This window comes from Mustelus asterias, unplaced genomic scaffold (genome assembly GCF_964213995.1).
Source record: "Mustelus asterias unplaced genomic scaffold, sMusAst1.hap1.1 HAP1_SCAFFOLD_116, whole genome shotgun sequence".
NCBI classification, from domain to species: Eukaryota; Metazoa; Chordata; class Chondrichthyes; order Carcharhiniformes; family Triakidae; genus Mustelus; species Mustelus asterias.
Genome location: NW_027590156.1, coordinates 76871 through 148959, shown reverse-complemented (window position 1 = coordinate 148959; position 72089 = coordinate 76871). Strand labels below are relative to the sequence as shown.

Sequence of the window (72089 nt, the reverse complement as noted above, 5' to 3'; positions counted from 1 at the left end):
AGGTGGTGGACAGGCTTTCGGGAGTCACGAGGCGATTTACTCACCACAGGATTCCTAACCTTTGATCGGCTCCGGTAGCCACGATATTCATATTCCTCGGTCCAGTTCAGTTTTCGGTCAACTCCCAGGATGTTGTTGGGGGTGGGGGAGAGGAAGGGGAGAGCAGGGGGAGGATTCAGCGATGGTAATGCCTTTGAATATCAAGGAAAGTTCATCAGGTCCTCTCTTTTTGGAGATGGTCATTGCCTGGAACTTGTGTGACCTGAACGTTGCTTCCACTTATCAGTCCAAACCTGAATATTGTCCAGGTCTTTCTGTATTTGGCCATAAACCAAATGTCTGATTCGAGACAGTGGAGTATCATGCTTAAATTAAAGAATGCGGATGATTTCCTCACCATAAAGCCCACACTCACTGAGCGACTGTTTCTTCAATCGGATGAGTTACATCATGACTGTCAATATGTGTGAGAAAAGTAAAGTCGCTGTCGGGAATTGCAAAGCCCCGGGCAACCCCGCTCACATGCTCCATTTCCTGCTCTGGTTCTGGCAGCTATTGCCTGCTGTACTATCTGTGGGATTGCGGCAGCAACTGAAAACAGGCGTGAGGTTTTTGTACAGTGACTAGCGTCTTTCCTCAGTGTGGGCTGTATCGCACAGTAATACAGAGCGTCCGCGCTCTCCGTGTTTTCAATAACCAACTGGCCCCGTTTGCCCGCAGTGGAAAGTTCCAATTCGAACCACGGTCTCGCCAATGTACCATGCCTCGGGCCATCCTTTCCTGCAGCCTATCAGGTAGACTACGTTGGCCTAGTCACAAGAGTATGTACCATGCACCTGGTGGATGGAGTTCTCACGTGAGCTGATGGCATCCGTGTCGATGATCCGGCACGTCTTACAGAGGTTGCTATGGTAGGGTTGTGTGGTGTCGTGGTCACTGTTCTCCTGAAGGCTGGATAGTTTGCTACTCAGATGAGGTGGATCGCAACAGACGCCCACAGACGCTGAAAGACGCCCTCGTAAGTTCCGACACACCACAGTGAAGAACCACACAGACCTCCTCAGAAGAGAAATACCGGACATGACAGACAGAGTACCCTTCGTCGTCCAGTACTTCCCCGGAGCGGAGAAGCTACGACATCTTCTCCGGAGCCTTCAACATGTCATCGATGAAGACGAACATCTCGCCAAGACCATCCCCACACCTCCACTATTTGCCTTCAAACAACCGCCCAACCTCAAACCGACCATTGTCCACAACAAACTACCCAGCCTTCAGGAGAACAGTGACCACGACACCACACAACCCTGCCACAGCAACCGCTGCAAGAAGTGCCGGATCATCGACACGGATGCCATCATCTCACGTGAGAACACCATCCACCAGATACACGGTACCTACTCTTGCGACTCGGCCAACGTTGTCGACCTGATACACTGCAGGAAAGGATGTCCCGAGGCATGGTACATTGGGGAGACCATGCAGACGTAACAACAACAGATGAATCGACACCGCTCCCCACAATCACCAAGCAGAAGAGTTCCCTACCTGCCGGGGAACACTTCAGCAATCAAGGGCATTCAGCCTCTGATCTTCGGGTAAGCGTTCTCCAAGGCGGCCTTCATGACACACGACGATGCAGAATCGTTGAGCAGAAACTGATAGCCATGTTCCGCACATATGAGGACGGTAGCAACCGGGACCTTGGGTTCATGTCACACTATCTGAAACCCCCACGACTTGCCTGGGCTTGCAAGATCTCACGAACTGTCCTGCCTGGAAACAATTCACATCTCTTTAACCTGTGCTTAACCCTCCCTCCACTCACATTGTCCACACCGGTGAAGACTTGATAACCTGTTAAGATTCCCATTCCAATCACTATCTTGTAATTGAGTTTGTGTCTATGCATGCTCTGTTTGTGAAACGAACTCTTCACTCACCTGATGAATGGGGCAATGCTCCGAAAGCTCGTGCTACCAAATAAACCTGTTGGACTTTAACCTGGTGCTGTGAAATTACTTACTATTTCTATTTGTGTAATTCGGACAGCAGCGGTGAAAGTCAGCAGCTCAGCGCCATATTCTAAAGGGCAACTACGGATCCCCTTTTCCCACAGTCAATAACAATATCACCACTTTCAGTCTCCAATGGACTGAAATTGTTCCTGATCCCCTCTTTTCCTTTATGTAACCAATATTTATCTTATTGATCTCGATCTGCTTTGTAAGTCTCCTTTCATAATCCCTTTTACTAGCTTTTTTCCGTCGCTTCATAGACCTTTGCTGGTCATTGTATCTTTAGGTGGTCGTTGAATTATGGCTTTTGTTGTGTTAGTGTGGGAGCGCATAGTTGTGACACTAACCGTAACTCTGAGTGTGGGCGTTTATACTGAGTTCGTTATTTCTCTGCAGCAATGTGAGGCTCTTGGAGCAGAAATAGCGGTAGTGGATATCAAAGCTTTTTATATTGTTAATTCTGTAATTTCTGTGACTTTAATAAGCGTAGGGGCAAATGGCTGCGTAAAGTCGGGGTTACGTTTTGCTATTCCCCCCGCCCCCCCCCCCTCCCACCCACCCCCGAATTAGAACGCCTTCTGTAGAAGTTGCCTGTGTTCTGACTGTACCAGAACCCATAAGGACTTGGATCTTTTGTTTTCAAGATGGAACTTGTGGTGAAATTATTCCGCTCTTCAACCATCATTTCAGCCATGGACTCCTCTTTTGAACATAGGTTATGAGTATTTATCACTGCATCATCATTTTGGTAAATAATAATGTTTCGGATATGGCAGACGGATTGGGGTGGGGCACGAAGGAGTGTTAATTTTAGTGGGAAACATCCACTTAATCTGAAGTGATATAATAATTAATGTTTTGAGATATTTCCATTTGATATTTCCTCAATCTGTAACTTTGCAGTCTGTGAAATCCTCTGTCAGGGTAGAAATATACATCCCCTTCCCATTGGACGGCGGATCCAACCAATGCCAAACAGAAAAGTTGCAAAAATCTCTCCAATAAAACAGGGCAGGTGAGAAGGGTCAAAGCGGGAACAGCACAGGCAAGTTCTAGGCAGTGTTGTCACAGGTAGGATTTACCTACAAGGAACTGAACTCAGTAATATGGTATAATTGGAAAATTATATAACGTTGCCTCTCTGTGGGAAGGATAGTTTAATTTTCATTCCATTCTGCGGGGCAGTAGGCGCGTACCAACTTTGTTAAAGTTTGTAAGTCATTCAATGCTAAGTGAAATTTTCTTCAACCGCCTCACAAAGAAGTTGGCGTTGATTTTCCCGCTTATATATCTTGGATATCCAGCTGTCTGCACTCAGAAACCTTTACCTATGATCAGTGGGATATGGCGTTAACGTTTGCGATCCCCTATATAAACACGTACCCCTGGTTAAGAAACATCAAATTGGTGAGAGGCAACTCCGACAGCTCCATCCGTGTGATATCCTGCAGGAAGTGACATCAGAAATGTGGCTGCTCTGAGTCTGTGTTGTCCTGCAGCAGGTGACATTTGCTCTTTTACAATTCTCTATTCTGCACCTTTCTGACACAGCAGCAGCGATGCGGATCCCCGTTCTCGCTGTATTCTGGGCAGCTTTCAGTGTCGGTGAGAAATTTAAAATTCTAAATGAAGATTAATTTCAGAGAATTGGATTTGAAAAGTAAATAGTCTATTTAACACTTGTATTGAAAGCTGTTCCGACCACATGAGGAGTGTCAGGAAAAGATGTTAGGGCACAGGAGTAAATGAGAAAAAATCTTTCCGAAGGTGATACCGCAATTGACATGAAATAGCTTTCAGAAATAATTGTGCTGGCTGAGGTTATTTGATCTCGCAAAGCGACGCTGGAGGGATAGGCTGACAGAGGTCTTCAAAATGAGATTGAAAGGTAGTTAATAGGCTAGTGCTGCAGAGTTGTTTTCACTTCTGGATCATTGAATATGATAAATGTAATGGTTCAAAGAGATGCAAAAGGGCACTGTGGACAAGCCTCCCTACACAGCGTGTGTTTATAATCTGTACATCATTACCACAAGGGAAGCCAAATATAGAGATGATGGAGAAAGAAATGGATGAAAACTCTGAGTGTGTGAGATGAAGTCAGGCGAATTACGCTCTTTCGGATGTAATACCGACACAGATCAATTTTGTGGCAAGTTTATTTTCAAAGGTCTGAACTCCATTTTATTCAATGTAATACTGACCACTAATTGTCACTTTCAGTTCAGTTCAGTTGATTATTTCCGTTTTTTTAACCATGTGTTCCAGATCAGAGCGATGGAGATTCTGTTACTCAGCGGGATTCCTCACTCACACCGCCAGAGGAAACATATGTCACTTTAAGCTGCACCTTTACCGACAATACCGATTATTTATTCTGGTACCGTCAGTACCCAGGCAGACAGCCCGAGTTTGCAGTCCGCAGGGACACTGGCGGCAGTTCTGATTTCAAAGCAGATTGCGCTCAGAACTGGTTTTCTGATAGAGTCCAACAGTCAAACAAGTTGTACCGATTGACAATCGCGGATCTGCGGCTGTCTGACACCGCGGTCTATTACCGTGCACAGAGTCTCGCAGTGATGGGAACGCGTTTAGCCCTCGTACAAAAACGGCCACAGGTTTCTGGATCACAGCCCGTTTTTGCTGAGGGCTGTTTATAACAGCCGGTCACACACACTGGCACGTCAATAGTTTCCTGCGCGCTCACACCCCAAGATCAATCAGCAGAAATCCCACCAGAAACGGTGGGATTTTACATGGTTATTACATTTACTGCGTGGTTGCAACATTAGCTGCCCACCATTAACAACACAAACTCCTGCCGCTTTCCTGAAACTAGCTCTGTCGATGCAGTGAAATGTGTTAAAAGGAAAGTAACACTCGGTTTAAAATATCATCCGCAATGGAGACGGGTTACGTCAGGTGAAAATGATGAGAATGAAATGAAACGTGTTAATTGTCCTTCAGTGTGAAATAACATGAAAATATTCACCAAACATTGCGCTGCGATGTCAGCAGATTCTGAGCGTTTGCTGCCACCTTGTGGTAGAGTTCAGACTTTCTCCCCGTGATGTTCAGTTCAGTTCAGAACATTATTGTTCAGGAATTACTTTTGCAAGAAATTCAAAAGATTACACCAAAGCTGTCTTGTCACTAAATAATTGCGTTGTTCGGTATAACATAGAACATAGAAAGCCACAGCACAAACAGGCCCTTCGGCCCACAAGTTGCGCCGATCACATCCCCACCTCTAGGCCTATCTATAGCCCTCAATCCCATTAAATCCCATGTACTCATCCAGAAGTCTCTTAAAAGACCCCAACGAGTTTGCCTCCACCACCACCGACGTCAGCCGATTCCACTCACCCACCACCCTCTGAGTGAAAAACTTACCCCTGACATCTCCTCTGTACCTACCCCCCAGCACCTTAAACCTGTGTCCTCTCGTAGCAACCATTTCAGCCCTTGGAAATAGCCTCTGAGAGTCTACCCTATCCAGACCTCTCAACATCTTGTAAACCTCTATCAGGTCACCTCTCGTCCTTCGTCTCTCCAGGGAGAAGAGACCAAGCTCCCTCAACCTATCCTCATAAGGCATGCCCCCCAATCCAGGCAACATCCTTGTAAATCTCCTCTGCACCCTTTCAATGGCTTCAACATCTTTCCTGTAATGAGGTGACCAGAACTGCGCGCAGTACTCCAAGTGGGGTCTAACCAGGGTCCTATAAAGCTGCAGCATTATCTCCTGACTCCTAAACTCAATCCCTCGATTAATGAAGGCCAGTACGCCGTACGCCTTCTTGACCGCATCCTCCACTTGCGAGGCCGATTTAAGAGTCCTATGGACCCGGACCCCAAGGTCCTTCTGATCCTCTACACTGCTAAGAATGGTACCCTTCATATTATACTGCTGCTTCATCCCATTGGATCTGCCAAAATGGATCACCACACACTTATCCGGGTTGAAGTCCATCTGCCACTTCTCCGCCCAGTCTTGCATTCTATCTATGTCTCGCTGCAACTTCTGACATCCCTCCAAACTATCCACAACACCACCTACCTTGGTGTCGTCAGCAAACTTACCAACCCATCCCTCCACTTCCTCATCCAGGTCATTTATGAAAATGACAAACAGCAAGGGTCCCAGAACAGATCCCTGGGGCACTCCACTGGTCACTGACCTCCATGCAGAGAAAGACCCCTCCACAGCCACTCTCTGCCTTCTGCAGGCAAGCTAGTTCTGGATCCACAAGGCAACAGCCCCTTGGATCCCATGCCCTCTCACTTTCTCAAGAAGTCTTGCATGGGGGACCTTATCGAACGCCTTGCTGAAGTCCATATAGACCACATCCACCGCTCTTCCTTCGTCAATGTGTTTGGTCACATTTTCAAAGAACTCAACCAGGCTCGTAAGGCACGACCTGCCCTTGACAAAGCCGTGCTGACTACTTTTGATCATACTAAACTTCTCTAGATGATCATAAATCCTGTCTCTCAGGATCCTCTCCATCAACTTACCAACCACTGAGGTTAGACTCACCGGTCGGTAATTTCCCGGGCTGTCCCTGTTCCCTTTCTTGAATATAGGGACCACATCTGCAATCCTCCAATCCTCCGGAACCTCTCCCGTCTCCATCGACGATGCAAAGATCATCGCCAAAGGCTCCGCAATCTCCTCCCTTGCCTCCCACAGTAACCTGGGGTACATCCCATCCGGTCCCGGCGACTTACCAACCTTGATGCCATTCAATAGTTCCAACACATCCTCTTTCTTTATGTCCACATGTTCGATCCTTTCTGTCCACCGCAAACCAGCAGTACAACCACCCAGATCCCTTTCCACCGTGAATACCGAGGTAAAGTATTCATTAAGCAGCTCCGCCATTTCTAACGGTTCCGCACAAACTTTTCCCCCTTCACCTTTTAAGGGTCCTATGCCTTCACATCTCATCCTTTTACTCTTGACATATTTGTAGCAAGCCTTGGGATTCTCCTTAATCTTACCCGCCAAGGTCTTCTCATGACCCCTTCTCGCTCTCCTAATTTCCTTCTTAAGCTCCTCCTACATCCCGTATACTCCTCTAAATCCTGAACACCTCCTAGCTCTCTGAACCTTCTGTACGCCTCTCTTTTCTTATTCACCAGGTTCATCACAACCTTCGTGCACCACGGTTCCCGTACCCTACCAACACCCCCCTGTCTCATCGGAACGTTGTCATGCAGAGCTCCAGACAAACATTCCTTGAAAATCCTCCACTTTCCTTCGGTACTTTTCCCCAAGAATGCCTCCTTCCAATTTACCCGTCTAATTTCCTCCCTGATGACACTGTATTTCCCTTTACTCCAGAGAAACACTTTCCTAGCCTGCCTGATCCTATCTCTTTCCAATGCTATCGTGAAGGAGATAGAATTATGATCGCTATCCCCAAGATGCTCACCCACCGAGAGATCCTCCACCTGTCCAGGTTCATTAGCCAGCACCAGATCAAGCACAGCCTCTCCTCTAGTAGGCTTATCCACATACTGTGTCAGGAAACTCTCCTGGACACACCTAACAAACTCCTCTCCATCCAAACCCCTAGCCCTAGGGATATTCCAATCTATGTTTGGGAAATTAAAATCTCCCATCACGACAACTCTGTTATTCCTACATCTCTCCAGGATCTGTTTCCCCATCTGCTCCTCAACATCTCTGTTACTATTGGGCGGCCTATAGAAAACACCCAGCAACGTTACCGACCCCTTCCTGTTCCTAACCTCCACCCACAGAGACTCCGTAGTCAATCCCTCCACGGCGTCCACCTTCTCTACAGCCGTGACACTATCCCTGATCAACAGTGCCACTCCCCCCCCTCTCTTGCCTCCCTCCCTGTCCTTCCTGAAACATCTAAAACCCGGCACCTGAAGCACCCAGTCCTGTCCCTGAGACATCCAAGTCTCCGTAATGGCCACCACATCACAATTCGAAACAGCAATCCACGCTCTAAGCTCATCCACTTTATTCACTACACTCCTGGCATTAAAATAGACACATCTCAGACCTTCAGCCTGAGCACTTCCCTTCTCCATCACTCGTCTAACCTCCCTCTTACCCTGTTTACATTCCTTATCTATTTGCGAGCTAACCTCCTCGCTCTCAGTCCCCTCATTTCGATTCCCTCCCCCCAACCTTTCTAGTTTAAAGTCTCTCCAGTAGCCTTAGCCAACCTTCCCGCCAGGATATTGGTCCCCCTGGGATTCAAGTGCCACCCGTCTTTTTTAAACAGGTCACACCTGCCCCTAAAGAGGTCCCAATGATCCAAGTACCCAAATCCTTGTCCCTTGCTCCAGTCCCTCAGCCACGCATTCATTCTCCACCGATTCCTGTTCTCACTCTCCCGCGGCACAGGCAGCAATCCCGAGATTACTACCTTTGCATTCCTCTTTCTCAGCTGTCTACCTAACTCCCTATATTCTCTTTTCATGACCCCTTCCCTCTTCCTACCTATGTCAGCAGTACCTATATGCATCACGACCTTCGGCTCCTCTCCCTCCCCCTTCAGGATTTCTGGGACTCGACCAGAGACATCCCGGACCCCTGCACCAGGGAGGCAAACCACCATCCGAGAGTCCCGTCTGTGTCCGCAAAAACGCCTAGCTGACCCCCTCACCGTAGAGTCCCCAATTAGCACTACCCTCCTTTCCTTACCCTTTTGCACTACTGGGCCAGGCTCAGCTCCAGAGACACTGCCACCGCTGCTTCCCCCAGGTGGGCTGTCCACCCCAGTAGTACTCAGACAGGAGTACTTATTATTAAGGGGCACATCCACCGCGGTGCTCACCATCAACTGAGCTTTCTCCTTCCTCACTGTTACCCAGTTACCCTCCTCCCGTGGTCCCGGTGTGACCACCTGCCGATAGCTCCTGTCAATGACCTCCTCACTATCCCTAACCCGGCGAAGGTCCTCGAGCTGCAATTCCAGTTCCCTAACATGGTCCCTTAGGAACCGCAGCTCAACACACCCAGCACAGATATGGTCGTCCGGGAGGCTAGGAGCCTCCAGGACCTCCCACATCCTACATTGGGAACAACATACTGGCCTCACACTCATAATTGCCCTTTTAAACACACAGGGGAAAAAAAAGTGAATGAAAATTTTAAACTTACCTTTCCTCCTCCTGTTTTCTCCAAAGTCCTGCTCTCACTGGGTCTTTTTTTTTAGGTTAGAGGAGGAGGGAGGGTGGGATACTCTACAAATGTAGAGTATCGGGATTCCTCTCTGTTCCAATTTATTGGGGAAAAAAAAATCTCTCTCTCCCAGACCTCCCTGCGCGACCACTTCCGGGTTTAGATATTTTTAAAGAAAAAACCCGCGAAAAAGTAAGTTAAAAATAACAGTGCTTACCCGCAGCACTCCTCTCGCGAATCTCTCCCTCTCTGCTGCACTTCCAAGACGCAAGTGCTGTACTGAACTTTATCTCTACTTATAATACTTTATGCTCTTTTTTGCTATTGTAGCATTAAACTATGTTTCATGTATTATTTTATTAGATAATCTCCTTGTTTCGATTACACAAGGCCATGCCTTGGCTAACAACTGTTCAGACCATGCCTCTTCTCACAGGGCACAAACTAGTGTCTCAGCTATTACTACACTGAGCCCATATGTCTGTCCTGATTTCACTGGATCCGGTGCCTGTTTCTATTACACTCGGGTTGTCTCCTTCCTTCAACTTTACTTGCCTTGTAAACCATTGGAGACGCTGCCGGTTGTGACTGGTCTCAGACCATGCCCATGTCTATATTGCAAATTTTACAAAATTATGTAAATTCTCTCAGACAGTTTGGATTATGTCCGAAATGTGTTTGATGTAAATGGAATAGCGGAAACCTTCCCCAAATCTGTTACTCTCGGCTTGGAATTTATTGACATTTATTTGAAACCGGCACATTCTGCTGATAGGTTAGAAAGACTAGGTTTCTCCCCACCCTGCCCCTATCCCACACACCCTGTCACATTGCGGCAGTGTTTTTGTACGAGGGTCCCTCAGCTTCCTGTCACTGTACATCTCAGTCCGCAGAAATACATCGCGCTGTCAGTCAGCCGCAGCTCACGGATAGTCAAATTCCCCTCATTTTTTCAAGTGTCTAAAGATGAAGAAAATCGAATTCCTATACCCTCTGCTCTGACAGCTTCCCCAACAAGTGGAATCTGGCTCAAGAGCGAGGGAGCTTTGTCCCGATTCTCGCGGTATAGTTGCAATGAGTAGAAAGTAGCAGTGGTGAAATAGCTGAAATTGATGATCACAGAGTCGCCTTCGAACTGTGTCGCTGTAACTGGCCCCTGTGCGACCGAGTCTGCAGCAGGAATATCTGTCCTATTTCAGAAATAGGGATCATTTTGTTATCATTTTATTACAACCAAGATTATCAAATTAACAGAATATATTGTAGATGCAGGAAGCACACGGTAAAAAGTAAAAATGCTCTGTGAGTAACATTAACAACTGAAAATTGTGTAACTTGGAAGCTCCCAGTTAGGAGACCAGTAGCTGTGAAGAATGAGTAAAAGGTCCCAACATGTTCACAGAGCTGATGCTGGATCTGAACTCAGTGAGTTTGAGCTCAATAGTTTTAGGTCAGAGTTCAGAAGATGTGCAGTGACATCCGGTCCGCCAACCTGATTGGTCTATTCCTGACAGAGCGACAGGTGACAACCAATCGGTTCACTGCTCCTTTTTCCCATATTTCATCCAATCAACACGCAGTTTGTGACGTCAGCGAGCTGGGCAGATGAAAGACCAGCAGTGGCCACTTTGCCTTTGGAACATGCCCCTTCTGTCTACCTATCTATTTCTCACCACCTTCCTGCACTACCCGAAGTCCCATTTTACTCTTAATATCCACAAATCTATTCACATCTGGTCTAAATAAACCCAGCGACTGCATAACCACTGCTCTGTGGGGTAGAGAATAATTAGAGTTGTATTCTCAATATGGTTTCATTAACAGGGTCAATCTTTAAATTGGACGTGTATGTAATGGGTAATAGTTTAAATAGTTGTGTTATCATGGTTGGAGTTTTTCATTAAGAGCTGCTCGCTGAAACTGAAAAAATCCTCGCCGCCGATATAAAGAGAACTTTGATATATAATGACTCATTGTGTAGCACAGGAAGGAAGAATTCTGGCAAGCTGGTCTTTATATGATTTGGGTTAAATTACAAATCCACAATGCAGTTCACAGATCTGATTCAGTAAGAGGAGGTGAGGGTGCCTTTGCCGGTTTTTGTACGGACTGACTGTGCCTCTGTAGCAGTGTGGGGCTCAGCGCACAGTGATACACGGCAGAGTCAGAGACATGGACCCCGGTGACAGTTAAAGGAACTGTTCTCTTGTCTTGGGCCAATTCAGCCGAAAACCGGTCAGGAAAATCTGGAGACTTATTCCCCCTGTCCCCTGCCGTATTTCTTCAGGAAATATCTCGGAGCTTCCCCGGGATATTGAATGTACCAGAAGAGAGTCTCGCCCGGGTATTTTGTTGTGTAATTGCAGTTCAATATTACCGTCTGTCCTTCCTGGACCGTGAATTCGGGCAGGTCCTAGAAAACTGAATCTTGGCCATTGGTTCCTGTAACAACATATAGAATGTATGAGAAATCTGAGTGAATATTACCGATGAAACACACACTGAGGATTTGAGCTCAGGCTCACCGGGCAGCATGACCACTATTATCAGTAAAGCTCATAGGGAACACATGGTTCCTGGTTGGACAGAAAACAGCGACACTGTTTAAACTATGTTGGTGCTTCTAGTCTTATATCACAGAGTCAACTTAGATCAGAGACAACTGCAATTATTGGGAAACTGGTGGGCGTTTCTCAGTGCTGCGATTGGCTGGTCTGCCTGAGATGACGTTAGCTTTGGACCTATCACTGTTCGTTGACGACGAAGTGCAGCTGGCTTTCTCCAATCAAGTTGTAGCCCAGGCTGTGTGCGTCTTTCTCATCCTCTTGCTCTCTGTCACATTATCAGTCATTCTGTCTCTCTCTCGGTTTAACTCTCTTTCCTTCGAACTCAATGTCAGTATATTTCTTTAGGTAGATCTTTCCCCCGAATTAAGCTGAAAAATGATGCCGATAGTTTGACATTTGTCTAATGCACAAGTACTGAGTGCCCAGTGCAAGAGGATAATTAATAGATACCGTTTTAAGTACACCGGGAAAAAGTAATCACCCAACTCAGAATTGAGATACGGTTCGACTGGGAAAACATTTCAGTCAGTCAATATTATCAACCCAGCAACTTCAACATGTGACAACTCTGAGTCTGCCTTTGATATTTGATCACTTTTGAAAGGTGTGGCCTGTCACACAGTTAACTGATCTGGAGCATTTAAAATACAGATTGATGACCTTGTTCTCCTGAGAGATCTGCGGGTTTGTGTGAATGGGATCGGGGAATGATTGGACTTGATCTGATAGTAATATGGGTAAAAATATCTCAAATTTACCAACAGTGACAATTATTGACCTCAGTGAGGGAAAACACTCAGATGGGGCTATATTGTCACGTTCACTATGGGTAAAATTTCTCTGATTTAACCCCATGTGTTGTCCTGACAATGGACCATTGATTATCGACCTGTGCCAGTTTTTGTATGAGGCCCGCGGGAGCCTCATTCACTGTGGGTCTCGGTGCACAGTAATACACGGCGCTGTCTGTCACCTTCTAATCTTTCATGGACAAGTGAAAAGTGGTTTGTTTCAGGTTGAGATTCTCACTGAAGTGTTCAAAGCCGGGAGCCGTATCGGTAAACCCATAACTAGCGGCTCTGAGCAGATACTGAGGAGCTCGGTGTGGATAGTGGCGATACCAGAACAGGTCATGTTGTGTAGCTGAACTCGATGCAGAGTAACTGCATCGTATTGCTGAATCTTCACCCTCTGCTGCTTCACAACTGGTTCTGACTGGGGCACTGAGTCGCTGTTACTCATCTTATGGCCCAAAAGTTAAAATTCTAAATTGGGGCAAGGCGAATTTTGATGGTAGCAGGCAGGAACTTTCAAAAGTTAATTGGAGGAGTCTGTGGGAAGGCAAAGGGACGTCTGGTAAGTGGCAAGCTTCAAAAGTGTGTTAATCAGGGTTCAGGGTAAGCACAGTCCTCTTAGAGTGAAGAGCAAGGCTGGTAGACGTAGGGAACCCTGGATGACTCTGGATATTGAGGCCCTGGTCAAGAAGAAGAAAGGGGCATATGACATGCATAGCCACTGGGATCAAGTGAATCCCTTGAAGAATATAGGGGGTGTAGGAATAGAGTTAAGAGATAAATCAGGAAAGCAAAAAAGGGACACGCGCCCGCTGGGCACCGCAGGGGTTGGGGTGCGTTATCGACCCTAATAATCACATTTTAGTTTGATATTTTTAAGTTTCCTTTGTACTTTGATTTCTGTTCGGGCTGTTCCCCCTCCTTTTCGGGGCGCTGCCCCTTTTACTTTGTCCTGACTTAATCTGAGTTTGTTTATTTGGTTTGACCTAAAAAGAGGGCAAAAAAGGGACACGAGGTTGTTTTGGCAGAAAAGGCAAAGGAGAATCCAAAGAGCTTCTGCAAATACATAAAGGGCAAAGGAGTAACAAGGGAGAGAGTAGGGCTTCTTAAGGGTCAACAAGGTAATCTATGTGCCGATTCACAGGGATGGGTGAGATCCTAAATGAATATTTCTCATCAGTATTTACCGTTGAGAAAAGCATGGGTGTTAGTGAACTTGGGGAAATAAATAGTGATGTCTTGAAGACTGTACATATTACAGAGAAAGTTGAGGCTTCAGGGAAAAGCCTGGGAACTACAGGCCTGCGAGCCTCACATCTGTGGTGGGTAAGTTGTTGGAAGGTATTTTGAGAGACAGGTCCTACAGGCATTTAGAGACACAAGGACTGATTAGGAACACTCAGCATGGCTTGGTGAGTGGAAAATCATGTCTCACAAATTTGATTGAGTTTTTTGAAGGGGTAACCAAGATGGTAGATGAGGGCAGTGCAGTTGATGTTGTCTACATGGACTTTAGCAAGGCCTTTGACAAGGTACTGAATGGTAGGTTGTTGCATAAGGTTAAATCTCAAGGGATCCAGGGTGAGGTATCTAAATGGATACAAAAGTGGCTTCCTAACAGAAGCCAGAGTGTGGTTGTAGAGGGTTGTCTTTAAAACTGGAGGCCTGTGGCCAGCGGTATGCCTCAGGGATCAGTGCTGGGTCCACTGTTATTTGTCATGTATATTAATGATTTGGATGAGAATGTATGTCTCTGACTCTGCCGTGTATCACTGTGCGCTGAGCCCCACACTGCTACAGAGGCACAGTCAGCCCGTACAAAAACCGACAAAGGCACTCTCACCTCCTCTTACTGAATCAGATCTGTGAACTGCATTGTGGTTCGTAAGTTTGCAGATTACACCAAGATTGGTGGCATGGTGGTCAGTGAAGAAAGTTATCTCCGATTGCAACGGGATCTTGGTCAATTGGGCCAGTGAGCTGACGAATGGCAGATGGAGTTTAATTTAGACAAATGCGAGGTGATGCATTTTGGTAGATTGAACCAGGGCACGATTTACTCAGTTAATGGTAGGGCGTTGGGGAGAGTTACAGAGCAAAGAGATCTGTGGTTACATGTTCATAGCTCCTTGAAAGTGCAGTCACAGGTGGACAGAGTGGTGAAAAAGACATCGGCATGCTTGGTTTCATTGGTCAGAACATTGAATACAGGAGTTGGGACGTCTTGTTGAAGTTGGACAAGACATTGGTGAGGCCACACTTGGAATACTGTGTACAGTTCTGGTCACCCTATTATAGAAAGGATTAAATTAGAATGAGTGCAGAAAAGATTTACTCGAATGCTACCGGGATTTGATTGTTTGAGTTATAAGGAGAGGCTGGATCGACTGGGACTTTTTTCTCTGGAGCATAGAGCCTGAGGGGTGATCTTATAGAGGTATAAAAAATAATGAGGGGCACAGATCAGCTCGACAGTCAATATATTTTTCCAAAGATAGTGAAGTCTAAAACCAGAGGGCATAGGTTTAAGTTGAGAGGGGAGAGATACAAAAGTTCCAGAGGGGCATTTTTTTCACACAGAGGGTGGTGAGTGTCTGGAACAAGCTGCCAGAGGCAGTAGTAGTGGCGGGTACAATTTTGTCTTTTAAAAAGCATTTTGACAGTTACATGGGTAAGATGGGTATAGAGGGATATGGGCCAAATGCGGGCAATTGGCATTAGCTTAGGGGTTTAAACAAAAAGGGCAGCATGAACAAGTTGGGCCGAAGGGCCTGTTTCTATGCTGCAAACCCCTGTGACTCTGTGACTCTATGACTCTATCTCTGAAAATAAACAGCGGCCACAAAGCGGATTAGGAGTAACAACAACGGAATAATTGCCTCGAGATGGAAATGGGGAATTAATTTGGTGATTGATGGATTTCACCCAAAGGTTCAAAATGACCGAGCTGTGATCAGGACAATAACCAGAGTCAGACAGAATTTCACCCCCATGGTTCCAGTTAGAGCTTCAGAAACAGAGACAGTGATCACTGACTGTACCAGAACTGCAATTGGAGAAGTTGAAACAGTCAGTGGAATGGCATGAGGTCGAACGTGACTCCCTGTCTCCGCCCATTTTTACATCTTCAAACAGGCGCTTCCTCCAGAAGGGAATGGGTGACTTTGCATAAGTGATAAGAGAGCTCCCTCCCCTGGCAGCACTGCCGCATATTGGAAACAGGTGCACACACGGCCAGCTGTAAAGACTGGCACATATTGAGATATTAGAATCATAGAATCCGTAGAGTACAGAAGAATGCCATTCGGCCCAGCGAGTCTGTACCGGCCACAAGCGCACCCAGGCCCTATTCCCGTAACCCCATTTATTTACCCCGCTAATCCCCCTGACACTAGGGTCAATTTAGCATGGCCAATCAACCGAACCTGCAAATCTTTGCATCGTGGGAGGAAACCGGAGCACCTGAGGAAACCTAGCACACACCGGGAGTGCAGATACATACACGGCCACGTGCAAAGGCTAACACATGTAAGGATATATAACCATATAGATATATGCCCAGGCACCAATATCAATTCTAATGTCCCTCGTTATAAATACAGAATTATTCTGTAAGTTTGTAATATATTTTAGTTTCAGCTGTTAACCATGATCATACATGAATAACGCCGCCTCCGTGTTCACCAGAAGCGTCCTATACCACACAGAATCAACAAAAGCATAGACACAGGGGCAAGTAAACACAGTGATCGATTCTCAAACCGATCGACTCAAAAATAGATACACAGACAATCACTGAGGAAGATAAACAATCAGATTAACACAGCCATAGACACACTGAAGAGAAGTGCGCCCATTGACAATGTCAAAAACGTACTAGTTCCAGAGTAAACTTCCTGAACTGGAATTCCCTGGGGTCGTGTCAGTGCGGCAATATCCCGTTAGATATTCATTGCGATGAAACTGTCTATTTCAACAACAGAAACAGCCAGAAATCTATTTCTTATCAATGGTGATCATTAATTGACGACTCGACAGTTGCACCCTTTTGGAGAATAAGCAATAACGGATGGATTTATTTTTTACAGTCAAACATATTCTGGATGTGTCCGTGTCATGTTTAAAGTTTGTTTATTAGTGTCACAAGTAGGATTACATTAATACTGCAAAGAAGTTACTGTGAAAATCCCCTCGTCGCCACACTCCACCACTTGTTCGGGTGCACTAAGGGACAACTTTAGCATGGCGATGTACCTCACCAGCGCCTCTTTTGGACTGTGGGAGAAAATCAGAGCACCCAGAGGAAACCGACGCAGACACAGGAAGAACATACAAATTGCACACAGACTCAAGCCAGGAATCGAACCCGGGTCCCTGGCGCTGTGAGGCAGCTATGTGCCACTGTGCCGCCCCGTGTGAGGTCAGTGTAGGTAAGACAGATTCCCCACCCATTCTCAATGTTATCGGATCAAATGTTCGGGACACAGGACAACACAAGGAGACTGCTTTGGGTGCAGGTGATTCATTCTCCTCTGTTATATTCCACATCCTGTGGAAAGTTGTGGAGTTAATTAGTTGTATTATATATAATTCAGAAATAATGAGGAGATGCTTCATCCGATTAAACTCGTTTTGTAAATTCGATATGAAATCAATTGCATAAATAAATATGTGTCGACATTGAAAGCTATATCGGGAAGCTATATCCAATACTTCATCCCATTGGGTCAAGGAAACGTTGTTACTTAAAGCAAACTGTACATGGATTCTGCAGAAACTCCTTCTTCAAATGGGGACTGGACAATGACTTGAAAGGGAGAAAAATCAGCTTCATGGAATGAGAGGAGGAAATTGAAATGAGAACAAAGAACAGTGCAGCGCGGGAACAGGCCCTTCGGCCCACCAAGCCCGCACCGACACGTCAGCTTGGTAACTCGTCACAAAATAATTGGCATAGGCATGGTGGGTCGAAGGGCCTCTTATTGTTGCCTGCCATTGTCAACCATTTTCAATCATTCTTGGATCAATATGTCTACAGCATTCACAATGAGTGTTGCAACATGTCAAGAGAGTCCCATTGGGTGCTTGCAAGTGGTGATTGCATTCGCCTCACACACGAAAGATCCCCAGTTCAAAGCCATGCCGGAATGTTCTTAGTATTTGTTCATTAAGGGTGAGGGAAGTTTACATGATTTAAATTTGTTGCTGAACATTATCCGAAACTCGATATTAAAGCCATGTTATCTTTGCTTTGAGCTCGGCCTTAAAATCTTTCAGCAAAATCTGAAATCTTGTATTTTTATGACGCAATGAGAGGAAATAGATGTTCCTGTTTTGACACTGTTCATATCAGCAACTCGTTCAGTCCACAACAGAATTTAATGGCTTTATTGATGCAGACGAACAAAGTTAATCACCATCTGAAACATATCTAAAAGTATAAATGATGTGGAGATGCCGGTGTTGGACTGGGGTAAACACAGTAAGGAGTCTAACAACACCAGGTTAAAGTCCAACAGGTTTATTTGGTAGCTAGTGACGTTTGCTACCAAATAAACCTGTTGGGCTTTAACCTGGTGTTGTTAGACTCCTAACAGTATAAAGACAGGCATACGTGAAACTGTAACTGAACTAGAGGAAATAGCGCACATTGCACAGAACCATCATTTTAACATCGTTGTTCAGAGTAAAGAATTAGGAAAAGCCACTCAGACCGATGAGGAAATCGAGAATCAGTGTGGATCTGCTGGGCTTCCTGCAGATGAACGAGATTTCGGCGCCAGAATGTTTCACACACAGAGTAAAGAGGGGTCAAGTATAACTAACAGATCATTCTTAAATCTCTTCCCTTTAAAGATATCTGATTTTGTTTAAAAGCTGACTGTCTCAAATAAGCGCCATGGGATGTGTATTACCCAGTGACTCGATTCCTTTTGTTGGTCAGTCATGCTTGCAATTCAATGTTGTATATTTCAGCGTTATTCAGTTCAGAATTAGGTGATATGTAATTAATAAAAATATATTAATATTAAACATTGAAAAGCAAACAAGTACTGGGTGGAACTGGTTAAAATTATTCGAAGGAAGATGAGAATGATGCATTAATGATTGAGCAGAAATCATTGCTCCTTAGATGTTTGCTGGACGACCACTTTTAAATGTTGAAGTTCAAGATGAGTGGAGAAATCAAGTTGAAAGAAACGTTTTTTGTCTTGTATTAATTGACATGGGCTCTCAGTGTAAACATTCGAACCTATAGCAACACAGTGGAGGTGAACATTGTGGTCAGGCCAATTGGTGGCACTATGCTGTCAGTTGTTTCTGTAGTGTAGTGGTTATCACGTTCGCCTAACACGCGAAAGGTCCCCGGTTCGAAACCGGGCAGAAACATTACTTTACTCATTTATTGTGAGGGTAGTTTTGCATGGCTTCAGTTTTTGCTGCACACATTCGGAATCTCGATGTTGCAGCCATATTATCTTTGCTCTAAACTCGGCCACAAATGCTCTCAGCAAAATCAGAAATGCTGTAGTTTAAGACGCAATGAGGAAATAAATGTGTGTATTTGGACACCGTGCGCATATCAGCAACTTGTTCAAACCACAACAGAACTTAATGGTTTTATAAATGCAGACTAACATAGTTAATCACCATCTGAAACATGTCAAATAGTATTGTGTGCTCATAAAGACAGACACAAGTGAAACTGTAAATGAACGAGAGGAAATGGCAGACATTGCCCAGAAGCCTCTTTTTAAAATTGTTCTTCATAATAAAGAAATAGGAAAAAGCACTCAGGCAGATGAAGAAATCGAGACTCAGTGTAGATCTGCTGGACTTTCCTATAGATGAACGGGATTTAAGCACCAGAATATTTCACACGCAAAATAAAGAGGGATCAAGTATAACTAACAGATCATTCTTAAATCTCTTCCCTTTAAAGATATCTGATTTTGTTTAGATGCTGACTGTCTCAAATAAGTATCATGGGGTGTGTATTACCCAGTGAGTCGATTTCTTTTATTGGTCAGTCATGTTTGCAATTCAATGTTGCATATTCCCGAGATATTCAATTCAGAATGAAGACGTATGTATTAAATACATGTATTAATATTTAATATCGAATAACGAAACAAATATTGAGTAACCAGCCAACGATTCAAGTCTGGATGACCCTTCATCAGAGCTAAGAGCAAAGAAAAGCAGAAAAGATTTAAATTATGGGTGGAAGGGTGGAAGGGGGGTGCTGTAATTGGACAAAGGGAATGCAAATGAGGATAAAGATGGCTGAGAGAGATGCTAAAAATGTCCATTAAGCGATCAGAATAGCAGAGCAGAGGTAAAGGTGGTTAAGGCAGTTGCCCTGAAAGAGGAGTGGGGGGGGGGGGGGGGGGTGGCGGGGGGGGGGGGGGGGGGGGGGCGGGGGGGAGAGGCAAGAAGGAGAGCAGGAATGAAGAAATGGAAAAATGGAAATGAGAAAGAAGTATGATAAAAATGGGTAAATGAGATGAAAAGAACAAACAGTATGAAATAAAATGAATGGAAAGGGGATAAAGGTGGCGGGGCGAGTTCATGCTCTGAAGTTATTGAACTCAATGTTTATTCCAGAAGGCTGTAAAGTGTCCAATTGGAAGATGAGGCACTGTTCCTCCAGTTTGCGTTGGGGTTCATTCAAACATTGAAAAAGGCCAAGGACGGACATGTGGACAGGAGAGCAGGGTGCTGTGTTGAAGCGGCAAGAACTGGAAGTTCTGGGTCCTGCTTGCAGACGGACTGAAGGTGTTCAGCAAAGCGATCACTCAGTTTGTGTTTGGTCTCTCCAATGTAGGAGAGTAGACTTCATGGGGAGGAGCGAATGCAATAGACTAGACTGAAGGAGATGCATGTGAATCGCTGCTTCACCTGAAAGGGGTGTTTAGGACCTGGGATGGTGAGCAGGGAGGAGGTAAAGGGGGCAGGTGTTGCACCTTCGACGATTGCATGAGAAGACGCTGTGGGTCGGGGATGGGATGTTGGGTGGGATGGAGGCGTGGACCAGGGTGTCCCAGAGAGAACCTTCCTTGTGGAATGCTGATGGGTGTGAGGGGTGAGGTGAAGATGTGTTGAGGAGTGGCTTCGTGCTGGAATTGGCAGCAATGGCGGAGGATGATACTTTGGACACGGAGGCTGGTCTCTGGTCTGGTAAAAAGTGTGGACAAGGGGAGCACTGTCCTCTTTCTGGGAGGGAGTGCAAGCAGTGGCCTGGGGCATGAGTTGGACAGTCAAGAGCCCTGTCAACCACAGTGGGTGGACTCCGTGCAGACAGTCACCCAAGGCAAGAATTGAACCCAGGTCCCGAGCACTGGAAGGCAGCAGTGCTAACCACTATTCCACCCGGAAGGATCAGCTTTACTCATGATATCCAGTTGCACTGGAGGTAGAATGGGAAAGGAAAAAAAAGTAAAATACTGCGGATGTTGGAATTGGGAAATTTAAACTGAAAATACTGGATAAACTCAGCAGACCTGGCGGCATCTGTGGAGAAACCTATTAACAATGGATTCTTATGATTTTGATTGCTGAATGAGGAGACATTTCGGTTTTATTGACGTTTTATGCGGCGTTACGGTTGAAGCGATAAAAGCAATATTTCAAATATCTCTGATATTAAGTGATGTCCATCTTTGTGTGGGGCAGACGTCCTCCGTTTGGACGGAAGATGAAGAACCAATGTGCCCTTAACAAATATGGCGGCGTCGTGGGGGCGGGGCAATGGGCGGTGTTCGCAGAACGCTGAGGAGGTTGGGATCGCACATGCGCATTGCAGCGGGTGTGGTTTGTTGACGGAAGCGCGCGGGTTCTTCTCCGGATCGGAATCAGATTTGAAAGGGGGGAACGGTTAACGGTGGCAGGCGTTGCCATGGCGGCAGGGGCGGGGCTCGCCAACAGCGCGCGCTGGCACAAGTGGATCCTCGAGCTCAACCTGAGCGGCAGCAGCAGGTGCGGAGGCCGCGCGGGGAGCCGGGGGCTCGAGGAGGAGGCAAGCCGGGTCAGCTCGCCTCTCCAGCGGAGGCGACCTGGGGATGTGACACCAACCCAAAACTTCCCAACCCCGGGTTTTTCACGTCTCTTTTACCCCTCACCGAGCTGCTCAGCACAAAGCAGCCCCTCAAATCCCCCAGAAACCACGCAGACCCCACTTGGCAGGCTCGAAGGGCCAAATGGCCGACTCCTGTTCCTAAATCCACTGTTTTCCTGTGTTTAACTATCTTATAACCTGCAATAGACACAATAATCCCTCCATTGTCCACTTCACATTCACAAGTCCAGCTTGGTAACAGCACACTGCTGGGTTCCATGTCCAGGAATCTCAGTCCACTGAAGATGGAAAATATTATTGGTTTCAGTGTTTTCTGAAAGTTTTCTTTCAATAATTATCGTAATTTTTAATAATTATAGTTTCTTCTGCACGAGGACAGTCCTCATTGCTGTTCAGTTGTGGATTTCCAATTCTGAAAACAGTCTGTTCAGAGTTCACATTTTGAACTTCACTTTCTTCCATATTTGTAGCTCCTCCATTGTTTAAATCCAAAGAGAATATTCCAGTCAATTCCACATTGAAATGTCTTCTTCTTGCTCTGTTGTAGCTGCAGCTTCATTTTTAATTTCATTTCCCAGAATCAAACATTCTGGATTCTCTTTTGGAGAGAGCAAGTTCAAAATGGCTTCTTTCTGTGCCAACAACTCGTTCCTTCATTGGACAAAATCTTATTTAGCCATTTTAAGAATGTTGTTAAAATGCTTTTTATGTTAAGCAAAAAGCTCTGATATTCTTGTTTGGAGCATTTTGGATCTTGGGTTTCAGAAATTGGGGAATTGAGAACAGAAGCAGGGAAGTTATTCTGATAGTTTCTAAAGCTCTGGTGAGGACACAACAGAGTACTGAGCCCAGTTCTGGTCACCATACCTTAGGAAGGATGTGAGGGTCCTTGAGAGAATCTAGAGGAGATTTACCACAATGGTTCCAGAGATGAGGAAGATGACGCGAATGTGGAACTCGCTACCAGTGAGTGGTTGAGGTGAATAACATGGATACATTGAAGGGGAAGCTAGATACGTACATGAGGGAGAAAGGAATAGAAGGATATGCTGATGGGGGGAGGTGAAGAGGGGTGGGTGGAAGCTCATGTGGAGCATAAATACTCCCATAGACCAATTGAGCCGACTGGCCTGGCCCTGTGCTGTAGACTCACTGGAACAGAGACAAATGTATTTATTTTTGATTTACCTCCTGTTTGTGGGTCATCTCAGTAAAATGTGCACTCCCAAATTCAAACAGCATCGACCCACTGGCAGCAAAGCCGTGAGGTTGGTCAGTCCAGCAGAAAGAAACCCTCCGACCCTCTCATTTCAGCAACTGTCAGAATGAACATGGTTCAGTCCTGGCTGTGATTAACAGCAGCAATAACAGCAGAACCCAACTCCTGTCATCACTTGTGAATTCGCTGGTGTCTTAGCAGGTGAGACGACCGTTTAAATCTATTCCCACACTCGGAGCAGCTGAACGGCCTCTCCCCAGTGTGAATTCGCTGGTGTGTGAGCAGATTGGAGATCTGAGTGAATCCCTTCCCACAGTCAGAGCAAGTGAATGGCCTCTCCCCAGTATGAACTCGCTGGTGTGCCAACAGGGTGGATGAATGACTGAAACCCTTCCTGCACACAGGGCAGGTGAAGGGTGTCTCCCCAGTGTGAACTCGCTGGTGTGTTAGCAGTTGGGATGATGTTCTAAATCTCTTCACGCAGTAAGAGCAGCTGAACGGTCTGTCCTCAGTGTGAATGCGCTGGTGGCCCATCAGAGTCTGAGAGCTTTTGAAGCTACGCCCACAGTCTGAGCATTTAAACGGTCTCTCATTCGTGTGGGTGACACGGTGTGTCTGCAGGGTGGATGAATGACTGAATCCCTTCCCACACACACAGCAGGTGAATGGCCTCTCCCCAGAGTGAACTCGCTGGTGCCTCCACAGGGTGGAACGATCGCTGAATCCTTTCCCACAGTCTGAGCAGGTGAAAGGTCTCTCCCCGGTGTGAACTCGCTGGTGTGTCAGCAGGCTGGATAACTGAGTGAATCCTTTCTCTCACACAGAGCAGGTGAAAGGCTTCTCTCCAGAGTGAACTCGCTGATGTCTCAGCAGGGTGGTTGATATACTGAATCCCTTCCTACACACTGAGCAGGTGAACGGCCTCTCCCCAGTGTGAACTCGTTGATGTGTGTCCAGTGCAGATGGGCACTGGAATCCCTTCCCACAGTCCCCACACTTCCATGGTCCCTCCATGGTGCCAGTATCCTTTTGATAATGAGTTGATTCCACATCCAAGTACAGAACACGTGTACAGTTTCTCCTCGCTGTGAATGGGGTGATGTTTTTTCAGGCTGTGTTACTGGTTGAAGCACTTTCCACAGTCAGTTCACTGGAACACTCTCACTCGGGTGTGTGGGGTCTCCATTCTTGTCCAGTCACACTGATGTTTGAAATCTTTTCCCACAGACAGAACAAACATTTCTTCTCATACATTCAAACGGCAATTATATTCAGGTCCTGATGACTCCAGTGACTTTGTAACATCTTGTTGTGACGTTTGGTGTGAGATTTCAGTCTGTACGTTCTCTCCTTCTAATATCCTGTTTATAGAAGTTATCAGTGTAAGTATAGGACTGAAATTCAAAACAGACAATTCTAGTTTCCATGGAATATTCTTTGCTTTCTCATTCCCTAAAGTTGTAAATCTCCATCCCACACACACTCCCCCCATTGTCATACTGCTGTACCTCATACACACCCTCCCAATTCTCCTGAAGGTGCTGATTCAGGCTGATTGACAGACCCATGCTCCTGTCCAGTACAAAGAGACCTGAAAATCTTCATGCAGGCTGCTAGCCAATGTCCACATTACTAAACATATCATTGATCAGCAATAGAAAGGCGATATGAGGACCAATTTCATTCACGAGTGGTCACGACCTCACCCCACTGCTTCTGTACATGGTGGAATCAGAAATGATCAATGATTTGAAAAATAAATCAGATAGGTGTGAAGGAATTAAAAAGGGACCAGAGTTATGGAGGGGAAATGGGACTGAGTGGATTGATGTACAGAGAGTCAGCATGGACTTCTTCCAACTATCACTGGAATATATACAAAATTTCAGGCAATGTAGTGGAAGACATGCCCTGTCTACATCAACGGTGACAAAGTGGAAATGATTGAGAGCTCAAGTTTCTAGGTGTTCAGATCACAATAACCTGTCCTGGTCCCTCCATGCTGCTGCTTTAGTTAAGAAAGCCCACCAACGCCTTGACTTTCTCAGGAGGCTAAGGAAATTCGACATGTCAACATGTCAGCTACGACTCTCACCAATTTTTACAGGGACACCACAGAAAGCATCCCATCCAGTTGTATCACAGCTTGGTATTGCTGCTGCTCTGACCAAGAGCGTAAGAAACTACAAGGGGTGTGAATGTGGCCCAGTCCATCACGCAAATCAGCCTCTTATCCATTGACACTGTCTACATTTCCTATTGCCTCAGAAAAGCAGCCAGCATAATCAAGGACCCCACGTATCCTGGACATTCTCTTTTCTATCTTCTTCCATTGGGAAAAAGAGACAAAAGTCTGAGGTCACAAACCAACCGACTCAAGAACAGCTTCTTCCCTGCTGCTGCCATCGGACTTTTACAAACAAAGAACAAAGAAAATTACAGCACAGAAACAGGCCCTTCGACCTTTCAAGCCTGCACCGACCATGCTGCCCGACTGAACTAAAACCCCCTACCCTTCCGGGGACCATATCCCTCCATTCCCATCCTATTCATGTATTTGTCAAGATGCCCCTTAAAAGTCACTGTCATATCTGCTTCCACTATCTCCGGCAGCAAGTTCCACGCACCCACCACCCTCTGTGTAAAAAACTTGCCTCTCCTTTAAACCTTGCCCCTCACACCTTAAACCTGTGCCCCCCAGTAATTGACTCTTCCATCCTGGGAAAAAGCTTCTGACTATCCACTCTGTCCATGCCCCTCAATAATCTTGTAAACTTCTGTCAGGTCTCCCCTCAACCTCCGTCGTTCCAGTGAGAACAAACCAAGTTTCTCCAACCTCTCCTCATAGTTAATGCCCTCCACACCAGGCAACATCCTGGTAAATCTTTTCTGTACCCTCTCCAAAGCCTCCTCCTTTTGAATGGACCGACCTCAAATTAAGCTGATCTTTCTCTTCACCCTTTCTGTAACTGTAACACTATCTTCTGCACTCTCTCCTTTCCTACTCCCCTATGTACTCTATGAACAGTATGCTTTGTCTGTACACCGCGCAAGAAACAATACTTTTCACTGTATCCCAATACATGTGACAATAATAAATCAAACCCATTGCTGCATTTCCTTCCTGAAGCCACATTTGTCCACTGGGGCCTGACCCCGGGAGAAAGCGCTGCAGCTGCCGTTGTGTTGGGTGTTGAGGCGGTGCCGCTAGTTCCTTATTGGGGGGTGTTGAAGCCTCCACTGGGTGTGTGGAGCCTCCCCTCCCACCCACTGCCCCTAACGCTGCCTCCGCTTATCCGCCTCCTTCCCGCCTGAAGATCAGACAAACAAGCGCCTGTCCCTGGACATAAGCCGCACTGCGCATGCCCAACGTCACAATGCCCGAGGACTGATTGACGGCAGCTCCGGACCAATAGACAAAGGGGGCGGGGCTGGAGGACCGAGCGGGAGCGGCTGGTCCTCCAACCAGCGTGAATAGGGGGAGGGGTCTGAAGCATGCGCAGTGTGGGTAATGGCGGCGGACGGACGGTTTTAACTCGAATCCGAGATCAGTTCAAGGTAAAGGGCGGCGCGCGGAGAGCGATGAATGTGGCGGGTGGAGAGGCTTCGTAAACATGTTGTTCAAACTCAAACTTCGGGAAAATATCTTCCCGGGCGCCCTGTTGGTACCAAATTGGAGGCGCAACTTGTCGTGTTGGGCCTGGGCTGACGGCCGTCAATCTGTCGTTAGCAATGTCTATCAGTGCGCATGTGCGGCCGGCATCTTTGTGAGGGGCAATGTGCAGCAGGGTGCAGGTGCGATTGCCATGTTTGTAGGGGGCGCAGGAGTGTCTACCTTTGTGATGTATGGGACCTGAACCCACTGCAGTCCATGTTGTGCAGGTACATCCACCCTGCTGGTAGGGAGAGAATTCCAGGATTTTGACCCAGCGACTGCGAAGGAACGGCGATATATTTCCAAAATGTGGAGATGCCAGTGTTGGATTGGGGTAAACGCAGTAAGAAGTCTCACAACACCAGGTTAAAGTCCAACAGGTTTATTTGGTAGCATAAGCCACTAGGTTTCGGAGCACTGCTCCTTCATCAGGTAAGTGGGAGTTCTGTTCACAAACAGGGCATATAAAGACACAAACTCAATTTACAAAATAATGGTTGGAATACGAGTCTTTACAGGTAAACAAGTCTTTAAAGGTACAGACAATGTGAGTGGAGAAAGGGTTAAGCACAGGTTAAAGAAATGTGTATTATCTCCAGCCAGGACAGTTAGCATACAGTTAGGACAAAGCATACCTTTCATGGAGTACATGGGGAGAAGGAAAGGATAGGGTGCAGGTACAGGTAGGGTGAAGAGAAAGATCAGCTTAATATATGATAGGACCATTCAAACATGACAGTCGGAAGAAGTTGTTCTTGAGTCGTTTGGTACATGTTTTCAGACCATAGAACCATAGAACATTAAAGCACAGAAACAGGCCTTTTGGCCCTTCTTGGCTGTGCTGAACCATTTTTTTGCCTCGTCCCACTGACCTGCACTTGGACCATATCCCTCCACACCCTTCTCATCCATGAACCCGTCCAAGTTTTTCTTAAATGTTAAAAGCATTTACCACTTAATCCGGCAGCTCATTCCAGACTCCCATCACTCTCTGCGTGAAGAAGCCCCCCCCCTAATATTCCCTTTAAACTTTTCTCCTTTCACCCTTAACCCATGCCCTCTGGTTTTTTTCTCCCCTGGCCTCAGTGGAAAAAGCCTGCTTGCATTCACCCTACCTATACCCATCAAAATCTTATACACCTCTATCAAATCTCCCCTCATTCTTCTACGCTCCAGGGAATAAAGTCCTAACCTATTCAACTTTTCTCTGTAACTCAGTTTCTCAAGTCCCGGCAACATCCTTGTAAACCTTCTCTGCACTCTTGCAACCTTATTAATATCCTTCCTGTAATTAGGTGACCAAAACTGCACACAATACTCTAAATCCGGCCTCACCAATGTCTTATACAACCTCACCATAACACTCCAACTCTCATACTCGATACTTTGATTTATAAAGGCCAATGTACCAAAAGCACTCTTTATGACCCTATCTACCTGTGATGCCACTTTTAGAAAATTATGTATCTGTATTCCCAGATCCCTCTGTTCTACTGCACTCTTCAGTGCCGACCATTTACCTTGTATGTTCTACCTTGGTTTGTCCTTCCAAAGTGCAATACCTCACACTGGTCTGGCCAACATGTGACTCCAAAGCCACAACAATGTGGTTGACTCTCAACTGCCCTCCAATGGCAATTAGGGATGGGTAATAAATGCTGACCAGCCAGCAACATCCATGTCCCATAAATGAATAAAAAGAATTCAATCGAGCAGTTTGGTGGTCTGAATTTCTAACTATTTCTTACGATCTGTCAGGAACATGAAATGGTGAGTGTCGATCAGCATTAATTAGCACCTTCAGGAGAATTGGGTAGTGTATATTAAAGTTTAAAGTTTATTTAATAGTCACAAGTAAGGCTTATATTAACACTGCAATGAAGTTAGTGTGAAATTCCCCTAGTTGTCACACTCCGGCACCTGTTCGGGTCAATGCACCGAACCAGCACGTCTTTCAGAATGAGGGAGGAAACTCATGCAGACACGGGGAGAATGTGCAAACTCCACACAGACAGTGACCCAAGCTGGGAATCCAACCCGGGTCCCTGGCACTGTGAGGCAGCAGTGCTAACCACTGTGCCACCGTGCCGCAGAATGCTAAATGGAATGAGAGAGAGAGTGTATGTGTGAGGGGCGTGGGTGGAGATTTAAAGAATGTTCCATAGAAACTACAATTGTCTGTTTTGAATTTCTATCATGTGCTGACAGTGATGATTTTATTGGAAGGAGAGGTTTGGAAAATGGAAATCTCAAAAGAGTCACTTGATTCATAAGGACGTGAAAATCATCAGCCTTTTTAACATCAGTGTGACTGGAAAAGCACTGAGATTCACACACCCGTATCAGAGTGTTCCAGTGCACTGATTGTGGAGAGACACAAGGACTCCGACACCATGGAGAAACCATGGAAATGTGGAGACTGTGGGAAGGGATTCAGAGCCCCATCTGAGATGGAATCTCATCGACGCAGTCACACCGGGGAGAGACCGTTCATATGCTCCACTTGTGGGAAGGGATTCAATCATTCATCGAATCTGCTGAGACACCAGTGAATTCACGCTGAGGAGAGGCTAGTCACCTGCTCACAGTGTGGGAAGGGATTTAGAGATTCATCCACGCTGCTGACACACCAAAAGGTTCACACTGGGGAGAAGCCATTCACCTGTTGTGTGTGTGGAAAAGGATTCAGAGATTCATACACTTTGCTGACACACCACCTAGTTCACACTGGGGAGAAGCCATTCACCTGCCCTGAGTGTGGAAAGGGATTTACTCAGTCATCTAACCTGCTGACACACCAGAGAGTTCACACCGGGGAGAGGCCATTCAATTGCTCAGTGTGTGGAAAAAGATTCACTCAGTCATCCGCTCTCCTGACACACCAGCGAATTCACACTGGAGAGAGGCCGTTCACCTGCTCTGTTTGTGGAAAGAGATTCACTCTGTCAGCCACCCTGATAGCACATCAGCGCATTCACACTGGGGAGAGGCCTTTCACCTGCTCCGTGTGTGGGAAGGGATTCACTCAATCATCAAATCTGCTGAAACACCAGCAAATTCACTTGGGCACGAGCCTTTCACCTGCTCTGAGTTTGGGAAGTGATTCAGTGATTCATCCAAGTTGCTGAGACACCAGAGAGTTTACAAGTGATAACAGGGGTCGAACTCTGTTGTACTGGCCGGTATAATATTGTAAAAGGTGGATCTTCATTTTAAAAATTCAAATTGTATAACCTGAAATGTGAGAAACTGCAGAGCTGGCAGAAATTGTTTAAACAAACAACTAATTTTAAAAAGCTACTGGACATCATAATCTGCCAAACTCCAGCTCAAGAATAAGGCTCATTATATAATCTGATCAAGATCAGCAAGAGAGAAAGCTGTTGTCTTCCACAATCTGTCTTTTTGAACCAGCCTATCTTGTATTAATGAAATGAATTAAAGATTACTGTACTAATTAGCAACAAATGATTGGTTCAGTCATGAGCTTTAATTGAGTTACAATTCATGAATCAGTCATTATAGCAAAAGACTGAGTTTTATTTACTGTAAAAATGAAAAACCTTAATAGCTATGCAAAGAATGTGCAATGAAGATAACTGGAGTGGCAGGAGAGATCTTCAAGCTTTGATTTGTCTCAAAATTTGAATTGTCCGATTGTATAGAATTGGATAAAGAGATGGTATGAAATACCTCTAAGAAAATGAGAGACAATGAAGTAATTAATTGGTGATCCAATTAATCTAGTCAGCAAATTGACCAAATGTCCTGTTACAACAGGTTCAACTCTAACGCGAGGTCACAGTCACTTTGGGGATAAAAGTAGAAATTCCAAAGGTTTTTTTTCCAGCCAACAGCTGAAGATTCCTGAGACAGAGTTCCAGGGAAATTATTGTCAAAGAAGAACACAGACTCCCAAGGCTGAATTCCACAAGAATTACTGTTAAAGAAGGAGCCAGACTTCTATGGACTTATCACCCAGACAGAGTTGTAAACATCATTGTCTTAAAGTAAATCTTTTTATTGCAATAAACTTCTTTTTGTATTTACCATCTGGAAAATTTTAATTTTGCCTTAATTTGGTTTTAACTGGTTAAAATTCTGTTCCAAACAAAGTGAATTAATGAAGTGGGAAGTTGGGGGTGAGTGGCTGTTATCAATTAAGTTGCAGATAACAAGATTAGGTGATATAAATCCTGAATTTAAAGTCTGAACTTATAAAACAGGAGCAGAAACAGACCATTCAGCCCCTCTAGCTCGCTCCTGATGTTCAATTAAGATCATGGCTGATCCATTTGTGTTTCGAATTCCACATTCCCAACTCCCACCTTTGATTCTCTTGCTGAACAAGAATCTGCCATCTCTGTCTTAAAAATATTCCATAAAAAAACATTTCCATTCACCCGAATAACCTTTTATTCCTTTTCCTAACAAAAATCTATCTACCTCTGCCTTAAATATTCAATGACATCGCCTGCATCACCTTCTGAGTTCCAAAATTGTGCAACCCTCGGATAAAAATTCTCATCTCTGTCCTAAAAAGGTGATCATGATGTGGAGATGCCGGCGTTGGACTGGGGTAAACACAGTAAGAAGTTTAACAACACCAGGTTAAAGTCCAACAGGTTTATTTGGTAGCAAAAGCCACACAAGCTTTCGAGGCTCTGAGCCCCTTCTTCAGGTGAGTGGGAATTCTGTTCACAAACAGAACTTATAAGACACAGACTCAATTTACATGAATAATGGTTGGAATGCGAATACTTACAACTAATCCAGTCTTTAAGAAACAAAACAATGGGAGTGGGGAGAGCATCAAGACAGGCTAAAAAGATGTGTATTGTCTCCAGACAAGACAGCCGGTGAAACTCTGCAGGTCCACGCAACTGTGGGAGTTACAAATAGTGTGACATAAATTCTGATTCTAGGATCGCATGATAAAGACTCAGGAGGAAAAAAGCAGAAATATTTATGTGAAATAGTGTGCATCAGAAATAGTGTGCATCAGAAAGGATGTCCCGAGGCATGGTACATTGGGGAAACTATGCAGACGCTGCGACAACGGATGAATGAACACCGCTCGACAATCACCAGGCAAGACTGTTCTCTTCCTGTTGGGGAGCACTTCAGCGGTCACGGGCATTCGGCCTCTGATATTCGGGTAAGCGTTCTCCAAGGCGGCCTTCGCGACACACGACAGCGCAGAGTCGCGGAGCAGAAACTGATAGCCAGGTTCCGCACACACAAGGACGGCCTCAACCGGGATATTGGGTTTATGTCACACTATTTCACATAAATATTTCTGCTTTTTTCCTCCTGAGTCTTTATCATGCGATCCTAGAATCAGAATTTATGTCACACTATTTGTAACTCCCACAGTTGCGTGGACCTGCAGAGTTTCACCGGCTGTCTTGTCTGGAGACAATACACATCTTTTTAGCCTGTCTTGATGCTCTCCCCACTCCCATTGTTTTGTTTCTTAAAGACTGGATTAGTTGTAAGTATTCGCATTCCAACCATTATTCATGTAAATTGAGTCTGTGTCTTATAAGTTCTGTTTGTGAACAGAATTCCCACTCACCTGAAGAAGGGGCTCAGAGCCTCGAAAGCTTGTGTGGCTTTTGCTACCAAATAAACCTGTTGGACTTTAACCTGGTGTTGTTAAACTTCTTACTAAAAAGGTGACCCATAATTTTAAAACAGTGCCCTCTAGTTCTGGGTCACCCACAGACGGAAACATCCTTTCTACATCCACCTTGTTAAGACCATTCATGATCTCACCTACTTCTATCAAGTCACCCCTCACTCTTCTAAACTCCAGTGGAAACACACCCAGTCTGTCTAGCCTTTCCTCATAAAGCAATCTGCTCATGCCAGGTATCAATCTAGTAAACATGCCCTCAACCACCTCCAAGCCAATTACATTCTTCCTTACATAGGGAGACCAAAACTGCATGCAATATTTGAAATGTGGTGTCATCAATGTCGTGTATAACTGAAGCATAACATCCTTACTTTAATGTTCAACAAAATAAAGAATAGCATTACCTTATCCTTTTTGATTACATTCTGTACCTCCATACTTATTGTAGCTCATACACAAGAACACCAAAATTCCTATGCACCTCAGAATTGTGCAACCATTTCCAGTTTGAGTAACACGGTGTTATTTTAATTCTTCCTGTCGAGATGAAGAACTTCACATTTTCCCACATTATATACTCCATCTGTCAGATATTTGCCCATTCACTCAACCTATTGATATCCTTTTGCAAACCCCTTATGTCTCCTTCATAACATAATTTCCTACCAATCTTTGTCCCACCTGCAAATTTAGCTACCATGCCTTTTCTCCCCTCATCCAAGTCATTGGGAGGATCTTCTCGTGGACCTGCTCTAGATCCTGGTTAAAGCAGTAATCTGTAGATCCAGGATGGGTGGGGCTGAAGGGGGAGGCGGCTGATCTTCTGTGGTCTGGTCTGTGCCCAGGTGGTCCTGGAGAGGGAGATTCTGTTGGGACTTTGTTGCTGATTTTGGTCTTTTAGTTTTATTGAATCACATGTTTGAGGAAACAGGTGGAAAGAATGTTCCAGAGAAACTGGAATTGTCTGTTCTGAATTTCTATCCTGCACTGATAGTGACACTGACACCGTCAACTCCTTTTACAAGGGATTTGAAGATGAGGATTTACTGATAGAAAGTACAAATCAAACATCACATCAAAATCTGATAGAGTCACTCAATTCATCAGGACCTGAATTTCACAGAAGCTTGGTACAGAAGGAGGCCATTTGGCCCACCATGTCTGCACCAGCTCTCCAAATGAGCATTATGGCTTTGTGCCATTCTCCTGCCTTTTCCCCATGCCCCATGTTAGTAAACTTCATCAGCTATCCAGCTCTTCACTCCCCCGAGAAATCAGATGAAGATTTTTGGAGTCTACAATTGGCCTTTATTCAAGTTATAACAGGGCAAACTGGTTTCCACACATGTGGCTACAGACTCCTAGAACAAAGGAATACAATAGAATACAATTATACCTTTAGGATCAACTACAGGTAATTAACATACACAGATTGAAATTTTACTCCAAACTAATAGTTCTGATTACTTCATTTGTTTCCCATAGTAGTGTTTAACCAATTACACCAACTCCACTTTTCCCTAATTACAATATCCAATCATCAATAGGGCACGTACACATAGCTACATTATCAATAAACATGTGTCTATGGTCCTTGATTGTCTGGCAACCTGAGTAGTGTGTTTTGATAGAAGTGTTATGACTTCTGTCAAAACACACTGCAGTCCTGGGCTGTTATTTGAAGTACAGCAGGTTTATTTGGTAGCAAATACCATTAGCTTTCGGAGCGCTGCTCCTTCGTCAGATGGAGTGGAAATCTGCTCTCAAACAGGGCACAGAGACACAAAATCAAGTTACAGAATACTGATTAGAATGCAAATCTCTACAGCCAACCAGGTCTTAAAGATACAGACAATGTGAGTGGAGGGAGCATTAAGCACAGGTTAAAGAGATGTGTATTGTCTCCAGACAGGACAGCCAGCAAGTCCAGGAGGCAAGCTGTGGGGGTTACTGATAGTGTGACACTATGTCACACTATCAGTATGTCACACTATGTCACATTATGTCACAGAAGAGTTAGAGTATGAGAGAGAGACAGCTAGAAATATACAGATGTATATATAGTAAGAGTTTATGTGGATATCTAAATTTTAAAAAAAGTTAAAAGTGAATGTTGATCTTATAGAAAGTGAGTCTGGGAATTATTAATGGAAAGTAAGGAGCTGGCAGATGAATTCAACGGGTACTTTGCATCAGTCTTCATTATAGTCGAGTACTCTACCCAATAGTATAGAAGATAGACGTAATATGCTATCAGGATGTGGAAGGGAGGGAGGAACTCAGGAAACTTACCGTTACTTATGAAATGGTACTGAGCAAATTGTTGAAGCTGTGGGCTGACAAATCCCTGGGTCCCGATGGACTTCATCCTTTGTCATTTTTTGCTGTTCTTTATATTCTGTCCAGTTTTCTGACCTGCCACCTGTCTTTGTGCAATTGTTTACCTTTTTCTTTCAGTTTGATCCTGTCTTTAACTTTTTAGTGAACCATGGATGGTGGGTCCTCCCCTTGGAATTTGTCGTTCTCATTGGAATGCATCTGTCCTGGGTTTTCTGAAATATTCCTATCAATGTCTGCCACTGCATCTCTATTGACCTGTCCCTTAACCTCATTTGCCAGTTCACTTACGTTGAACACAGTTCGGTCCTGGATGTGATTAACAGAAAAATCCAAGCATTGTAGTTAGTTGTAAACTTGCTGGTGGCTCAGCATTGTGGATGATCGGCTGAATCTCTTCCTCGGAAGAGAATCTCAAACTCGGAGCAGTTGAATGGTCTCTCCCTAGTGTGAACCCACGGGTGTACAGTGAGTTGAGATGGTCCCCTGAACCCAGTCCCACAGTAAAAGCATCTAAACTATCTCAGTGTGAACTCACTGGTGTGTAATCAGCTGGGAAGACTGTGTGAATCCTTTCTCACACTCAGAGCAGGTGAAGAGCCTCTCCCCAGTATGAGTGCGGCAAACTCTGTTTCAAACACTGACGGGTAACTGAATCTCTCCCCACAGTCTCTACGTTCCATGGTTTCTCCCTAATGTGACTGTGGTTGTGCTGTTTTCTTCTGTGTTCAAAATTCTCTGCTTTTCACGTTATGATAAATTGTGTGGCTCCATCCAATCCTGACCTGATGTTTTGTGCGAGTTTCCTGGCCCCAAATCCTCCCCTTTTCAGACCAACTATATTAACTCCTGTAACAGAGCTGGAGTTATTTTTCAATTCAGTAGAAACAGATCCAAATGAACATGGTTCAGTCTGAATATGGTTAACAGCAAAATTCCAATGACAATAGTTACTTGTGGACTCGCTGGTGTCTCAGCAGTCTGGATGAGGTAATGAATCCCTTCCCACACTGGGAACAAGTGAACGGCCTCTCTCCAGTATGAACCCGTTCATGATTTATCAGCGTGGATGACTGCCTGAATCCCTTCCCACACACGGAGCAGGTGAACGGCCTCTCCCCAGTGTGAATTCGCTGGTGTTTCCGAAGGTGAGATGAGTGAGTAAATCCATTCCCACACTGAGAGCAGGTGAACGGCCTCTCCCCAGTGTGAACTCGCTGGTGTTTCAGCAGATTGGCTGAGTGAGTGAATCCCTTCCCACACTGAGAGCAGGTGAACGGCTTCTCCCCAGTGTGAATTCGCTCGTGTAATGCTAGTTTGGATGATTGATTGAATCCCTTCCCACACACAGAGCAGGTGAATGGCCTCTCCTCAGTGTGAACTCGCTGGTGTATTGCTAGGTTGGATGACTGATTGAATCCCTTCCCACACACAGAGCAGGTGAACGGCCTCTCTCCAGTGTGAATTCGTTGGTGTTTCAGCAGCTGGGATGAGGTAGCGAATCCCTTCCCACACCGGGAGCAGGTGAATGGCTTCTCCCCAGTGTGGCTGCGTCGATGAGTTTCCAGCTGTGATGGAAAATCAAATCCCTTCCCACAGTCCCCACATTTCCATGCCATCATCCGTTTGTGACTGCAATAACAGTCCAAAAGGCCCGATGAGTGATTGAAGTCTTGTCGACACACAGAACATGCGTACAGTGTCTCTCAACTCTGAACAGTGCAATTTTCTTCCATGTTCAAAATACTATGACATTCAGGTTCTCATAAATTGGTGCTGGCTCCATCAGATTCTGATGTGATATTAGGTTTCAGTTTCCCAGCTGCAAATCCTCCTCTTCTGAAAATCTGTGAACTTGATTTAAAACAGGAAAAAGGGAATGAGAGAGAACCCACAAAAAACAAATCCATCAGTGTGAGTGCAGGATAGAAATTCCCCCCATTCTCTCCTCCTGCTCCAGGGTCAGTAAAGTGAGTTAAAGATGATTCTCATTCACAAACCCATTGCTGCATTTCCTTCCTGAAGCCACATTTGTCCACTGGGTCCTGGCCCCGGGAGAAAGCGCTGCAGCTGCCGTTGTGTTGGGTGTTGAGGCGGTGCCGCTAGTTCCTTATTGGGGGTGTTGAAGCCTCCACTGGGTGTGTGGAGCCTCCCCTCCCACCCACTGCCCCTAACGCTGCCTCCGCTTATCCGCCTCCTTCCCGCCTGAAGATCAGACAAACAAGCGCCTGTCCCTGGACATGAGCCGCACTGCGCATGCCCAACGTCACAATGCCCAGGGACTGATTGACGGCAGCTTTGGACCAATAGTAAAAGGGGGCGGGGCTGGAGGACCGAGCGGGAGCGGCTGGTCGTCCAACTAATCAGAGTGAATGAGGGGGCGGGATCTGAAGCATGCGCAATGCGGGTAATGGCGGCGGACGGACGGTTTTAACTCGGATCCGAGATTAATACGAGGTCGAGAGCGGCGCGCAAAGAGCGATTAATCAGGTGGGTGAGTCGAGAGGCTTCGTAAACATGCTGTTCAAACCCAAACCCCGGAAAAGAAATTCCCCGTTCCCCCATTTGTACCAAAATGACCCGCAACTCGTTGTATTCGGCCTGGGTTAACTGTTCATTGATTTAAAACGTGCATTGGTGTGCATGTGGCGGCGCCATCTTTGTAAGGGGCAATGTGTAGCAGGGCGCAGGCGCAGCTGCCATGTTTGTAGGGGCAGCAGAGCGCAGGCGCGGCTATCTTTGGCGTCTGGGACAGGTGCGTGGCTGGCTGTCTGTCCATCCTTCGTTGCCCTGCAGGTGGTGGTGGTGGTGGTGGTGAGCTGCCTTCCTGAACCCACTGCAGTCCATGTGGTGTAGGTGCATCCACACTGCTGTTAGCGAGGAAATTCCAGCATTTTGACTCAGTGACCGTGAAAAAATGGTGATATATTTCCAAGTCAGGATGGTTAATGACTTGGAGGGGAGCTTGCAGCTGGTGGTGTTTCCATGTATCTGCTGCCCTGGTCCTAGATGGAAGTGGTCATGGGTTTGGAAGGTGCTGTCTAAGGATCTTTGGTGAATTGCTGTCGTTCATCTTGTGGATGGTACACACTGCTGCTACTGAGCATCGGTGATGGATGGAGTGGGTGTTTGTAGATGTGGTGCCAATCAAACAGGCTGATTGGCAGGCTGCTTTGTCCTGGATGGTGTCAAGCCTCATGAGTTTTGGAACTGCACCTATCCAGGCAAATGGAGACTATTCCATCACACTTCTGACTTGTGCCTTGTAGATGGTGGAAAGGCTTTGGGGAATCAGGAGGTGAGTTACTCATTGCAGTGTTCCTAGCCTCTGACCTGCTCTTGTCGCCACTGTTGGCAGTGGGTGATTCAGTGATGGTAACAACATTGATTGTCAAGGGGCAGTGGTTAGATTATATCTTACTGCTGATGATCATTGCCTGGCATTTGTGTGGCGTGAATGTGAGTTGTCAGCCCAAGCCTGGATATTGTCCAGATCTTGTTGTATTTGAACATGGACTGACTCAGTATCTGAGGAGTCGCGAATGTTGCCTCTCCTCATTCATCCCTTTCTCCCAATACCGAGTTCCAGGCTGCAGTCTCCAGCTGCTCAATATGTGTGTCCTGTTGGATGGGGGATATTTGTCAGTCTCAGAACTGGTTGTTGGATTGGAGAGAGGCAGCCAGGGAGAGATTTAAAAACAATGATCAGCATTTTAAAATTGAGGTGCTGCTGAACCAGGAGTCAGAGTGGGTCAGAGGGCAGAGGGGACGATAGGTGGGTCGGGCTTGGTGAGAGAGAGGACAGAAGCAGCAGAGTTTTAGTTTATTTTATGAAGGGTAGAACTTGTAAAGCCAGCCTGGAGTGTGTTAAAATAATCAAATTTATATATAGTTTCAGAAGTAGATGAGCCAAGGCATGGATAAAGTCAGGCGATGTTACTGAGGTGGAAATAGTGATGGTGCAGATTAGTGATGATGCAGATATAAAGTCAGAAACTCATCTTCTGGCTTCAGGCTTTCCAATATTTAAGTGGAGGAAATTTCTGATCACCGAATACTGGATTTCAGACAAATCAGAATGTTGTACGAGCTGGAGAGGAACTTGGGGGTAATGGGTTTCATCAACTGCTACCCTGTCCTTCTCATTGGTGGTGGGTGAGGGCTTTGAGAGACTCTGGGCCCGATTTTACCATTTTCATTCTAAGTGCTGAATCTGGGCGCAATTCAGATCCGACTTGGCAACCTGTTCTCAGAGGCCCCCTTACACACTCAGCCTGAAAAAAACCCGCGAGTCTGAATCGCACTGTGGGCGGGGCTTATCGCGCCAGATTCGCTGCAGCTCCAATCGGAGCTTTGAACTGCGCATGCGCAGTGAGAAAAAAAAATTGAAAAACACGCCTCTGTCACATCCCTCCTGGGCTGCAAAAAGCGGATAAAGCAGCCTGGAAGCGATGGCCTCCACAGACATCGCCCCACTCCCACAACATAACTGTCCCCCTTATCCACCCAGCCCCCCCCACTACCCAGACTGATCGTGACCCTCTGCCTCCCTTCCACCCCCACCGATCGCCTGCAGAGTGACAGCGGTCCCCCCCCCCCCCACCCCACCAGAGAGTGATTGGGCCTCCCTCCACCCCAGAGAATGATCGGGCCTCCCTCCTCCCTCCACCCCCCCCCCTCCCCCCCCATATCTCTCAAGACAACGATCGGGCCTCCCTCTCCACACCCCCCTTCCCCACCAGACAACAATCTGACCTCCTTTCCTCCCCCCCGCCCCCCCCACCCCTCCCCCTCCCCTCCACCACCACCACCACTACCAGAGAATGATCTGGCCTCCCTTCCCCCCACCCACCTTCACCCCCATCTCCCCCCGCCCCCCCTCCAGACAACGATCTGTCCCTCCCCACCAGAGAATGATCTGGCCTCCCTCTCGTCCCCCCCCCCAACCCCCTTCCCAGAGAATGATCTGGCCCGCCTTCCTTCCCCCACCCCGCCATCGATCTGAGTCAGAGAGCCATTGGAAGCTCTGAATTTACCTCTTCAGAAGCTGGAGCGCCCGAAACAGACCTTTGCTGAGCACGTCTGTTTCGCGCCAAATCTGGACATGCAAACGTGATGGTAAAGGGGGAAATGCTGGTAAAGTTGGGGCGCAGCACATTAATTCAATTTAAATGCATGCAAATGCATTTAAATCGCCGTTGTGCCCGTTTTGGGCGCAATTCAGATCGCAGCCATTTTTGGGCCTTGGTAAAGTGGGCATCTGCGTGGACGCGAGCGCGGATCATGTTAATGGCCTCACGTCCGACTTTATCAAGTTTCCGTGCCCGTTTTCGGGCACGACGAAATGGTAAAATCAGTCTTGTAAATATCTAAAATCTGCCTCCTTCACCCAACTTCTCCCACTTCTCTGTCCTTGTCCTATAGAAGCCAGTTTCTTGTATTGACACAGATCAGGTTCCCTTCTTTGAAAGACATTAGTGAACCAGTCAGATTTTTAAGACAATCCAGTTTTCGTGGTCACTTTTTCCTTTACCCCACGCACTCTCTCTCCCTCAGCTCTCATAGAAGCCAGAGACATGTGTAGACCCAGACTGGATGGGCAGATTCCTTCCCTGAAGGACATTAGTGAACCAGTTGGGTTTTTATGACAATCGATCAGTTTTCTTGGTCTCTTTTCCCCAGTGCCGGCCCCACAAATTACCAGATTCATTCAGCTCAATTTCACAACCTGCCTTTGTGTTTGTGTGGGTTCTCTCTCACTCCCTTTTGCCTGTTTCAAATCAATTTCACAGGGACTGGAGTGGGACAATTTGCAGTCCGGGAACTGAAAACAAACATCATATCAGGAGCTGACGGAGTCACCCAATTTATCATAACCTGAATATCAGTGGATTTTGATCATGGAAGGAAAAAGCACCGTTCACAGTGGAGAGACACCATACACGTGTTCTGTGTGTGGACGAGGTTTCAGCCGATCAACTGGCCTGTCAAAACATAAGTGCAGTCACTCCATAGAGAAACTGTGGAAATGTGTGGACTGTGGGAAGGAATTTAATTACCCATCCCAGCTGGAAACTCATCAGCGCAGTCACACTGGGGAGAGGCCGTTCACCTGCTCTGAGTGTGGGAAGGGATTCACTCTGTCATCCCACCTACTTACTCATCAACGACTTCACACCGGGGAGAGACCTTTTAAATGCTCAGACTGTGGGAAATGTTATAAAAGTTCCTGGGAATTGATGTCCCATCAACATGTTCACACTGACGAGAGACCATACAGATGCTGTCACTGTGGGACTGGGTTCAGGCAATCGTATAGCCGTACTGCACATCAGCGAATTCACACCGGGGAGAGGCCGTTCACCTGCTCTGAGTGTGGGAAGGGATTCACTCGGTCATCCCACCTGCTGAGACATCAACGTACTCACACTGGGGAGAGGCCATTCAACTGCTCCAAATGTGGGAAGGGATTCAGACAGTCATCTGAACTGTTGACACACGAACGCATTCACACGGGGGAGAGGCCACTTACGTGCTGTGTGCGTGGGAAGGGATTCATTCAATCATCCCATTTGCTGATACATCAGCGAGTTCACAGTGATAAAAAACCTTTTAAATGCTCAGACTGTGGGAAATGCTTCAAAATGTCCCATCCATGTGTTCATAGTGAGGCTGAGGGGTGACCTTATAGAGGTCAAAAAAATAATGAGGGGCATATACAAGGTAGATAGTCAATATCTTTTCCCACAGGTAGGGGAGTCTAAAACTAGAGGGCATAGGTTTAAGGTGGGAGGGGAGAGATACAAAAGTGTCCAGAGGAGCAATTATTTCGCAGAGGGTGGTGAGTGACTGGAACAAGCTGCCAGAGGTAGTAGTAGAGGCGGGTACAATTTTATCTTTTAAAAAGCATTTAAATAGTTATATGGGTACGATGGGTATAGAGGGATATGGGCCAAATGCGGGCAATTGGGATTAGCTTAGGAGTTTTAAAAAAAATAAGGGCGGCATGGACAAGTTGGGCCGAAGGGCCTGTTTCCATGCTGTAAACCTCTATGACTCTATCTCCCTTTCCTCTCTGAAGTCCTTGAACGTTTTACCTTCCACATATTGTAAATTGTTTTACCTTTCTGACCTTGTATAGGAAAGTTTATTTTTATTCAGTATCTGTGGAATCTTGTGCCTTATTCACTTGTTACATATCTTGAATCTCCACCTTTATCTATTTTATACAAACTCACTCAAATCTAAAAGCAGTTTAGTGGGAATTGGGAAAACAGAAGGTGGGTTTCCTGGACAGGATGAGCTGCTAAGAGGAGATGGAGAGCGTCACAATCCCAGCTGGTGTTACTACTGGACAGGAAGGTTCCAGAATAAGACGCTGGCTCAATTGACCATAACATTTACCTTTTTGTTTTAGAAATGTGGATGAACAGAGTCACAGGATGGCCCATTAGCTTTTAACAAAAACATCTTTTAAACATGAAAAGATTGACAGTAACACAAGATTCCTTCATTCCGCCCACCTCCTGCTGCAGTGAACACACAGACACAGTGAGGGAGCTCCCTCTAGTGGCGATGGGTGGTAAATGGCCTCTGCCTGGGAGATCACTGAATCCTCAGACTACTGAAGGATCTTATTCAAACTTAGAAACGTTGGAGGATTGTGCTGCTGTATTTTTATTGTTCCTATTATTTTTATATTAACGCAGTCGAACCTATTTAGAGAATTGAAACCAATCTCAGAAACAGCTATAGGCGAACTCACAGATACACAAACACATTCACAGATATACACTCTCAGAGAGACACAGACAAACTCACACACACAGACATGTGGACAAAAAAACACTCTGACTTACACAAATATACACACACACTATCACACCCACTCTCACAAACACAGAGACAGATTGAGACCACGAAAGGTTGATGTCAATTTCAGTCCAAATAATTTGCTGGGCACTAAAATAATAACAGAAGCAAATCTGAGGCTCGGTGTGTGGGTTTTAGTGTGAAATTAGAAAATGTATAAATTTATCCCATAGCTCCGTGTGGGAGTGGAATTGATGATTTGTCTGCTGTCTATCTCCCTGAATATTAAATTGGAGAGATTATAAAATTTGAATTGTAATATCTAATGGTATAAAGTGTCTGAAAGCAGGGTGGATGTGATAAAGGCTGGAATAATGACTGGGGGAATGAGGCTGAAAGTGCTGTGCAGAGTGAATGGTTCTTATTGTCGGGAGGGATGGATAGAGGGAGGGATGAATGAATGGCGGTGAATGCGAGAAGCTGAAGACCGCAAGAAACTACAAAAGTTTGTGAATGTAGCCCAATCCATCACTCAAACCATTGACTCTGTCTACACTTCCCGCTGCCTTGGCAAAGCAGCCAGCATAATTAAGGACTCCACGCACCCCAGACATTCTCTCTTCCACCTTCTTCCGTCGGGAAAAGGATACAAAAGTCTGAGGTCACATACCAACTGACTCAAAAACAGCTTCTTCTCTGCTGCTGTCAGACTTTTGAATGAACTTACCTTGCATTAAGTTGATCTTTGTCTACACCCTAGCTATGACTAACCCTACATTCTACACTCTCTCATTTCCTTCTCTATGAATGACATGCTTTGTCTGTATAGCGTGCAAGAAACAATACTTTTCATTGTATACTAATACATGTGACAATAATAAATCAAATCAAAAACATTTATATTTGAAGAGGTTCCCAGTCTGTGCAGCAGAACTGGGGAAGCCTTTGGGCAGAGACTGTGCTGCTGTTTACCCTTCTGATCGATGGTAGTCATGATGTGGAGATGCCGGCGTTGGACTGGGGTAAACACAGTAAGAAGTTTAACAACACCAGGTTAAAGTCTGTTGTTCTGTTTTTTGTTTTAAATAAATGTTCCGTCCTTACACAGAGATATCTGCCACGTGAGTTTTATATTGTCTGTAATTAAATTATATTGTTTTATATTGTCTGTAGTCAAATGATCCCATAGCACTCGCCTTAATTTGGAAATTTGTAATCTATTATGTGCTTATGTGAAATGCACCTCAGTCTCTTGGTTTCACCTCATGGTTTGCACCTCTGCTCTGTATGTGTTCTCTATCTAGCTTGTGGCATGTCTGCCTTGTAAGTATTTCATCGGACGAAATATAGAGAGATTCACACGCTGCAGCGACACTGATAGTTTTTTTAAGGGGCAGTGTAAAGGAAACTATCTTCTGCCACACACTGTCCTGCATCGGCCTCTGATGAAACAGAGCCTTTGCTTTTTAGAATTAACTGAAACTCGGTCAGTGACAGACCAGTTTATGAGTGAAATCACCGAGGTTCTCCTCATTCTTCACTCGTTCTGTCTCTGGATTTTATCATAAAAAGGCAGAGATGAAGGTGTCTTTATACGGATGGGCCACTGGGTGGCGCAGTGACTCTTTCACTGAACGGCCTTGAGTTCAAACACATCCCACACAGGACTGGGGGAACAGACATGTCTGGGAAAGAGGGGAAACCGTATAATATGGAATATGGGGCGGAGTTGATGGGCTTTGGAAAACGGAATTAAGCCAAGCCAGAGATGGTTAAATTTTCATTCAATATTTATTTTAAAAAGTCAGAATATTTTACAGCGACATTATTTTTTAAAGTTAGAAAAGTGAATTTAACGATCGAGCTTCACATTGAGAACACAACACATGCACAGGGAATCCGTCAATATTTGTACATCTGTTACATACACCAGAAAGAGAAAACAGGACCTTAATAGAAAGAGGAATTAACAAATATGGATAAGGAATGAGAAAAGTTTCTTATTTATACATGATATTTAAACTATGGGGAAATTGTTAACCACAATTACATTATAACAAAAAATGCCTCGTACTTTTCACTCTGAAAAAAATACCGTCTATGATTGTCTCAGTTACAGATTCAGAATGATAAACTGAGAGAATTTTACTGATAGAGTCACCAAGGGCAGATATTGTATTTGTGTCATACGGAGATCATAATAATCAGCTGAGGGAAATCTGCAGCATCCAAAATTCAACCCATCACTTGATCTGTAAAAGAAAGATACAATAATGAAGCAGATGTTTATGATGCAGGACATTAAAGTTAGAGTTTTTAATGGAACATTGAGAGATTTTTCAAATCCATTCTGTCAGTTTGATATGTGAGTGCATTCAATCATCTCACCTTCACCAGAGTGACCGCAGTGCTGTAGAAAATGCTCAGGAAGAACAGGACAATGAATGTGGAAGCCGTTGTCCAGATGTTACTGTTATCATCCTCATTGTCTTCAATCCAGATGCGGTCGGTTGAGTCTAGGGGATGGAGACCAGGATATGAAATTAGATTACTTTATTTATCCAGCTAATGTTATTGTTATTTTTCTTTTCCCAGTTCTCCTTTTTAAACTGATCATTTATTCTTGAACTTAATTTTCAATGTATACCTCCTCTTAAGCTCAGGACACTCAGTAACCGATCTCCGTAACTATTTTCACACCTGATCTTTATTGACATTCCTTGGACAGTCCATGTCAGAAAGCACTGAAGATGTTTAATTGAAAATCAGTTGATTTTTTGACAATTCGGAACTATCCCTTATTGAAGAATATTATCACTGATATCGAGGAACGTTCACTAATCAATGATTATTTTCACAGATGGTTACTGATCTGTAAACTGTGAATGTTGTTGTTTAAGAGTTGGGATGTAATTTCCGATCTGTGCTTCTTTATGGTGGAAATGTTTAGTAGATCGTGAGCTTAATTCAGTTTCTCAACGTGTTTATCTGTTCATTGGACATTGGGATAATAAATCTGTGGATATCTCCATTAAAAAGTCACGTTTAAATTTTACTTTCATCATTTGCCTACCGTTTGTATTGAAGATTTTGCATTTGTGTGCGTGTGCATGAGCATCTCGTGCTCTGCATTAATCTTTGGCTCTGAGTTAATATGTGATTATGAGTGTTAATGTGCGCCTACATTTGCCAGTGATTGTTGATTGTGTAGTTGTGTGTCTGCATCTGTGCGCATATTTTATTCTTTTGTCATTGTGTATATATGACTATTATTGTGTGAAGTCTATGAATATATATTAATGCCACTATTAATGCGTGCACATGTGTTTATGCCTATTGCTATGTGTTAATTTCTGTCACTTTAATAATGTTTGTTTCCCTTTCTGTGGAGTTGCCGGCGTTGGACTGGGGTCGGCACAGTAAGTACTCTCACAGCACCAGGTTAAAGTCCAACAGATTTATTTGGTTGCACGAGCTTTCGGAGCATTGCCCCTTCATCAGGTGACTACTTACTGTTTCCCTTTCTGTGTGCGTCTGTTTCTCCATGTGTCTGTGTGCACGCCTGTTGACATGTCAGTGTATGTATACACGTGTTGAAATTCTTTATAACGGTGCGTTGATGTATATTTGTGTTTCGATGTGTAGTAATGTGTGCTATGGTGTTCTGTTCTGTGAGCATGTTAATGTTTGCGTCTACATGTTTGTGTGTAAATGTTTTGCTGTCCGTTCTTCTGTATGCAGTCTGGTGATTTGTTTATATGTATTTCCATATATGTTTGTGAATGTGTATAACATTGTGTGTCTTTATATCTATATTCCTATCAGCGTGAACGTGTGCTAATATATGTATTTATTTGAGTCTAAGTATGTGCTTGTGTATTTATGTGGGTCTGCATGCGTGTGTATCTGTCTATTGTGTCTATGCATGTATGTGTTTGTGTTTGGGTCTGTACCTACTCACGTATGTGTATGTGTATGTACTTGTGTGTTTCATGTGTACATGTGTGCGTTTGTACATATTTGATTATGTGTGTGTGTGTTGTTGTTTTAGTGTCTGTTTGTACAAGAGCGCGTGTCTATGTGTTCGTATGTGTGTGTGTGTGTATGTGTGCGTGTGTATGTGTGTGTGAGAGAGAGAGAGAGAGAGAATGGGTGTGTCCCTATGTATATTTGTGTACGGATGTGTTTGTGTATGGGTGTATTTTTGTGTGGGTGTATTTGTGTAAGTGTGTATTTCTGTTTGTGCATGTGTTGCCCATGAGTGCATTTGTGTGTGCATTCTTGTTTCTCTGCATGTGTGTTCGTCTGTGCAAGTATTGAGTGTACCTATGGTGTGTGAAAGTGTATCTGTTGTGTATTTGTGTGTTTCTGTGTCTGTATTTGAATGTGCCTATCCCTATTTCTGTATATGGATGTGTGTGGGGGTATGTGCATGCGTTTGTGTGTGTATATTTACATGTGTCTTTCTGTATTTGTGTGCATATGTGTGAGTATGTGCATTTGTGTGTGCAGTTGTGCATTTGTGTCGATGTGTGTGTATGTGTGTGAGTGTGAGTGTGTGTGTGTGCGCTTATGTGTGTATTTATAATTGTGACAGTTTTGTGGAGTATTGTCAGTGTGTGTATTTTTTAGCTGTTGCTCCAAGTTTCACCGCAATCATTAACTAAAAATGATCCAAACAATACGAATAATGGAGCATATTTTCAATATTTTGCTGTATGAATGTAGTTTATGTGAGTGGCACGGTGATATCAGGAGAAAGAATGAAATCATTCATTGATGCATCTCAGAAACATCAGGGACAGAACAGTAAAAACCGGGGAAGATTCAATCATTTGTTTCAATTTGCATTATGGGAAATCAATGCCAGGACATGATTAACAGGAATAAGAGTACAGAAACATTTTAAAATTATGTTGCATAAGTATATATGCATCACATTGATTAAGATAATGATACTTCAAACTCTGCAGCAAATAAACCAGAAGCTAATTTATACTGTTGGCAACTGGGTTCTTTGAGTAGAGAGCTGGTCCCTTCCAAACACGTTACTTGCGAAGAGGGAGGGAGTGAGCTCATAATTTCCCTCACTCTACCCGGTGCCTGATGGTTCTAACCGCTGACGAGGTGGAGGTGAGTGGATTAAATAATGACATTCCTCCTCTTTTCATTAAGGAAGTGGTGGTACATGGGTTAGCTACTGCTCTCCCCTCTCTTTGTTGGGTGAGTAGGAATCTGGTATGTTCACAATTTCACTCTCCCCTCTCTCTGATGGGGGGATTGTTGCCCCATGTTTCTGTGTGACCCTCACTTCAGTTCCCAGTGGGTGTGGTGCAGCAGCTTAAAGCTGACATCAATGGTAAAGGCATGGACAACGAGAGAAGCAGGAACACCGAGATCTAAATTGTGTTTGTCAGAAATGTTGAAATTGTCGGAGTTTTCCTCAGGGAGGAAAGTCGGTGAAGATATTTTGCAGAATCCTGTAATGAATGTGCTCTACTCTGTCTCTAACACAGGGTGTATCTGAGCTGGGTGCACTGGTTCAACAAGGCTTGGGCCCGAGACATGAAAATACCTGACTCAAATCAAAGATACATAGTGGAAGTAAAATTGAAAACCAATCAATTAAGCGTTTGGATATTTCATTTGTCGTTAGAGGAAAATGATTTTATTATTTTTATTGAAGTTTTTAATGTAACCGAGTGATTCTCATTGACATGAATTAACGGTGTCCATCAGTGCAAGGGAAATGTTCACAAAACTGGGTTTACCGCTGGATTTGTCAACTGTTCTGTTGATGATCTTCAAGGGGATGGCTTCATGTCCCACCACACAGGAGTAAGAAGCACCGCTGGACCATTCCTCTGCTGCAATGGATAACAGGCTGTACATGAAGAAGGAGCTATTCCCGCTCTCCGCGACCACCTCGGTGTTCTTATAGTTCCCAGGATTCACCGGCTTGTCGTTGACGGTCCACTTGACGAAGATCTCTCGAGGGGAGAAACGTCTCACTAAGCAGCTGAGGGAGACGAATCTCTGAGCGGAGACTTCTTCTGCCGAGGGCAGGAGGACAGAGACGAACGGTTCCCGCGGATTTGGATCTGCAGAAAATGTACAATAAATGTCAATAAACTGGAGAATTCCGGAGAGAATGTAACCACTGGCGAGATATCAGAAAAATGTGCTTCGCTTTCGATTTTAAATGTTTCCATTTTTGACTTCCAGTTTGGAGCAGAGGTGAACACAATTATTTTCTCAAATAACTCAGGGGGCTGGACTGGGAAGTTTCAGAAATTTTACAGCACTGAATCAGGCTATTCGGCCCAACTGATCGGCTTTAATTTTGGTTTTCTGGTTTTTATGCTCCACATCAGGCTCCTCCCTCGTTATTCAATCTAAACCCAATAACATCGCCTTCAGTTCACTTTTCATTCATCAACACATCAAATTTCCCTGTTAAAATATCTACAACCCCCAGTTTTTAGTTAGTGGAGTTTCCACTCAGGGGAGACCATTAATGCACTGAATACTGAATATTGACCAGTACACTGACACTGGAAATAGACACAGTGACGCATTTATTGCTTCAATCTCTCAGCTCACCTGTTTCCTTGTGGATGGATTTTCTTAAAGGAGTCGGCAGATCCTGATGGCTCACCACGCAGTCAAACACAGCCGCACTCAGCCAGGCTTGTGTCGAGATGTTTAAGTTGCTGACCACGCTGTCAGGATCCGCTCCAGGCTTTTCGGCAATCTCTGATTTCAAATACTTCCTGTCTCGGATCCAGGACACGTTGACTCCATAAGGAGCATTAGAAATGATGCAGGTTAAGGTCACGGTCGCCTCCAGTAAGACCTGTTCTATTGGTGGTGGCTGTATCGTCACTGTGGTATCAGGGCACTGGGGAGGATCTGTGAATGAAAAATGAAAATCAACCCTAGTTCCCTCTTCAGAAGCAGGACAGCAGTGTTCAGCCTGAAGGAGACGAAGTTGCCTTCGATATATCAACCTCTAACTATCACCTTTCAACCTCTATGGAGGATGGAAAACCAGCCTGCTCTGTGAAATTATTCTCTTTTTGTTCAAGTATTTTAGCAGCGGTATCATTCTCATGAATCAACATTGCAGTATTCCCCAACAAATATACCATTCCTGAACTCAGGAACCAAGTACTGGCAGTTAGTTTATAAGTAGGGTGGATGCACTTCCCAATATTTTACCCCTATGCTGTGACCTGTGAAACAGTCCGACACCGACTGTCTCTCCAAATCTTACCAGCTGTCTCAGGAAAAAGCTGACATCAAGACCACCTCGCTTACTATATTACTTCAAAATGGAAGGGAACACTATTTCAAGGGGAGGCAGTGGCATGGTGGTGTTGCCAATGGTCTTGTAACCCAGGGCACGACTCTGGGGACACAGATTCGAATCTCACCACTGCAGATGGTGAAATTTGAATTTAGTAAAAATCTATCATTAAAAGTCAAATGATCATCATGAAGCCATTGTTGTAAAAACCCACCTGGTTCACGAATGCCCTTTAGAAAAGTAAATCTGCTGTCTTTATCTGGCCTGGCATGCATGTGACTCCAGATCCACAGCAATGTGGTTGACACTTAAGTGCCCTCAGGGATGGGAAATAAATGCACATCTCATGAAGGAATAACAAAAATTGCTGTTGTGATGAAATTCTGAATGGGGCACTGTCCCAATGCAGCAAACCACATGACAGTAAATTAGAAGTTGTTCTATCTTTGTACTAACTTTAATAGATCCCTAATTTCGATTAACATCGAAATTATATATTTTATCGTCGGTTTGAGTCTCTTACCCAGAGATCCGCTGATGTTCTGACTCTGGGTGAATCCTTGATGAGTGACCTGGCAGGTATAGACCGCTTTGCTGATCCATTCCTGAGCGGAGACTGTCAGCCGACTGCTGGCCGAGAAGTTCCCGTTCACTTCACAGGCGGGAGAGGTGACAATTCCTGAATCCATGGGTTGTCCATTCTTCAGCCACTTCACCGTCATTGACTTTGGCTGGAAATCGATGATTGAACAGACGATGGTTGCAAATTTTCTGCTTGTGATTTCTTCACTGGAACTCACGGTGAGGATAACGGTTGGGGGGAGAACGCGTGGGCCTTCAACAAACAAATGTTCAGACGTTACTTGAAGATTCAATTGACATCAATTAAAATTAGTTCTTTTATTTTAGCACCATCGCTGCCGATTTGAGAATTATATCCATGGTTTGGTTGAATTGGCAGGGAAATGGCGAATGGAATTCAACCGTCAAAAGCGCCACACAATGCATTTGGGGAGGGAAAACAAAGCAAGGCAATAAACTGGAATGTTAAGAGGGATTGAGGAAATGCAAGACCTTAGAGTGCACGTCCACAGGTCCTTGTAGATGGTAGGGCAGCTGGAAAAGTTGATCAAGAAAGCATATCAGATTAGTTCCTCTATTATGTGAGATATTGAATGCAAAAACAGTGATGCAATGATGGAGCTGTATAAAACGCTAGTTAGGCCACGTTTGGAGGTTGCTGTACAGTTCTGGTCACCACGTTGCAGGAATAACGTAATGACTCTGGAGAGAGATGAGGTTTACAAGAATGTTGCCAGGGACTGAAAATTCCCGCCATGAGGCGAGATTGGATCGGCAGGGTTTGTTCTCCTTAGGAAAAGAGGAGGCTGAGGCGTGACATAATTGTGGTTCACAACAAAAATAAGGGACGTAGGCAAAAATAATTCATTCCCCAAGTGGAGGGCTCAATTACCAGGGAGCAAGGTCATTTAAAAGGCATCTGGGTCTGCATCTCAAGTGCTTTAAGCTGCAATGCTACGGAGCAAGGGCTGGAAAATAGGCTTACTTTGTCAGGCTCGTTTATTTGTTCTCCCTTTTGGCCAGCACAGACATGATGGGCCAAATGGCCTCATTCTGTACAGTAACATTTCTGTTGTTCTTTGGTTCTGAGCAACTTTTCAGTCAGGAGGCACTTACCTGGATTTTGCATAATTCAATTTTTCAGAGTGCTACATATCAGTTATAACTAAAGCCTTATACAGTTCAATCAGAGCGTTCCTGTCTTGCCCAAGTTCCACAACACTTACATTGCATTCCAATGCTCTTGACCGAGCTGCTGTGTCGAACCTCACACTTGATTTTGCTGCACTCTCCCTCTGACTGGGTGATGGTTAACTGGCTGCTCAAGGTGTAGGTTCCCTTCGCGTTTCTCACTGATGGATAAGTCTTAAATCCAGTGGCGATCAGCTGCCCATTTTTCTTCCAGGTCAGTTTGGAGACATCTGGAGAGTAGTCCATCGCCAAACAGCCGTAGGTGATGGAGCCAGCGGAGTTGTGTTGCTGACAGGAAGAGACGAGGCTGTAGAGAGTGGGCGGAGACGGTGTCGCTGGGAAAGAATAGTCGATTCAACAAGTTAGATTCTTACCTGCGTTTATTAATTAATCAAACATATTTATACAAGTAAGTTTCTATATTAGGTATAGCTCTTGCGGCTAAAGGGATCAATGGATATGGGTAGTCGGCGGGGTCAGGACATTGACGAGCCGTGATCAAAGTGAATGGTAGAGCAGGGTCAAAGGGCCGAATGGCCTACTCCTGCTTCTATTTTCTATGTTTCTACATCACGATTTGTCTAGAATTATGAACTTAACTTAATATTTCCCGATTAAGACCTACATACACCTTTCAGCTTCTGTTACTCCTATCATTTGAGAATCGCCATCTTTGTAGAAACTCACATCAATGTCTCGACCTCTATCAGGTTGGAAAGACAAAAACATTTTGATGTCATTGTAATGACATACCATTCATTGGATTAACAGAGAAGAGTAAAGAGTTTCTCCATTACTTCAGGCACTACCTATTTTTCAAACAACAGGACTTTGTGATGAAGAAGTTGTCTCTTCATTCATATCAGCCACTCGCCTGATGAAAGAGCTCCAAAAGCTCACGATTCCAAATAAGCCTGTTGGAGTTCAACCTGGTGTTGTGAGACTCCTTACTGTGCCCACCCCAACCTAGCGTCGGCATATCCACATTGTAGTTTTGGCTATTGCCTGTGTTCAAACTAACTGATGCCCCTTCCTCTCTCCAACTCACTGCCTCTCACTCCACAAAATGAAGATTAGTGACTTTGCTTCAAAACTACCTTCGGAATGAATACTTACTGAATGACCAGGAAACTCTCAATGTGATTACAAATTCAAATAATTGCAACATTGACTAATTGAAGGGTCATACATTAATAGCAAGAGTTGGCCATTCGGGCCCTGACGTCTCCTCCATTATTCGCTGAGATTACAGATGATCTGGTTGTGGTGCTAGCTCTATTTTGCACATCCTCACTCCGCCCGTCGATCACCCACTCTCTGCCCATTTTCCCGACTCTCTGCGCTTTCCCCTGGCTCTCTGCTATTCCCTGTGGCTCCTTTCGCCTTTCACCCGGCTCTCCGCACTTCCACCTGGCTCTCTACACTTCCCTCCAGCTCTGTCCCCTCTTCCCCGGCTCCCTGCCCTTTCCCTCAGCTCCCTACCCTTTTCCCCGGCTCTTTGCCCGGTGTCCCTGCTCCCTATCCACTTTCCCCTTTCCCCTGGCTCTCTGCCCTTTCCCCCTGACTCTCTGCCTTTCCCCTTGACTCTCTGCCCTTTCCTCTGGGCTCTCTTGTCCTTTTCCTCGGCTCTCTGTCCTTTCCCCGGCCTCCCTGCCCTTTATCCTGGCTCTCTCCTCTTTCCCTGGTTCTCTGCCCTTTCACCTGGCTCCCTGCCCTTTCTATTAGCTCTCTGCCCTTTCTTCTGGCTCTCTGCGCTTTCTCCTGACTCTCTGCCCTTTCCCGGCTCTCAGCCCTGTTGCCCGGCTGTGGGCCCATTCCCCAGGCTCTCTGCCCTTCCCCCCCGGCTCTCTGCCCTTTAGCACGCCTCCTGTTCTCCCCGGCTCTTTGCCATTGTCCTTGGCCCTGAGCCCCCAGGGATTCCCCCCAGCTCTCCACATTCGCAGGGCAGCTCCCACATTTGAACACCAAACTGCCGCTTGAGATCTTTCTTCTCTCTCATTGCAGACCTCCACACACAGGTTTAGCGAGTGTGAGTGAGAGAATGTGAGTGCGTGAGGGTGAGTGATTGAAGGAGTGAGAGTGGATGAGTGATGGTGTGTGAGTGACGGAAGGTGGGTAAGTGAGGGTGAGTGAGTGAAGTTCTTTCAGTGAGGATGAGTGATTGAGGGTGAGTGAGTGAGTGTGGGTGAGGGTGAGAGAGCGTGAGTAAATGATGGTGTGTGAGAGAGGGTGGGTGAGTGAAGGTGGCTTAACGTGTGAGTGAAGGTGGGTGAGTGAGTGTCAGTAAGAGAGAATGAATGAGGGTGAGTGAGTGAGGATGCGTGAAGGTTAGTGAAGGTGGGTGAGTGAGAGCGAGTGAATGAGGGTGAGGAGTGAATGTGACTTAGTAAGTGAGGGTGAGAGAGTGAGTGAGTCAGGGTGTGTTATTGAGGGTGGTGTGTGAGAGTGTGTGAGGGAGAATGAATGCGGATGGGTGGATGAGTGCAGGTGAGTGAGTAAAGGTGTTTGACTGAGGATGAGTGATTGAGGATCTGTGAGTTAGGGTGGGTGAACGTGAGTGATGGTGAATATGTGAGGGTGTGTGAGTGAATGTAGGTGCGTGAGTCTCAGTGAGTTTGAATGGGTCAGGTGGCGTATGTGAGAGAGAGAGGGTAATTGAGCTTGAGTGTGTGGGGGTGCGTCTGGGTGAGTGAGGGAGGGTAAGTGGGGAGAGTGAGTGAGGGTGAGTGAGAGTGATTGAGACTGGATGAGTGAGGGAGGGTAAGTGCGGTGAGTGAGAGTGATTGAGACTGGATGAGTGAAGGTGGGTAAGTGGACTGAGTGAGTGAGAGTGAGTGAGACTGGGTGAGTGAGGGCGGGTTAGTGGGATGAGTGAACGAAGGTGACTATGAGTGTTGGTGAGTGACTGAGGCTCTGAGTGAGTGACTGAGGGTTAGTGAGTGAGGTTGAGTGAGTGATAGCGTGTGAGTGTGGGTGACTGAGTGACAGTGAGTGAATGAGGGTGTGTGAGGGCGAGTGAGTGAGTGAGTGCTGGTGAGTGAATGAGGGTGTGAATGTGAGTGAATGAGGGTGAGTGAGTGAGGATGGGTGAGAGTGAGAGAGCGAATGTGTGTGAGTGATTTTGAGTGAGTGAGGGTGTGAGGGTGAGTGACTCAGGGTGAATGAGGATCAGTGAGTTTCTGAGGTTGAGTGCGTGAAATTGAGTGTGTGAAGTTGAGTGTGTGAGGTTGAGTGCGTGAAATTGAGTGTGTGAGGGTGGATGAGTGAGCAAGGGTGAGTGAGTTGGGATGAGTGAGTTGGGATGAGTGAGTTGGGATTTGTGAGTGGGGATGAATGAGTGAGAGTGTGTCAGCGAGGGAAGGTGGGTAAGTGAGGGTGAGTGAGTCAAGTTCTTTGAGTGAGGATGAGAGATTGAGGGTGAGTGAGGAAGTGTGGGTGAGGGTGAGAGAGTCAGTGGGCCACCTCCACCTCTTCCTCTCCATCGATCTTTTCCCGATTCTCCACATTGATCAGCTTTCTGTAACAGGGATGTGTAAATCACCGGGCAGCTGCTTTAATGTCGGTGTCTTTCTTCAAGAAACACGTACCAGTGAACAAATAGTCAGACTGAGGGAGCTGTAGGGAAGCTGACAGCAAAACTAGGATGGGTCGCACAGGAATCAACCAGTATTGGGAGCCAGGCGGCCTTGGTCTCAGACAATTCCCTTCTTATTTTTGGGGTTTTTGTGTCCGGTGTAACACATGGAAATTCCTACTTCTGACCTCATGTTGGAGGGAATGTCACTGTTGAAGCAGTAGAAGATTGTTGGTCCCGAAACAATCCCCTGCCGAAATCCTGCAGTGAAATCTGAACTTAGATGTTTGACCTCCAACCACCAATACCATGTTGCTTTGTGCTAAGTATGACTCCAAACAGAGAAGAATTTCCCGCCGATTCTTATTGACTAGTTTTACTCGGGCCCCTTGATCCCACCCTCATTCAAATGCTACCGGGGTGGGGGGCGTATCGGGGTGGGGGGGGGGGGGTGCGGTGGCGGTGGCACAGTGATTAGCGCTGCTGCCTCAGAGTTGGATTCCCGACTTGGGTCACTGTCTGTGTGGAGTTTGCAAGTTCCCCCCGTGTCTGTTTGGGTTTCCTTCGGGTGCGCCTGTTTCCTCCCACAGTCCAAAGATGTGTGGGTTCGGTGGATTGGCCGTGCTAAATTGCCCCTTTGTGTCAGGGGGACTAGTTAGGGTAGATACATGTGGTTATGGGGATAGGGCTTTGGTGGGATTGCTGTTGGTGCAGACTCGATGGGCTGAATGGCCTCCTTCTGCACTGTAGCATCCTATGATTCTACTCTATGGTGTCAAGGACAGACACTCTGACGTATGTGAGATCGAAAGTGTGTGTGAGAGAGAGAGAGAGAGTGTGTGTGTGTGTGTGTGTGTCTGTGTGTGTGTGTGTGTGAGAGAGAGAGCGATAGGGAGAGAGAGAGATAGAGGGAGAGAGAGGTAGAGAGAGAGAGAGAGAGAGAATGTGTGTGTGAGGATGCCTGTGTATGATAGAATGCGTTTGCACGTGTGTGAGACAGTGGGCTGTGCGTGCAAGAGGAGAGAGTGTGCGTGAGAGAAAGGGTGTGTGAGATAATGTGTGTGTGTGAGACAGAATGTGTGTTTGAAGAGTTATTCTTTGTGTGTGACAGTGTGTCTCTTCTTGAAAATGTATGTGTGTGGAGGGGCGGGGAGAGTGTGTGTGTGGGGAGTCTGTGTGAAAGAGTACTTCTGTGTGTGAGTGTGTGTATGTTGATGTGAAAAGGAGTGTATCTATTTGAGATACACGATGTCTGTGAAAGAGAGTGTGTGTGCTTGAGGGAGGGTGTGTGTGTGGGAGAGTGTTGTGTTCATGTGAAAGACAGTGTGTGTGAGAGGGAGTGCCTATTGGAAAGCAAAATAATATGTTCATCAGTGTGTGAAACTGTGCATGGGATGGCGTGTGAGTGCGAAAGATGTGTACAATGTGTGTGGGAGATAGAAGCAATGTGGGGTGTTTGAGTGTATGTGTGTGTGTGTGTGTGTGTGTGGAGGGGCGGGGAGAGTGTGTGTGAGCGAGAAAAAGTGTGAAACTTAGACAGAATGGATGCGTGAGTGTGTGTGAGTGAAATGACTGTTGAGAGAACATGTGTCTGTGATAGGTGGAGTGTTTAAAGAGCGATACATTGTATATACATGTGTGTTCGAGTGTAAGAGAAGGAGAGACTGTGTGAGAGATTGTGTGCGTGTGAAAGAGAGGGTGTTTGTGAGAGACAGGGTTTGAGAGCAAGATTGTGCATGTGAGACAATGTGTAAGGGGGAGGGTCGGGATGGCGACCTCCTCGTGAACCTGCTCCTGGGCCTGGCGAAACGCGCCATTTACCGGTCCAGGCTGCGGGCGATCGAGGGGGCCGTCCATCCTGACTGTCTTCCCCTCTACCGCGGCTACGGTCGCGGCCAGGTGTCCCTGGAGAGGGAGCATGCGGTGTCCACGGGCGAGGTTGACGCTTTCCGCGCCCGCTGGGCACCGCAGGGGTTGGGGTGCATTATTGGCCCTAATAATCACATTTTAATTTGATGTTTTTAAGTTTCCTTTGTACTTTGATTTCTGTTCGGGCTGTTCCCCCTCCTTTTTGGGGAGCTGCCCCTTTTACTTTGTCCTGATTTAATCTGAGTTTGTTTACTTGGTTTGGTTTGACCTAAAAAGAGGACAATGTGTAAGGGAGTGAGCGTGTGAAATAGAGAGAAATATGTGCCTGTGTGAGAGAATACATGTGCAAGTGTTCGTATGAGTGAGAGAGGGCATCGGAATGTGTGTGAGACGAAGTGAGAGTGTACGGAAGAGGGAATGTGAGAGGCATAGTGCATGTGTGTGTGAGAGAGCGAATGTGTGCGCGAGACTGTGCTTATGGGAGAGACTGTGTCTGTGTGTAAGAGTGTGTGTTAGAGTGTGTGCATGTTCTATGTTTGTGAGAGAGTGATTGTGAGAGAGCCAGTGTGTGAGAGCAAGAATGTAGAGGTGTGAGATAGTGTGCGCAAGAGAAATAGAAATATGTGCGTGTGTGTGTGTGTGTGAGAGAGAAAGAGATGCGTGTGCGAGAGGAATTGTGAGAGAGCGTGTGGAGAAATGTGAGACAGCTTGAGCGTGTGTGACAGAGAGTGGGAGAGAGTCCATGTGAGAGTGCGTGCGCGAGAGTGTGAGACTGTGCTGATGTGAGAGTGTGTGTCTGTGTATAAGAGAAAATGGGTGGGTGTGTGGGGATGTGAGCGCTTTTGTGGATGGGGATGTGAGAGATTGATGGAGAGAGCGAGACGATGTATGTATTTGTATTGAGAGAGTGTATGTGTAACGTGAGAGAGAGAATGTGTATGGGTGTGTAAGAGAGACCGTATGAGAGAGAAAGTAAGTGTGAGTATGTATGTGTGTGTGTGTGCATGTGTGAGAGAATATGAGAGTATTTATGTGTGTGAGAGTGTGTGATGTGTATAAGTCTCTATTTGGCTGATTCAGTCTGGAAAAGCACACTCACTCCACACATACTCACCCATTCACACAGTAAGTGGAAGTGACAAGTGAGCACAATACGGAGCGCGGGCTAAGGGTTGGAAAAACATTTAAATCTTTCGCAATCAGTCGCAATTGAATAATTCACCCTACTCAATGAGGGAAACCTGTAAAAACTCAAGAAATATGACACAATCCAGGGCAAAGCCACCCACAAGATTATCCGCCCCCTCATTCACCCTATTCGCTCTCTCCATCACTAACAAGCAGTGACAGCAGTGTGTGTTATATACAAGATGCACTGCAGCAACTCACCAAGGCTCCATAGTAAACACTGTCCAAACCCGTTGCCTTTATATCCTAACAGGATAAGGGCAGCAGCCACATATGAAGACTACCACCTGCAAGCTCCCCTCCAAGACACACACCATCCTGACTTGAAACAATACCTCAGTTCCTTCTGGGTCAAAATCCTGGAACTTCCACCTAACAGCACGGCGGATGCCTGCAGCATATGGATTGCAGTTATTCAAGGATGCTTTATATCAACACTTTCTCAAGGAACAATTATTGATGATTAAAGCTTCTGGCCGAGCAAATGACTCTAAAATGGGTTTAGAAGATTAAAAATAAGATGCAAATGAATTTGACCCTTCAACTGTCATACTAAACAGGTCATGGACTGCTTTACTACGGAGCACAATATAGTAAATCTCACTTTGCATTTGCTCATCGAACATTCCCAAGGCCGGTACATCACTGGTTAAAAATCATCCAAATCTCCCTCTACAATCTGACGTTTCTGCTCTCTCTGATGGTCACAATATGCTTTAGGGATCTCATTTCTGAGACGCCGAGCCAAACATCAAGTCAAACTGTCACATTTCTCACAGATACAAGTTTATTGAAGAAATAAATCAAATTTCACTCCCTGAAATACAGCAGAAGGAACCAGAAGTTTTACAACCAGTCAGGCAGATTCCTGGTCCCAACACAGTGACCACGCGCGCAGAAACAGAACAGACACAAACGGTGCAACAATCGATTTCCCAGCAGGTAGGTATGATCAATCTGTCAATTTAATTCAAACTGTTTGATTCTAATTGATCAATGTTCAATTTGCAACAGAAAATCAATAACCTCTTTTAAATAAAACTGATATTCATTTCAAAACTCCTGTCGATTTTAAATTAAGTCTCTCTGTCTGTCTCACTTCTCGAAAACTATGTAAAAATGTAATTTCGCTGAAAATTAGGAATCAAAAATAACAGATTCAGGACAGTTCAATGTCCCCGACAGAGATACAGTGACACAGTAAGGATTAAATAAACCAAGAAACATTTACATTGAAAATCATTACCTGATTCGATCGAATTTCTTAATTAAATGTAATCAACAAAATATTCGAGATAAAACACCTTATCGAGCTAAGCATAGCTGATGAAAGAAAGGTTTTGTCTCTTAATTCATTTTCGATACAATTAAACATTCTCTGAAACGGATGATACTTTGCACGCCCGTGCATTATTCAAGGTATTTTGTTTTGAATTAATTAGCACCAATATTATATTTTGTTTTGTTAATTGCCGGTTACTTTTCCTGTTAGCTGATTTGTACTCCCTAATAAAATCAGTTTTCAATCATTCAAAACTTTCCCTGCCTCGACCATTGTGAAGTAATTAGGTTCCAATTAAATCTTAAACAATAAACTTCAAATTACTGAATGGAAAAATTCAGACATCTGTAATTCATTTGCTTAAATCGAATAACATTGTCATGTTTTTTCATTTCCACTTTTACTCCAAATGCCTTATTATAACCTGCAAACGTGTTAAGAATGCATGTTTCTGAATTTGTATATACTGTAACGGCCTGGCAGTTTGAGGTCAATGAAGCTGCTTCCTAGATTTAATAATTTGGACCATCCATATAATTTAATTACTGAACATATTGTTTAAATTAAGAAGTTCTGAATTAAACAATGAAAAACACAATGAGGACAATTGATTCAAATCCTCTGCAACACTGAAACATGATGCACAAAATAAGTCGAGACTTTTTCTTCAGTATAATATTTAATACTAATTAAACATAATGCTCAAATAGAATCAATTCTTCCATTCTGTCATTTATTCATCCAATAATTCTATTCTATGTTCAGCAGTAATGGGAGACAGGATGTGATTATTAAATGCAGAGCAAATATTACTAATATAAAAATATTATAATATTATAAAAATTAATTATTTGAATTTCAAGTATTAAATTGCAAATCTCTAGCCAGTTTCTGTTGACACCTTACGACAATTCAAACACCATTATATGAACAATTGTTTAGTGTTAGCGAATTCCACCTGTCAGAAAACTGTGTTCACTCTGTCACATTTATTTAAACTGCGGGATTCTAATTGATCAATTTTCAAACTACAACAAAAATCAATAACTTCTTTTAAATTAAACTGATATTCATTTCAAAATTCCCTTCGACTTTTAACTATTTCTCCCTGTCTATCTCAAATTTCGAAAACTAGGCAAAAAAAATATTTTTTTTCTGAAAATGAGCACATCAGATATAACAGATCCAGTGTAGTGTAATGTCCCTAACAGAGATACAGTGACGCCGTAAGAATTGTAATTCATGATTTACTTTAATCTGCAAGCATCAGTTAACATGAATAAAATGCTCAAATATATATTTGTTTTATTTTTTCCGATACCAGTTTGTTTTATCCTGACAAGGATGTTTAAACGCAGTTTGTTTTTTTCATTTAGCGAGAAAAAGTGTAACCGCTCAGGATCACCGAGTTGAAACAATACAGAAACAATTGAGAAACACCAAACCATTTCACAAATTTTGGGATGAGATTAGTGATTAATTACCTCTGCATCCAACTACAAATTACTTGGAAGGAATGCTGCGCCTGCACAGAAACAATGTAATAATCGGGCACAAAAATTGCCAAATAGCGTTTTATTGCCAATTATTCTCCAAAACTCAGATTTAAGTGAATGCGAACTTCATCGGGGATATAACAATTAATGCAAAGTATCTTGTTGAACTGAGCGCTGCTGTGGAAACAGCATGTTATCATGGAAATAGTTTCTGGAATTATCACAAAATATTTCCAGCCGAGAAACCTTTCTGGTCATGTTAATTGTATGCAAAGCACAGCAGAACTATTAACGCCGATTAATGCGAAATGATATTAATGGAAAATAATCTTTTGTGAATATGTAGTTATGTTACCGATTAATAACAGTTTGATTTATATTAATTTTACTATCAAACTTGTTAACGAGAAGTTTCTTTTTGCAGCAACTACTTAGTGTCCGATTGAGCGTTGTAAGACATGATTTATTTTAATTTCTAAGTTAGTTAAAATTTATTAAAATGCTGTAATACCTTTATTTTATTTATTTCACAACCTGCTTATTTTCTCCCTACAAGGATTTTCAAACTCATAGATTATTTGCATTTAACCAGAAAACGTGTAACCGCTCACTGCCACCGAGTTTAAACAATGCAGAAACACCAAAACATTTCACACATTTTAAACATTCTTAGTGACCCAACAACAGAACCTCCTCAACAGAAACACACCAAAACACATCAATGAGGGAATGAATCCGTTTCACGGGGACGCAACTCAATTATCCATTCAACAAAATCAAAAATATGATTGCAAGGAAATCTCAATATTCAATCCGGTAAACCAGCTCGTCACCAAATATATGAATGATTGAACTAAACAGAAATTTGGAATAAGAGCAATAGCATTGCGAGGAGGTGGAATATGTCCAACAAATTAATATTGAAATTTTACCACATTCTATTCATATTGGGTCATATTTCAAACAGATTTCAAACATATTAAAATATTGGGTGGGTAAAAGCTGCAGCCGTCAGATGCCACCGAGGTTAAACATGGCATGTATCCCAAATTGTGAATGCTGTGGTAAACTATGTTTTGGACGAGTGGCATAAACCATGGTTTGGTTTAACCTGCAATTATCAGCTATGATTTAAAAAAATACAAATACAATAAAGCCTGCCTGATTTCTGTCTGCAGGCACGCGTCAAGTAGTTTAAAACCCGCAGACTGTTTGTATTCAATCACAAAGTGTGTAACAGCTCAGTGTCACCGAGTGGAAACAATGCAGAATCTCCGAACCATTTCACAAATTTTACTTATTCAAAGTCACCCAGCCAGACAACCTCCTCACCAGAAACACGCAGCACTGAGGGACTGAACCCCGGTTCATGCAGAAGCAGCTCAATTCTACAAACAGTTGCAACAGAATCAAATTTCACATTGGCAGAAAATCTCAATTTAAAATCCAGCCAATCTGACCATCACCAAAGCAACTAATGATTAAAATAAGCACAACAATGAGATAACAAAACCAGATTGTGATTAAGCGGAACATGTTCGCAACATTAAAGTAGAAACTTTAACACATTTTGTTAATATTGGGTTAGATTTCAAACACTTGTGCAGTAGATGGTGCAACTCGCAGCCACTAGATGTCACCGAGATTAAACATTGAAGAAACGCCGAACTGTTTAACAAAAGGAATGCATTTAAAGTAACCCAGCCACACAATGTCCTCAGCAGATAAACACCAAATCACAACAAGAGACTGAATCACTCAGTATCGCCTTTTGTCAATTAACAGTAGAATTCTATAACCCCCATTTTAAGCAGGATCACATGAAACATTGTAAAGATTTTCAGCACAGAATCCACCAAACCACATTACATTGAACGAATGAATTAATAAAATCGAGAAAAAGTACAAAACAAAAACTCAAATAAAACACTGACTAAATAAATGCATGGTTCTTACCTGCAGTCACCGTCACCATGGTCCCTTGTCCCCAGTAGCCCATGGCGTCACAGTGTCACATTCTCGAGGCTGGGTCATACAATAACCATCTCTGCACAAAATAGACAGAAATCCATCAGTATTTTAAAAATTCACAAGCCAGAGGGAAAGCAAATCACTGCATGTTCATGAAATTATTATTGCACTGGTGGATACCGTTCGCTCTTCGTAAATAACCTTAATGTTTTATATTTCATAGAGGATCACATGATCAAGTTACTGAAAACACCAACTGATAATCAAATAGTTATCATAAATTTTCCATATTAATTCTCGCTATTTGTGTAGTGCTGGGACATAAATAATACAGCACTGTAAATAATGCTGGATTGGAAAACAGAGCACTGCCCCAGTCTCGGTCAATTAGTGCTGAGGGGTTTTTGTATTGACAGTAACTGCTGTGCCACCCAGTTATCACAGTGAGACACAGCATGACAAATACTGTGCCCGACTGCTAACTGTTTAATTTCACTGCTGTATCAAAAATCTGATTCTGTCTCATCCACGAGCGAATGAGTGAGATATTTCAGCTTGTCCTGGTCATTGTATTTATAAAGGGGATCGGAATGCTTTTAAACTCTCTGTGTAGATTTAGCATATCGGTAAATATAGATTTTATGGGAAGATTTTTATACCTTTTCACAAACTAATATTACTTCCACACATTATTTCACTGAAGCCTCGTTTACTTTGAAACTCCTGCTGTGGCACTGATCACCAATTTGAGCAATCTCTTTCCATGAGGTTTTTGTATGAGGATGTCGCTGTGCCCAGCACTGTGACCCCACTGTAGTATCACAGTGACACACACTCGCACAAAAACTGCACTTACTTTCTGTTCAGTACTCCCCCGCTCAATATTCACTTCAAATAGACCATTATTCGTGATGTAATTTACACTTCATGCAACAGTTTACAAAACACAATCTAAAAACATCTCCTCCAAGTGTCAGAAATACTAAAACGAGCATTATATCCAGGTGTGTAATTGCTGAAACTGTTAACAGTAAATATAAACAGAGTGAAAAGCTCAGCCCGTTATGTCTGTGTGTTTTCTTGGTTTAATGTTTAATTTTCACTAAGTTGGGTTTGTCAGAAGCAGTTTGTGTTTTGCTTCTGATCACTGTTAGCATTATATTTAAATCAGATACTGACCTTCAGGTTATAATGAAAGTTGCTGAATTCCCTCTCGAGCGGTTCTTGTTCGGGTCCATCCCTGGTTCCTCTCGTTGTGGTGTCTTGCACAGTAGTAGATGGCGGTGTCTTCGGTCTTCAGCCTTGTCATCTCCAAAGAGAAGATTTTGGTTGAAGTGTCTTTCGACGCACTAAATCGATCCTTAATTGCTGGGGCGTAGCTGTTGCTGGATGAAGTATAGTACCACACCAGCCACTCCAACCCCTGTCCTGGAACCTGTCGGATCCAGTACATGCCATAGCTGCTAAGATCGAAGCCGCTGGTTTTACAGGTCAGTGTCAGGGAGCCTCCGGGACGCCCGGTCTCTGCCTCTGGCTGAGTCAACACAACCTCCGACTGGACACCTGTAAAAATAGATCAAAAAACCCGAGGATTAATCCTGGTGTAATGATTTTTGACTCGGGAATATTACAGAGATGGACTAAAACTGAGACAGTAACTTTGGGAGACTTAGACAATGAAAAAATACTACTCACCGGATAAGAAAGTCAGCAACAAACTGAGACAAATCGCCGACCTCATCTTTCTGGTGATTTGGGGGAAATGGTTGTGTCAGAAACTCAGTGAACAAACCACCTCCCGGACTGTTGGATTCCGGTCCCAGTGAGCGGTATTTAAATACCCGGCAGCAGGGGGCGGCTTTCCAGGCGCCGCCTGTTGATTCCCTGCTGGAGGCGGTAACTGGATCCAGGTCCCACCTTCCACACCCCAACAGAATGGACTCCCAGATTTACAAAGGGTTCATATTAAAATGGACATTTTGTCTGTGTCGGGATATTTGTTTGGCTGAATATGTTCATTGTATTGTCTCCATTATTGCTGATGGTGATATTGCAGTTCATCATTTCTTTATTTAAAATAACTCATTCCATTGTAAATATGGTGATTTTATTACCACGCCCCCAAGAAGAACACAAATCTAAAAATGATGAAATAACATTTTTGGAAAATAAAGAGACCGTCAGTCTGTGTTGCAACAATTCCGTGTCTCTGTCACATCACAATAATAAAGCATCATTTATCAGAAGAATTTTAACCGATTTCTGTAACTAAATGAGGGGGTATGAACAAAGTGATTGCATTTACAGTGTGGATGGCTATCACTGTACAATTTGGGTTTGGAGATGAGAAGAAACTCTCACACAATACAATGTTTCTCCTTATATTTCTCAAACTACCGCAAACTCGAAGACAGCTCTTTGAAAATAATGAGAATCCCGCCCTCCTGATAATTAAATAGTGAGTTGACAAAGAAACATAAAATTAACATCGACTTTTGACAGAGAAGTTAATGAATGGAACGGACACGGAGATCACTAAAGTTCTCCTTCAGCATCCAGATCATTTCAGGTCACTCTATCGGCCACCGGCTGTCTAACATTCACTGGTATTGCGAACACAGGATATCAGGGCTTTGCGGCACATTGCACAATATCACAAGAATAAATGTTTTATCTTCCATTGAATCAGGTTATGAACTGATCATTTCTCCACTTATTGGCAGCTATGATTGGAACTCTTCAATAACAGGAATCAGATTATACTGTACAATAGAATAGGGTGTTAATCAGGTACAAGAGACGCTGCTGTTTAAATGTGATACAGAACGTTCAGAATATTCCAGGAATTCCCGCTGTTCATGTCAGTTTTATGATGTCCCCTTAATATTATTTCGATGCATTTTATGCAATTGCACTGATTTCAATTGATGGGGAATTGGGACCATCAACATCTCTCTCTCGCATTTCATGAAGGAGTTAATAAACAGACTTTAATTATTGGAATGACATTTATTTGGAAGTTATACAAATGAAAAATCATCTGGTCACTTTATTGCTTTGCGATACTATTTACTCACATAATGAACAGGCCATTGAATGAAAATATTTGATTAGAATGATTACGATTTAAAATGTGTCTTTCTTGTGCGAATGAAACATTTATTGTTTAAATGGCTGAATCCCATTTTGTCCGTTTAGGTTCACACTAATCTGTCCCACACAGTATTTGGCAGCAATCCAAACTGCTGTCAAATGCTCAAAGTTATTGACAGGAAGCATCTGGGGGTGTTGTGCAGCAGAACAAAGATCTGTTTTCTCAGTACTGACCGCTTGGCTGCAAGCCAACTTAAAACCCTTCACATTGTCAATGAGGCCTATTTATAAATAAATCTACCCAGCAACAGTACTGGAGGCACTTTAATTATTTAAAGTTGTAAATCTAGATGAATTTTTCCCATCTCTAATGAAAGGAAAGTCATGCAGCTTCTCTGGCACCCTGTTAGCAACGATGATGATTTTTCCAACACATCAGGATATTGTGATAGATGGATAGAAAGAATTACAGACAAAATGAGAAATGTCTCAGAGAGACGATACATGAACATGTTTGTTTGTATTTTCTTTCCCTTTATCTTTCCATGGGATGTTTGGTTGCAAAGACCGGCACTTTTTGTCTGTCCCAAATTCCCTTGAACTGACTGGTTTTCTAGGCCACTTCTGAACATATGAAGGAGTCAGCTATTTTGCTGTCCATCTGGAGTCACATCCTTGTGAGACCAGGTAGCGATGGCAGATTTCACTCATTGGGGAATCAGAGACGGTCCGATGGTCGCCATTAGCATCTGTTCCATATTTATTAATTGAATTCAAATTCTACCAGCTGCAATGCTCCGATTTAAATCCCTGTCACCACATCATTGTCCTGGGCCTCTGGATCACTGGGCCACTTCAATTAATATTACGTCACCATCTGCGCAAACAATAAATGAATGACTGTGTTGATGCAGGAATGAATGACCGTTGAATGAATGATACGAATATCAGTTGGATGCCTGAATATTTTGATTGAGGAATCAGTGAACGGATTGATGGATGCATTGTTAAATGGTACTGAAAGATGCTGTTCCACATTCCCATATTTTTACTTGACTGGTTCATAAATTGAAACAGTTCCTTGATTCCATTTCTGTCAGTCTAATAACTTCAATACTTCCAGAGGGCCTGGGTGATATCAAACCCGATTTTCGAGGGAGTTAGCAAGCTGATCCTCACGAAAAGAAGAGAGGATTTTGCTGCGGCAGGATGGTTCATTTCTCTGCTGATGCTGGATATTCATATCCAAGATCGAAAGAGGGAACATGGTTTGGCTGAGGAGGGAGGATTGTAATATTTGAAACATGTGCAGCAAATCACTCAACATGCCCTCACCCAAGTTAGTGAAGGTAACAAGCTGTAGATAAATAATGTGGCAACAGATATATTGTGAAACTCACTGGACAATTACAAGTGTTACATTATTTCCCAAAACAATGTAATAATGAATCGGGATTTAAAAATTCAGTAAAATCATATTAGGTGCAAGGTAGTGTAATTCATATCATTACTTTGGAAATCATCACACCAGTTACGTATCAGGAGTTTAAAGCGCAGAGACTGTTGGGTAGCGACTCCTGATCCTCAGTCTGAATTCGTTCAATTTCCCACTGCATTCTGGGACAGATTTTTATCCTTGTTGACAAAAAGGTCAATACAGTGTCAAGAAATGTTAATATCAATAAATTATTCAAAGCAAAGTTGTACAAAATGAAATACTGAAAACAAACAGAAAATGCTGGAAAATCTCAGCAGATCTGACAGCATCTGTGGAGACAGAATAGACCCAACGTTTCGAGTCTGGATGACGCTTCAGCAGAGTATTCCTAATGCGTTGGAGAGATTATCATTGTATCCAACAAGGTGTCAGACAAGCTGCATAACTTTCTTGTGAGATGTGAATAGTTCAAATAGGCACTGTTTAATTATATGCACTATTTCGAGCCACACACAAGCTGCATGAACTTACATACCGATCCCAAATATCATAATCAACTTATCCATGCTAACTGACCTAATCAACGTCTCAATCACGAACTATATCCTAAAGAAACTTCCTAATCCCTTTCCACCCTCATCAGTTCCCAATGCCATCGCCCTCTTCAATTTTCTCCAAATAAAAAAAGGGTCATCCTGATTCGAAACTTTGACTCTATTCTCTCACCACAGATGCTGTCAGACCTGTTGAGATTTTCAGAATTTATTATTTTTGTTTCAGTTTCCAGAATCCGCAATGTTTTTCATTTATTAAAATGCTGAATATAATTGGTGAAATAATTGTTTATCTGTATTAATTGATATTAATTGGTGAATTGGGACTACCCCGCCTGGATATTTCCCTCCAGACGCTCATAAACCTGACTTGGACATATATTACCGCTCCTTTAACGTCGCTGGGTCGGAATCCAGGAGAACCCTTCCTAACAGCACTGTGGGTGTACCTACACTGCAGGTTGTGCAACGGTTCAAGGTGGCGGCTAACTACCAGCTTACCGAATGCACTTCGCAATGTGAAATAAATTATAGCTTAGACAGTCACCCACCTTCCATAAAGTAATTTTAAATAGACTAACCTTTGTGAATGAATGAGAATTGGTGAATGCATTTATTAAATTGTGAATGGACGGTCATTAGTGAAAATAATCACTATCTTTCTGAACATTTATGACATTCTCCTTATTTGCTGGAAGATTTAAGGTTTGTAGTTCATTTATTAATGTCACAAGAAGGCTTACATTAACAGTGCTTTGAAGTCACTGTGAAAATCCCCGAGTCGTCTGTTCGGGTACACTGAGGGAGAATTTAGCCTGGCCAGCACACATTACCAGCATGCCTTTTCGGACTGTGCAGGAAACTGGACCACCCAGAAGAAATCCACGCATAAACGGGGAGAAAGTACAGACTCCGCACAGACACTGACCCACGCCGGGAACCAAACCAGTGGCCCTGGCAGTGTGAGGCAACAGAGCTAACCACTGTGCCACCATGGCACCCACAATTCCATAAGACATGCATGATTCAAATTTATCACACATTTTTGCAAACTAAACCGATGGAAGAGACTGTTACAACTACAGGCATATCTCAGTCATAACATCACGGGAAAGATCTTTGCTGGGGTCACACTTGAAATACATCATCTGCTTGCAGACCGGGTATATCTGATGTGCAGTTTAGTGATTGTATTGGAAGATTTACTCCAGCCAACAACTTCTCCATGTTCCATATATGTCCATATCTTTAACGTACTTCGGTCAATCTCGCGAAGACATTCACCACCGTCAGCTGGGCAAAGAATACAGGATTTTGGTGATAACTGGTTCTACACCAAAGCTCCTAATATCCATTCATGATACAAAAACGATAACACACAATGACGAATGGTAGCTTAATGGGCAGCACTTGTGGCCGAACTAACTTTTCAAAAATTGGCCTCCTCAATCATCAGAAAAGGTGACATATGTAAAGGAAGCCAATCTGAATTGGATGTGTTTATTGTGTGTCCGTCATGTAGTGTAAATGGAAGGATGCACGTGATCATTGTGGAATTAATTTGTATCAAACACGGTGTATTTCACACAACACACACACACACCAAGATGCTCAATGTGGGTCCCGCAAGGAGCACTCGATTCCAGAAATGATTTGGAAAGAGTCCAAATATGGATTTTTAAAAATAAATTAAAAAGGTGAATAGAGAGTGCCTGCCCTTGACATGGACGCAGCGTCTGACCGTTTGTGGCATCAAGGAGCCCGAGCGAAACTGCAGTCAATGGGAATCAGGGGGAACAGAGTCCACTGTCTGAGTCATACTGAGCACAAAGGAAGATGATTGTTAATGGCCAATCATGCCAGTCACACGCATTGCTACAGGAATTCTTCAGGTTAGTGACCTATCCCCAAGCTTCAGCCTTCATCAAATTTCAGAAGTGGGATTTTCACAGGTGATTGCACATAGTTCAGCACCAGTCGCGGCTCCTCAGATACTGAAACAGTCTGTGTCCATATGCAGTAAGACTTCGAAAACATTTAGTGTTTGGCTAATGAATGACAAGGAACATTAATGCACCACAAGTGGCAAGCAATGACAGTCTCCAATGAGGGAGATTCCAAACCACCCCCCATGACATTAAATGGCATTACCCATCGCTGAATTCGCCCACTATCAACATCCTATGAATTATAATTCGTGAAAATCTGAACGGAGACAGACGTTTAAATCATGTGGCCACAGGAGCAGGTCAGACGCTCGGAGTTCTGCTGTGAACAACGCACCTCCTGAATTCCCAACTCCTATCCATCATCTACAAGGCAAAAGACAGGAGTATGAACAAATATCACAGTACAGTCAACCACAGGAACAGGCCCTTCGGCCCACCAAGTCTGTGCCGACACAGATGATTGAATATTCTCTACTTGCCTGACGTGTGCCACTCAAAAGCTCAATGTCATTCTGGAGAAAGTAGCTGGCTCGAAGAACACCCCACCCACCAGCTTCCCAAAGCTTGCCACCACATTCTCAAAGGAATTCATGGTTTGGCAACAAAAGCTGACTTTCCCAGTGACATCAAAATCACAACAATTTTAAACATACCATATCTCTGCCTATATTCAGCTAGCTTCTGCCTCTGTCTGTATTACAGTAGGCTGTGCCTGGATCATATTCCAGGAGGTCATGTCTAAGCTATTTCCTGCACTTGGCTCAATATCAGGTGTTCGTATATGAGACACAGGCCCTGTTTATATTATAATTTCTAAGTTATGGCGGTACTGAGCCATGCTTCTGCTGATCTGACAAGAGGCCGTGTCTCGATTCTTGCTGCCTCAGAACATTTGCCACTGCATACTAAACTGGAGCAACTGTTTCATGCATGACACATGGTTCTGTCACAGTTATTATGCGAATAGTTCATTAGATTTTGATAAATTAGATCCTGTTTACGTTAATGCTGCACCAGTCCATGTATTTATTTATTTAAGACTATGTCACGTCTCAGCTATAATTGCATTTTGCAATACCTCCTAATTGCTGCATTGTCCGTATCTCACTGTGTATCAGTCTAGGCCCTGTATCAGTAATTGTTACAAATAAACTGGGCTCTGTCTCAGTTTACACCAGTCTAGGTGCTGTATCAGTAATCATTACTAATACACTGGACTCTGTCTCAGTTTACATCTGTCACTGTCCTGTATCTATTAGTAATTATTACTAATGCACTTGACTCCGTCTCAGTCTAAAGAAATTTAGGTCCTGTATCATTAATTACTGGGCTCTGTCTCAGTTTATATGTATAAGCTCCTATGTCCAGTAAAACTGCACTAGACACTGTCTCAGTTTTATTTTCCTCGACGTTGTCATATATATTTGTAATGTTTGTTTCATGGGATGTGGGTGTCACTGAAAAGATCAGCATTTGGCCTTTGAACATCCCCACATGGCACTCGGAAAGAAACCCATTTCTATTTTGCTGGATCAGGACCCAGTTTATGTTAAATTAGAGTCTGTCTCTGTTAATACACTGCTAGACTAGAAATCAGTTTATATTGCACTAGCCATACTCTCTGGGTAAGTAATATTTGATCCTGACCCTGTACATATTTCACTAGACTGTGTTAGTGTTATGCCTGCACTTAACTTTGCCTCTATTTGAATGATGTCTGCATTTCTCCGCGGTTCTACGAGAAGAAGATATATTATGTTGGATGAAAAACAGTGGTCTCTGGCAGGATTCTGAAACAGGCAGTATTGGATCGACAGTATTTGGTCGGTGCGGGCTTCCAGTGCCGAAGGGCCTGTTCCTCTGCAGTAACTTTTCTTGTTCTTTATTCTGTGTTGACAGTGCATGCTATACAGGTCTCAGTAACCATTTTCAATGCAGTCAGCAGAAGTAGATTTCAGATAACACTGCTTCTTTTCCTTATTTAAGAGGATGCAGAGAATTGTGTCCCCTTAAACACTTTCCTCATTACTGGCATTGTCCAGTGCAGTCAAAACTGAGACCATGTCCAATGCAATATAAACGTGGATAGGGTCAAGTGCAGAAATAAGACTCCATCTAGTTAAATACAAGCAGACAGGTCTAAATTAATACAAACCGATACAGCGGCTAGTTTGATATAAACTGAAACATGTTGATGCATAATATAAACAGGGACAAGGTCTAATTTAGTATAGTCAGAGAAAGCATCTCGTTTAATATGTGTAGAGATAGCGTCTCGTGCAACATAAACCGAGGCATGACCT

General features: G+C 44.2%; 1 protein-coding gene, 1 non-coding gene and 1 pseudogene across 3 annotated transcripts; 2 read left to right on the top strand and 1 right to left on the bottom strand.

Annotated features, from left to right (window-relative positions):
- Positions 1 to 18864: 18864 nt before the first annotated feature.
- trnav-aac (transfer RNA valine (anticodon AAC)) lies at positions 18865 to 18937 on the top strand. Its single transcript has one exon. It is a non-coding gene; the product is annotated as a tRNA-Val (tRNA).
- Positions 18938 to 40378: 21441 nt separating this feature from the next.
- LOC144484573 (uncharacterized) lies at positions 40379 to 41161 on the top strand. The gene is made up of 2 exons (XM_078203058.1): positions 40379 to 40620; positions 40705 to 41161. The coding sequence occupies exons 1-2, from the start codon at positions 40379 to 40381 to the stop codon at positions 41159 to 41161; spliced, it is 699 nt and encodes a 232-aa protein (XP_078059184.1).
- Positions 41162 to 47933: 6772 nt separating this feature from the next.
- LOC144484585 (Ig heavy chain C region-like) lies at positions 47934 to 64548 on the bottom strand (annotated as a pseudogene). Its single transcript, XR_013496094.1, has 7 exons — positions 64448 to 64548; positions 64022 to 64315; positions 62738 to 62806; positions 51408 to 51707; positions 50123 to 50434; positions 48894 to 49202; positions 47934 to 48391 (listed from the first exon to the last, which is right to left on the bottom strand). The product of XR_013496094.1 is annotated as an Ig heavy chain C region-like (transcript).
- Between the last annotated feature and the right edge of the window lie 7541 nt (positions 64549 to 72089).

Excerpts from the sequence above, each read along its gene's own strand:
- LOC144484573 (XM_078203058.1), top strand. The coding sequence starts at position 40,379 with ATGGAAGGAAAAAGCACCGTTCACAGTGGAGAGACACCATACACGTGT. Across the intron at positions 40,621-40,704 it reads TGTGGGAAGGGATTCACTCT|TTCCTGGGAATTGATGTCCC; the intron begins GTCATCCCACCT and ends ATGTTATAAAAG.